At 44.2% G+C, this 72,089-nt stretch overlaps 2 protein-coding genes across 3 annotated transcripts in view; both read left to right on the forward strand.

Moving 5' to 3' along the window:
• The window catches only part of LOC100566138 (anoctamin-7), a 27,027-nt gene extending 26,351 nt beyond the window's left edge, over positions 1-676 (forward strand). For both annotated transcript variants that reach the window (XM_062965639.1, XM_062965640.1), the window contains exon 23: positions 206-676. In XM_062965639.1, coding sequence (XP_062821709.1) covers positions 206-237 — 32 coding nt within the window. In that variant the 3' untranslated portion in view covers positions 238-676. The remainder of the gene's footprint in view (positions 1-205) is intronic.
• Positions 677-19,441: 18,765 nt separating this feature from the next.
• On the forward strand, positions 19,442-58,901 carry epha2 (EPH receptor A2). The gene is made up of 17 exons (XM_062965658.1): positions 19,442-19,561; positions 30,964-31,031; positions 32,415-33,075; positions 38,261-38,416; positions 39,152-39,484; positions 40,638-40,762; positions 41,612-41,771; positions 41,865-41,967; positions 44,316-44,371; positions 44,530-44,655; positions 47,339-47,521; positions 47,641-47,702; positions 51,165-51,374; positions 53,777-53,926; positions 54,596-54,789; positions 54,908-55,063; positions 57,096-58,901. The coding sequence occupies exons 1-17, from the start codon at positions 19,498-19,500 to the stop codon at positions 57,199-57,201; spliced, it is 2,913 nt and encodes a 970-aa protein (XP_062821728.1). The 5' UTR covers positions 19,442-19,497; the 3' UTR covers positions 57,202-58,901.
• Positions 58,902-72,089: the final 13,188 nt, after the last annotated feature.

Consider the following 72,089-nt stretch of genomic DNA (forward strand, 5'->3'; position numbering starts at 1 on the left):
CATGTCTAACCTCTCCTACACCAAAGAGGTCCAGTCAAACTGGCAAATCAACATACACATAGAATACAAGTTAGCAAATATATACATTAACAACAAATAGTGAGAGGCTTGGGAGGTTGCGATTTCCAGCGCAAGGGTCCTGGGTATCTGCAGGGAGGGGTCGGGGTCTGCTCTTACCCATTTCTCTTTTTCTCTCCCGGTGCAGCAAGCAGCCTTTTATCCGGCAGCATGATCTAGAAGGAGTCCCGAAATCTCTCTCCCCTTTCCGAGGCCATGGGAAGGATCCAAAAGCAGAGACTGCTTCAATTGCGAACACAACGTGGATGTGCAAGCGGGGGCTCCTCCCTCACTTGTGTTGCTTCACCTCAATGTTTATTGTATTCATATCCCATTTATTTATTACATCCAAGCCCTATTTACCGTATATACTCGAGTATAAGCTGGGTTTTTCAGAACTGAAAAAGCCGCCCTCGGCTTATACTCGGGTGAGGGTCCTGGTTGGCTTATATTCGGGTTGTATATACGGTATTTATTCCTATTCATGCTCCACGTATATCATTGACTTGGTTTGTTTCATGGCTCCCACCTTCCCTGCATCTCGAATGGCGGCTCTTTTGCACAACGCTAATGCTGCTTCTGTGCTGTTGGTTAATAAAGACTGAACTGCGGCATCCGACGGCCTTCTGTTGTCTTGCCTTCTTTCTTTGACGGAGCAATGTTGTTTTGCTGTGAAAGAGACTGGGGAGTTGTGTTGTTAAAGTGTGAAGTATGGAGCCCTGCGCAGACGGGGAAGCCTTAGCATTGAACGGTTGTGTTGTTAAAGTGCAAAGTATGGAACCCTGCGCAGACGGGGAAGCCTTAGCATTGAACGGTTGTGTTGTTAAAGTGCAAAGTATGGAACCCTGCGCAGACGGGGAAGCCTTAGCATTGGACGGTTGTGTTGTTAAAGGGTGAAGTATGGAACCCTGCGCAGACGGGGAAGCCTTAGCATTGAACGGTTGTGTTGTTAAAGGGTGAAGTATGGAACCCTGCGCAGACGGGGAAGCCTTAGCATTGAACGGTTGTGTTGTTAAAGTGCAAAGTATGGAACCCTGCGCAGACGGGGAAGCTTTAGCATTGAATGGTTGTGTTGTTAAAGGGCGAAGTATGGAACCCTGCGCAGACGGGGAAGCCTGAGCATTGAACGTTTGTGTTGTTAAAGTGCAAAGTATGGAACCCTGCGCAGACGGGGAAGCCTTAGCATTGAATGGTTGTGTTGTTAAAGTGCAAAGTATGGAACCCTGCGCGGACGGGGAAGCTTTAGCATTGAACGTTTGTGTTGTTAAAGTGCAAAGTATGGAACCCTGCGCAGACGGGGAAGCCTTAGCATTGAATGGTTGTGTTGTGAAAGTTGTTTAGGTGGGAACATCTGACTTGCGCGACAAACAAATAGTCGGACGTCCTGTGAGAGCAACCACCACGTTTCACAAGCAAAAGTTTGACAGATTGATTCAGGACGATCGTCGTACCACTCAGAGAGAAATGAAATTCCAAGCATCACCGGCATTTCACAAGAACATGTGGGTCACATTATTGCTTTGCTTGGCTGTTGGAAGATCTGTGCACGATGACGCCGTGACGCCGGTTGCGGAAACCAAGTGTCGACTTTTTCCGTGACGGCTTCAGAAAACTTGGCAGAAATATATCCAATTGTCTGGTGATGATGTGGAAAAGTGAATAGTGGTAGTTAAAGAGCACATTCTAAGGATTATTTCTGAATTTGATTTATTAAAATATTCCCATCCATACCCTGCCTCTGCCTTCCCTGCAGCTTTGTCATGATCTCCGATCTTTACATCTCCGAACACAGAGCAAGCGCTGACAAAGAACGGATGCCAGCCATAAAACCTCAATTACCCTCTGGTATGTGAGAGCCCCTATATAAATGGGCTACAGAGAAGAATCTGGCATTCTGTACAATAAAAAACTGTTGGAATCTATCCAGCGTGTGTCTTGTTGCTGGTGGAAGACTGACCCACGGCACAACTGGAAGAAGAGAACCTAACAAGCTGCTTGGGAATCCCATTTCACCGAGGCAACCAAACCTTTACTGCCACCAGGGGGCAGCACTGACCCATCCCTGGAAGAGCCATTCTGGGCACATCAGTGGCTCCGTGTCCCTCAGGATTGAATCAGGGCAGTTAAAGTTGTGTCGAACCTCCTTAATTCAACAGCATACACTTGCACCCTAAAGCCCCTTCTACGCTGCCAGATAAAATCCAGATCACCTGCTTTGAATAATAATAATAATAATAATAATAATAATAATAATAATAATAATGGCAGAATATGTAAAGCAAAGTGAAGAACCTGCTTTGATTGAAGTCAAAAATCAGAAACTCCTCAAAGCACAGCAGACAAAAAACCAGTACAAGAAAGCCGCACTACAAACTAGAGCTGACAGCTGGCACAACAAAACATCGCATGGAAAGTTCTTGACAAAATTGAAGGAAAAGCTGAGAAGGAGAAGACCTGGCTCTGGCTCACGAATGGGACCCTGAAGAAGGAGACAGAAGGCCTGATCCTTGCAGCCCAGGAGCAAGACATCAGGACATAGGCAATTAATAATAATAATAATAATAATAATAATAATAATAATAATACATCACACAGTCCTAGACACTTGGGAAGTGTTCGACTTGTGATTTTGTGATACGAAATCCAGCATATCTATCTTGTTTGCTGTGTCATAATAATAATAATAATAATAATAATAATAATAATAATAATCCATCACACAGTCCTAGACACTCGGGAAGTGTTCGACTTGTGATTTTGTGATACGAAGTCCAGCATATCTATCTTGTTTGCTATGTCATACAATAAAATAATCTATCTACATCATACAGGGACCATTTCATCCTAGATGTTCTGTTTTTCCTCCAGAATGGACATCCCAGGGTTCCTTCATTTGCATGACCCCGCCCAGTGCCTCTCCCTTAACCCTTTCCTAACCTTCCTGTGGGCCGAGAGCAATGAAACTTGGCCAAGTTCTGAGTCTTTCTCTCCATCGGTGCCACGTTTCGCAACTGTCAACGCCTCACTTTTAGAAGTCAACAGGTTGCTTACACTTGAAGATTACCTAGGCCCTGGAGGCATGTGAATGTGGAAAGGGGGGTCTCACGCATGCAGGTAAGCCTGCAACAAAGGAAGGGGCTTGGGCGGAGGCCACCTGCCTCGGGATCCGTCCCGGAAGGAAGGCAGGCAGCTGCAGTAATCCCTCCTGATCCGTCTCCAAAGGCGGCAGCGGCTGGCACCTGCTCCGGCAGGAATTCCCCGGCTCTGTCTGCCGGCCGGTGGGCGGCCCACACCTGGCAAGGAGAGCCCTTTCATGTGCCCCCCTACTGTACCCACAACTGGATCTCTCTCTGCACATGCTCAGGGGCACCCTGGGCTGCGTGGAAGAGAGGGCCCTGTGCCGTTTTCCCAATGGACACAGGACACTGTCATGGAGACGATTGTGATGTTATGGTGATGATGATGCAACAAGCACCCGGTCGGCCAAAGCACGAAAAACGGAGAGGACGGATTTATCCCTTTCTCAAACCAAGGACGGGTCGGCGAAGCGATAGCCGCTTTGAGTCTGTTTCAGAGAGAAAAAGCAGAGTACAGTAGAGTCTCGCTCATCCAACATAAACGGGCCGGCAGAACGTTGGATAAGCGAATATGTTGGATAATGAGGGATCAAAGAGCCGGCCCTAAGGTAATTTTCAAGTGTAGGCGAACAGAATTTTCGCGCCCCCCCCCAAACCAATCACTGAAAAATAAGCAAAAATGTTGGATAATAAGGAGGGATTAAGGAGAAGCCTATTAAACATTGAATTAGGTTATGATTTTACAAATCAAGCACCAAAACATCATGTTTTACAAGAAATCGACAGAAAAAGCAGTCTCGACTGCGCCCCTGTATGTTTTGCTCCACGAGCGACCGCTCAGTTCACCTCATTGTTGGACTGGCGGCAACAGCTGGGTTCTGTCCTTCTTTCCTTCCTTCCTTCCTTCCTTCCTTCCTTCCTTCCTTCCTTCCTTCTTTCCTTCCTTCCTCTGCAAGCGTAGCCAAGGCCTCCCTTTGAGCTTCCTATTTGGGTTGCCAAGGCAAAAGGAAGTGCTGGCTCATCAGGTCCAGAGGACAACAATGAATGGATGGGTGGATGGATGGGTGGATGACCGAGCGCTGGGAAATGGCTCTCCATTGAGGCCGAAAACCCCTGTGGCTTTGAAGGCTTTGTCAGGGGGACAAAGACCAGGATGGACGCTGGACGGAGGGAGGCAGGAATGCGGGTTTTTCCGAGGCTGCCGAGAAAGGCCGGAGAGAGCAGGACAAAGGACGAAAGGCACTGCCATATAAAAGCCAGACTATCTCCTGTGAAATGGATCATATGGAAGACAGGACAATACTTACTTTTACTTACTTACTTAGGCGATCCCTCGTAGTTCAAGGATGATGGTCCTCCGTCTCTGTTGTCTTGGGATGGATCCATACATGGCTGAAGAGACCTCTTCTTGATCCCCAAGAACATCGGTTTCCAGAAGGCGGTCCCGGTCACTCCTTCCCCTTGGCACGTTTCTCCCTTAAGCCCTCCGTTCGTGCCTTTTCAAACTCCACAGCACTGCTGGTCACAGCTGACCTCCAATTAGAGCGCTCAAGGGCCAGGGCTTCCCAGTTCTCAGTGTCTATGCCACATTTTCTGAGTCCATCTTTAAATCTCTTTTCCTGCCCACCGACATTACGTTTCCCGTTCTTGAGTTCGGAGAAGAGCAACTGCTTTGGAGACGGTGATCTTTGGGCATCCAGACAACGTGGCCTTCAGTCCAGCGGAGCTGATGGCGTAGGAGCATGGCTTCCATGCTGGTGGTCTTTGCTTCCTCAAGCACGCTGGCATTTGTCCGCCTGTCTTCCCAAGAGATTGGCAGGATTTTCCTGAGGCAACGCTGATGGAAACGCTCCAGGAGTTGGGTGTGACGTCTATAGACAGTCCACGTTTCGCAAGCGTAGAGCAGGGTTGGGAGGGGAATGGCTTTGTAAACAAGCACCTTGGTCTCTCTATGGATGTCCCGGTCATCAAACACTTTCTGCTTCATACAGAAAAATGCTGCACTCGCAGAGCTCTCTGCTTCATTCGTAAGACTGCTGCACTCGCAGAGCTCTCTGCTTCATTCGTAAGACTGCTGCACTCGCAGAGCTCTCTGCTTCATTCGTAAGACTGCTGCACTCGCAGAGCTCAGGCGGTGTTGCATTTCAGTGTCAATGTTGACTTTTGTGGAGAGGTGGCTGCCAAGGTGGCGGAAATGGTCAACGTTTTCTAATGTGACACCATTAAGTTGTATTCCTGGCATTGCCTCATTTGCCTCAGAAATAATCAGACTTCAGAGAGTTGGCAGCCGTAAATGTCACTCAGGATTGTGTAGCAAGTAACAGTAACTTTACTTCAGTTTGAAAGATCAAACAGAGCAACGATATATACAGCAGTCTCTCTGAATTCCTACAGAGAACAGAGGGAAAAAACTGTCCTTTTAAACAGTCTTTAAATATGCCTCATTTGCCTCAGAATTTTTTTTCTGTGTCAGGAGCAACCTGAGTTGCTTCTGGAGTGAGAGAATAGGCCGTCTGCAAGGACATTGCCCAGGGGACATTGGCCGGATGTTTTGATGTTTTTACCATCCTTGTGGGAGGCTTCTCTCATGTCCCCGCATGGAGTTGGAGCTGATAGAGGGAGCTCATCCACACTCCCCGGGTGGGATTCGAACCTGGGAGCCTTCAGGTCAGCAACCCAACCTTCAAGTCACGAGGCTTTTATCCCCTAGGCCACCGGAGGCTCCGTCTCAGAATTAATCAGACTTCAGAGAGTTGGCAGCCGTCTCATTCTTGACTGTTTCCAGTCAGCACTCTCTTCACTCTCTCAGGTGAAGGTGGCAGTTAAAACTGTTTCTGTCAATCCGCGCTCTCCCCGGGTGGGATTCGAACCTGGCAGCCTTCAGGTCAGCAACCCAACCTTCAAGTCACGAGGCTTTTATCCCCTAGGCCACTGGAGGCTCCGCCTCAGAATTAATCAGACTTCAGAGAGTTGGCAGCCATCTCATTCTTGACTGTTTCCAGTCAGCACTCTCTTCACTCTCTCAGGTGAAAGTGGCAGTTAAAACTGTTTCTGTCAGCAAGTAGCCAATCAGAATTTTGGTTCCTGGCATGCTCAGCCAATCAGCTGCCGACACATTCCTTTCCAGTCAAGCCATGACATCAAATCCCCACACTCTGGACATGCTCAGGAGCACGCCTCGCAGGATGCAAGACCCGGGGAATTGCATTGTCTTGGGGGAGCCGTGGGTTCCGCTTCTGGAAGGAGAGCGAGGGCGGGAAGGAGAAGGCTCTAATTAGAGGAATTAGCGTTGGCGGGGCCTCCGGATCTTCCCCTCCTCCCTCCGGTTTGGTCTGGCTCAGGATGAGAGGCGGCTGGGCTTCTCTCCTCTGGGCTCTTTCCAGCTGGAAGGAAGGAAGATGCTCAGAGAAGGAAGCCCCAGGGAACAAGGCCCCGGGCCTTGCACTCTTCTATTCATATTTATTCCATTTTATTATTAATTCATCTATATATATATATATAAATGTAATGTGCGTAATTAGGACCGAGTTAACAACAAAACCACTGGGCCACATCACACCAAATATTTTATTATTTTCTTGTATAATTTTTAGTTATTTTTTTTGTTATTATGGTATTTTATTGTTTTTAAATTATTTAAATTATTTTTTAGTGTTTTTTATTACTTTTGATTGGGTTGCTAGGAGACCAAGTTGGAGGAGCTTAGCCTTCTAAGTGGCAGCAATTGGATAAAAACAATTATTCCTCTCCCTCTAATTAGGACTTTATTTTTCTTTTCTTTTTGTTGTATCAACGTAGAGGCATGGATGATGGGTTGTGTTGTCAAATTTCGAGGTTGGGAGGCCTGTAGTTTTGTTGTTTTGTAGGTCGCCGCGATGCCATCACTCTTTTATATATATACTAGCTGTGCCCGGCCACGCATTGCTATGGCAAAGTGGTGGTGGTATTGGTTAAAAGTTGTTGTGGAATTTTTGTTTGACGTTATTTGTATTTTTTAAATTAATTTTATTGTAACTTATATTTTTTATTTATTATATTTTATTATTTTGTTGTATTGTTTTTAGTTATTTTGTTATAGTATTTGATTGGATTAATTTTTTAGTGTTTTTATTATTTTTTATTGTATTATTTGTATTTATTTTATTTTTTATTCTTTTATTAACACTGGGCTGAGTGGGTTGCTAGGAGACCAAGTGGGCAGAGCTTAGCCTTCTAAGTGGCAGCAATTGGATAAAAGCAATTATTCCTCTCTCTCTCTAATTAGGACTTTATTTTTCTTTTCTTTTTGTTGTATCAACGTAGAGGCATGGATGATGGGCTGTGTTGTCAAATTTCGAGGTTGGGAGGCCTGTAGTTTTGTTGTTTTGTGGGTCGCCACGATGCCATCACTCTTTTATATATATATATATATATATATATATATATATATATATATATATATAAAACAATAATATACTACAATAATAATATAATATATAATATATATTATATATATGAATAATATAATAATAATATAATAGTAATAATATAATAGTATACTACAATAATAATATTTTATATATATATATATATATATATATATATAAAACAATAATATACTACAATAATATACTACAATAATAATATTATATATTATAATATATATTATATATATGAATAATATAATAATAATATAATAGTAATAATATAATAGTATACTACAATAATAATATAATATTATATATATATATATTACAATAATATACTACAATAATATATATATAAATATATATATATTCTATTATTATTGTAGTATATTATTATATTATTACTATTATATTATTATTCATGATTCATGACTACATTGAAACGAGAATAGAGAGAAATCAGCGTGGAAACTGCAAGAGGTCCCATAGATCGTTGTACATGGAAATAAGGGTAGTAAATAGTTTTTGATTTATTGAACACAGTTCTATATTACAATTATATATTTTTGTTATTTATACTATTATGGTTTTTTCTCTCAAAGTGACACACCACCCAAGTCATGCTCGGTTTTTTGGTGAATTTTGACACACCAAGCGCAAAAGCTTGCCCATCATTTTGCTAGAGTTTCCCATTGAATCTCATCATCGGGTCCCCAGAATAAAGCAACTACCTTCAAAGCCAGGACCCCACAAAGAAACAGGAAATCACACTTTCAAACCACTAGATTTTTTCCAACGTAGTTGCCTAGTGTTAACAAGGGAAACAGGAGCCCCAGCATCCCTTCAAAGGCCGCTTGATGTTGATTGAATCGGATGGCTTTATGGCCCAATTGGTTACAGAGTGTTGGCTTTAATGGATTTATGGCTCAATCTGGTTTGTCGGGGTGGCCTCGGAGTGGGAAGGAATGGGGCGGAAAATGGGATTGTTTTGTCAAAGGCTTTCATGGGTTGCTGTGAGTTTTTAGGGCTGTATTACCATGCTCCAGAAGCATTCCCTCCTGACATTTTGACCACATCTATGGCAGGCATCCTCAGAGGTCGTGAGTGTCCATAACATGTTCTTTATACTTCCTTCATGCAGATAAACAGCTTCGCTCTTACAGAGCCTCCTCTCAGACCGAACTTACCATGGCTGGAATAACTGGGCTGCTGTGAGTTTTCAGGGCTGTATTACCATGCTCCAGAAGCATTCCCTCCTGACATTTCGACCACATCTATGGCAGGCATCCTCAGAGGTCGTGAGTGTCCATAACACGTTCTTTATACTTCCTTCATGCAGATAAACAGCTTTGCTCTTACAGAGCCTCCTCTCAGACCGAACTTACCATGGCTGGAATAACTGGGCTGCTGTGAGTTTTCAGGGCTGTATTACCATGCTCCAGAAGCATTCCCTCCTGACATTTCGACCACATCTATGGCAGGCATCCTCAGAGGTCGTGAGTGTCCATAACATGTTCTTTATACTTCCTTCATGCACATAAACAGCTTTGCTCTTACAGAGCCTCCTCTCAGACCGAACTTACCATGGCTGGAATAACTGGGCTGCTGTGAGTTTTCAGGGCTGTGTTACCGTGTTCCAGAAGCATTCCCTCCTGACATTTCGACCACATCTATGGCAGGTATCCTCAGAGGTCGTGAGTGTCCATAACATGTTCTTTATGCTTCCTTCATGCACATAAACAGCTTCGCTCTTACAGAGCCTCCTCTCAGACCGAACTTACCATGGCCAGAATCATTGGACTGCTGTGAGTTTTCAGGGATGTATTACCGTGTTCCAGAAGCATTCCCTCCTGACATTTCGACCACATCTATGGCAGGCATCCTCAGAGGTCGTGAGTGTCCATAACATGTTCTTTATGCTTCCTTCATGCACATAAACAGCTTCGCTCTTACAGAGCCTCCTCTCAGACCGAACTTACCATGGCCGGAATAACTGGGCTGCTGTGAGTTTTCAGGGCTGTATTACCATGCTCCAGAAGCATTCCCTCCTGACATTTCGACCACATCTATGGCAGGCATCCTCAGAGGTCGTGAGTGTCCATAACACGTTCTTTATACTTCCTTCATGCAGATCAACAGCTTCGCTCTTACAGAGCCTCCTCTCAGACCGAACTTACCATGGCTGGAATAACTGGGCTGCTGTGAGTTTTCAGGGCTGTGTTACCGTGTTCCAGAAGCATTCCCTCCTGACATTTCGACCACATCTATGGCAGGTATCCTCAGAGGTCGTGAGTGTCCATAACATGTTCTTTATGCTTCCTTCATGCACATAAACAGCTTCGCTCTTACAGAGCCTCCTCTCAGACCGAACTTACCATGGCCAGAATCATTGGACTGCTGTGAGTTTTCAGGGATGTATTACCGTGTTCCAGAAGCATTCCCTCCTGACATTTCGACCACATCTATGGCAGGCATCCTCAGAGGTCGTGAGTGTCCATAACATGTTCTTTATGCTTCCTTCATGCACATAAACAGCTTCGCTCTTACAGAGCCTCCTCTCAGACCGAACTTACCATGGCCGGAATAACTGGGCTGCTGTGAGTTTTCAGGGCTGTATTACCATGCTCCAGAAGCATTCCCTCCTGACATTTTGACCACATCTATGGCAGGCATCCTCAGAGGTCGTGAGTGTCCATAACACGTTCTTTATGCTTCCTTCATGCAGATAAACAGCTTCGCTCTTACAGAGCCTCCTCTCAGACCGAACTTACACAGGAGCTTCATACATGCCTTGTAATTTCGTTGTTAATTGTTTATCATTTGCTGCCATTTGCTCACTCCTTTTTCTGTAATTTGGAGTGGTAGCATTCTAAATATAAAAATTTATCCTTGGAAGTATTTTCATTTTTATTAATGCAATTTTCCCGAACATGCAAAGTTCCTGGTGGCGAAGTGTGTTAAAGCGCTAGGCTGCTGAACTTGCAGACCGAAAGGTCCTAGGTTCAAATCCCGGGAGCGGAGTGAGCACCCGCTGTTAGCTCCAGCTCCTGCCAATCTAGCAGTTCAAAAACATGCCAATGTGAGTAGATCAATAGGTACCGCTCCGGTGGGAAGGTAACAGCGCTCCATGCAGTCATGACTTTGGAGGTGTCTACGGACAACGCCAGCTCTTTGGTTTAGAAATGGAGATGAGCACCAACCCCCAGAGTGTGAGTAGATCAATAGGCACTGCTCCGGTGGGAAAGTAACGGCGCTCCATGCAGTCATGACCTTGGAGGTGTCTATGGACAACGCCGGCTCTTTGGCTTAGAAATGGAGATGAGCACCAACCCCCAGAGTGTGAGTAGATCAATAGGTACTGCTCCGGCGGGAAGGTAACGGCACTCCATGCAGCCATGCCAGTGGCCACATGACCTTGGAGGTGTCTATGGACAACGCCGGCTCTTCAGCTTAGAAATGGAGATGAGCACCCACCCCCAGAGTGTGAGTAGATCAATAGGTACTGCTCCGGCGGGAAGATAACAGCGCTCTATGCAGTCATGCCAGTGGTCACATGACCTTGGAGGTGTCTACGGACAACGCCGGCTCTTCAGCTTAGAAATGGAGATGAGCACCAACCCCCAGAGTGTGAGTAGATCAATAGGTACTGCTCCGGCGAGAAGATAACAGCGCTCTATGCAGTCATGCCAGTGGTCACATGACCTTGGAGGTGTCTATGGACAACGCTGGCTCTTAGGCTTAGAAATGGAGATGAGCACCAACCCCCAGAGTGTGAGTAGATCAATAGGTACTGCTCCGGCGAGAAGATAACAGCGCTCCATGCAGCCATGCCAGTGGTCACATGACCTTGGAAGTGTCTACGGACAACGCCGGCTCTTTGGCTTAGAAATGGAGATGAGCACCAACCCCCAGAGTGTGAGTAGATCAATAGGTACTGCTCCGGCGAGAAGATAACAGCGCTCTATGCAGTCATGCCAGTGGTCACATGACCTTGGAGGTGTCTACGGACAACGCTGGCTCTTCGGCTTAGAAATGGAGATGAGCACCAACTCCCTGGACTTAATGTCAGGAGAAACCTTTACCTTTTACCTGTCACATACACATGTATAGATATTCACTTTTATTATGTGTATAGATAGATTATGGGTATAGATTGTAATGAAGCAGAGGCTAGATGGCCATCTGCCAGGAGGGTTTGGTGGTGCTTTTCTGCCTGGCAGAAAGAAGGGGGTTAGCGGCACTCAGGGGGTCCCTTCCAACTGTGTTGATTCTACGGAGCTCTTTCAAAGGAGGCTGGATGGGCATCTGTCGAGAGGGTTCTGAGGGTGTCTTCCCACCTAGAAGTGGGTTGGACTAGATGTCCTTTGGGGGTCCCTTTCGACTCGAGGATTTGGAGTTTGCTCTGGAGGTGATGAAACAAAGGCTGGATGGTCCTCTCTCAAGAAGGTTCCAGGGTGGCAGAAAGGAAGGAAGGAAGGAAGGAAGGGGTTGGGCTGGATGGCCTCTGGGGTTCCCGTCCTTGCCAAGCCCAGGAAAGGGTGAGCAAGGCCCCCAGGAATGCGCCTCCTCCTCCTCCTCCCGCTTCCTGGCCTGCAGGGCGCATTCCTGCGCATTCCTCAATGCCGCAGGCCTTGCAGCACAGACGTGTGCGGCAGAGATGTGCATGCACGTTGCATGACGTGTCCATCTGGCCAGGCCAGGAAGAGTCCCCAGGTCAGGGCTGGACAATGGACTCCGGTGGGACTCCATCAATCCATCAATGGGCAGTCCGTCTCTTTGCCCTGTTGTTGTTGTTGTTGTTGTTATTATTATTATTATTATTATTATTATTATTATTATTATTATTATTATGACACAGCAAACAAGACAGATATGCTGGATCTCGTATCACAAAACCACAATTCAAACACTTCCCAAGTGTCTAGGACTGTGTGATGTATATTATTATTATTATTATTATTATTATTATTATTATTATTTAATATGCTGGATTTCGTATCACAAAATCACAAGTCGAACTCTTCCCAAGTGTCTAGGACTGTGTGATGTATTTTCAGATGATGGGCGCAGATCCCAGCAGGGTGGCCTTTTGCAGTTGATAGATAGTGATTTTGTCAATGTCTATTGTTTCCAAATGCCGGCTGAGATCTTTTGGCACAGCACCCAGTGTGCCCATCACCACCGGGACCACCTGCACTGGTTTCTGCCAGAGCCTTTGCAGTTCAATCTTGATGTCCTGAGAGCGGCTGAGTTTTTCCTGTTGTTTTTCGTCAATGCGACTGTCACCTGGGATGGCGACATCCATGATCCAAACCTTTTTCTTCTCCACAACTGTGATGTCTGGTGTGTTGTGTTCCAGAACTTTGTCAGTCTGGATTCGGAAGTCCCACAGTATCTTTGCGTGCTCGTTTTCCAATACTTTTGCAGGTTTGTGATCCCACCAGTTCTTTGCTGCTGGGAGGTGGGACTTGAGGCATAAGTTCCAATGGATCATTTGGGCCACATAGTTGTGCCTCTGTTTGTAGTCTGTCTGTGCAATTTTCTTACAGCAGCTGAGGATATGATCCATGGTTTCGTCAGCTTCCTTGCAAAGTCTGCATTTTGGGTCATCAGCTGATTTTTCGATCTTGGCCTGAATGGCCTTTGTCCTGATGTCTTGCTCCTGGGCTGCAAGGATCAGGCCTTCTGTCTCCTTCTTCAGGGTCCCATTCGTGAGCCAGAGCCAGGTCTTCTATTATTATTATTATTATTATTATTATTATTATTATTATTATTAATTGCCTTTGTCCTGATGTCTTGCTCCTGGGCTGCAAGGATCAGGCCTTCTGTCTCCTTCTTCAGGGTCCCATTCGTGAGCCAGAGCCAGGTCTTCTATTATTATTATTATTATTATTATTATTATTATTATTATTAATTGCCTTTGTCCTGATGTCTTGCTCCTGGGCTGCAAGGATCAGGCCTTCTGTCTCCTTCTTCAGGGTCCCATTCGTGAGCCAGAGCCAGGTCTTCTATTATTATTATTATTATTATTATTATTATTATTATTATTATTATTATTAATTGCCTTTGTCCTGATGTCTTGCTCCTGGGCTGCAAGGATCAGGCCTTCTGTCTCCTTCTTCAGGGTCCCATTCGTGAGCCAGAGCCAGGTCTTCTATTATTATTATTATTATTATTATTATTATTATTATTATTATTATTATTAATTGCCTTTGTCCTGATGTCTTGCTCCTGGGCTGCAAGGATCAGGCCTTCTGTCTCCTTCTTCAGGGTCCCATTCGTGAGCCAGAGCCAGGTCTTCTCCTTATCAGCTTTTCCTTCAATTTTGTCAAGGAACTTTCCATGCAATGTCTTGTTGTGCCAGCTGTCAGCTCTAGTTTGTAGTGCAGTTTTCTTGTACTGATTCTTCCCAAATGTCTAGGACTGTGTGATGTATTATTATTATTATTATTATTATTATTATTATTATTATTATTATAGAATCCTAGAGTTGGAAAAGACCCCATCGTGGTCAAAGTAGGCCGGCCATCTGCATTCAGTCTAATTTGACCTGCAGCAGAGAGTTCCACCGATCGGAAGGAACCATGCTGGGACCAATCTGGCCATGTGTGTGTGTGTGTTCCAGCAATAGCTTAAGATATATCTTTTGCCTCTTCTCTATCCCCTTCTCACCTTTAACTATGTTTTGTTGTGCCAGCTGTCAGCTCTAGTTTGTAGTGCGGTTTTCTTGTACTGTTTTTTTGTCTGCTGTGCTTTGGGGAGTTTCTGATTTTTGACTTCAATCAAAGCAGGTTCTTCACTTTGCTTTACATACTCATCACTCTTTCATCTCAAAACACAAAATAAAGAGCAACACTCTGAAAACAAAGGAATTCCATCCAGGAAACAATCAAGGCCACCTAACACCTCCCAACAAAGGAATCCCCCCCTCTAAGACACGGAACCACCTAAAAAAAGCCACAGCAACACGTGGCCGGTCACCGCTAGTAATAACATAAAATGATATATATATATTGTAAATTATTTTTATAGTTGTGATTATTACCTCTTTGCAGAAGATGAAGCTTGCTTTCCTGGCATCGGGGCCTCCCTTCATCTCACTCATCAAAACAAATTGCTCTTCTTTACAAGCGGTCGGTTGCTTGCTTTTGTCTGGCCTTTTGGCTGGAGGGCCTCTCTGGGGCTTTATGGCCGCCTTGCATTCATCTATCTTTCCTTCCTTCCTTCCTTCCTTCCTTCCTTCCTTCCTTCCTTCCTTCCTTCCTTCCTTCCTTTCTTCCTTCCTTTTTATAAGGACCACCTCGAGCTTTCTTCTGATTTCCTTTATCATGATGACGGGTTCCATCGAGGCGTTTCCCGCTGTGAAGTAGCCAGGAGTTTTCAGACAAGCACAAGTTGTTCATTTTTTAAAAAATTATTTTTTATTAGCTGTAAATACAGTGAAAGCGAGGAAAACAAATATGTAAAGATAGTAAGAAAAAGTGGGGGGAAATGAGAGAGAGGGAAGAGAAAAAGAAAGTGAAGAATAAAAAATAAAAATAAATACAAAGGAAAAAATAAATATTTAAAAAAGGCAGGGGGAAAAGGAGGGTATGACTCCCCATTGTCCTCTTGAGGATTTTAGATTGCCGTTGTCAATTTTCTTGTCTGGTATTAACAGTCCTAATACAGTAGAGTCTCACTTATCCAACACTCGTTCTGGATTATCCAACGCATTTTTGTAGTCAATGTTTTCAATACATCGTGATATTTTGGTGCTAAAGTCGTAAATACAGTAATTACTACATAGCATTACTGCATATTGAACTACAGTAGAGTCTCACTTATCCAACGTTCTGGATTATCCAACGCATTTTTTGTAGCCAATGTTTTCAAAACATCGTGATATTTTGGTGCTAAATTCGTAAATACAATAATTACTACATAGCATTACTGTGTATTGAACTACAGTAGAGTCTCACTTATCCAACACTCGCTTATCCAACGTTCTGGATTATCCAACGCATTTTTGTAGTCAATGTTTTCAATACATCGTGATATTTTGGTGCTAAATTCGTAAATACAGTAATTGCTACTGCGTATTGAACTACTTTTTCTGTCAGATTTGTTGTATAACATGATGTTTTGGTGCTTAATTTGTAAAATCATCACCCAATTTGATGTTTTATAGGCTTTTCCTTAATGCCTCCTTATTATCCAACATATTCGCTTATCCAACGTTCTGCCGGCCCGTTGGATAAGGAACTTTCCATGTAATGTTTTGTTGTGCCAGCTGTCAGCTCTAGTTTGTAGTGCAGTTTTCTTGTACTGATTCTTTGTCTGTTGTGTTTTGAGGAGTTTCTGATTTTTTACTTCAATCAAAGCAGGTTCTTCACTTTGCTTGACATATTCTGCCAGGGCATGTTCTTCTTCTTTGACGGCTTGTTTTACTTGCAAGAGTCCTCTGCCCCCTGATCTTCTAGGCAGATATAGCCGGTCAACATCACTGCGAGGGTGCAATCAATGATGAATGGTCATGAGTTTTCTTGTTTTTCTGTCCAAATTGTCCAGTTCCGCTTGTGTCCAGTTTATAATGCCAGCAATATATCTGGCCCAAGTGTTTATGGGTTTATTATTATTATTATCATTTATTATTATTATTATTATTATTATTATTATTATTATTATTATTAAACAGAGTCTGTATGACCGTCTTTTGAAAAGGCTTGAATGATGTCTTCCTGTCTGGCAGAAGGAGCTTGGACTGGATGGTTCTTAGGAGTCTGAAATCCTTTGTTAGTCAATGTGTATACATTGTGACGAGGCCTCTAGTGCCCCTTCCTTTTCCGGCACATTCAAACAGGCAGAGAATACATGCTACTAGCATTGGGTCTCTTTTTTTTGGAGAGAATAAGCATAATAACAATAATAATAACGTCTTCACCGATTTGAGGGGGGAACGGGATGCCCGCGGAGCCTTTCCAGCCTGCGGTCGTCTGCTTCTTTCCTTTCCACATTTCTGTCATAATTTGGGCGGATTCTGTCTTTGTGGCTTGAAAGGGATCTCGGCGGGGAGGACATGTGTCTTCGATTATGGGCTTTCTCTTAGCGCTTCCACTTCACCTCCTAAAACGGCCCATAATAATTTACAACGCTGCAGGCTGAAGATTCAAAGCCACCAAAGGCATGTTGGGGAGGAAAAGGCCTTTCACGACGTTGCCCAACTTTAGTAAAAGCCGTGAGAAAGAAGAGTTCCTCGTTCCTTCCTCCCTTGGGCGAAATCCACCGAAGAAGAGCCGGTTTCTGCGTGAGGTCACCCAGGAGGAAGAGAAACGGGTGACTTTCCTTAAGAAAATAAGTGAATAATAGGAGATTAGTGATGTCACCCTCTGACAAAGAGACAGAGAGAGAAGGAGAAGTGGTTTCTGCAAATGGAAAGGAACACGGAGTCTCTTGGTTGAGAGACATTGCTTTGCCCTCAAATCTTGGCGGGCCACATTGAAGGGCTCCCCGGAATTAAAGGTCACTCATTTCACAAAGGTTAATTCAGAAATACTCCAAAGGCATCCTTTCCCCTTTGGAAAGAACTTTTCTCATTTTACATAACCTAACAGAATCTGAAGAGATCAAGAAAAGGTGGCGAGATTATAGAGAAGATCTGTATAGGAAAGAGGAGTGAGGTTGAATGGGCCTTAAGAAGCATTGCTAATAACAAGGCAGTAGGAGACGACGGGATCCCAGCTGAAGAGATCAAGAGAAGGTGGCGAGACTATACAGAAGATCTGTATAGGAAAGATAATAATATTGAGGATAGCTGGTAAGTGAATTAAAACCAGACATCCTGAGGAGTGAGGTTGAATGGGCCTTAAGAAGCTTTGCTAATAACAAGGCAGAAGGAGACGACAGGATCCTGGCTGAAGAGATCAAGAGAAGTTGATGAGACTATACAGAAGATCTGTATAGGAAAGATAATAATATCGAGGATAGCTGGTGAGTGAATTAAAACCAGACATCCTGAGGAGTGAGGTTGAATGGGTCTTAAGAAGCATTGCTAATAACAAGGCAGTAGGAGACGACGGGATCCCAGCTGAAGAGATCAAGAGAAGGTGGCGAGACTATACAGAAGATCTGTATAGGAAAGATAATAATATCGAGGATAGCTGGTGAGTGAATTAAAACCAGACATCCTGAGGAGTGAGGTTGAATGGGTCTTAAGAAGCATTGCTAATAGCAAGGCAGAAGGAGACGACGGGATCCCAGCTGAAGAGATCAAGAGAAGGTGGCGAGGCTATACAGAAGATATGTATAGGAAAGATAAAAATATCGAGGATAGCTGTTGAGTGAATTAAAACCAGACATCCTGAGGAGTGAGGTTGAATGGGTCTTAAGAAGCATTGCTAATAGCAAGGCAGAAGGAGACGACGGGATCCCAGCTGAAGAGATCAAGAGAAGGTGGTGAGATTATACAGAAGATTTGTATAGGAAAGATAATACAGTAGAGTCTCACTTATCCAACACTCGCTTATCCAACGTTCTGGATTATCCAAGCCATTTTTGTAGTCAATGTTTTCAATATATCATGATATTTTGGTGCTAAATTCATAAAAACAGTAATTACTACATAGCATTATTGTGCATTGAACTACTTTTTCTGTAAAATTTGTTGTAAAACATGATGTTTTGGTGCTTAATTTGTAAAATCATAACCTAATTTGATGATTAATAGGCTTTTCCTTAATCCCTCCTTATTATCCAAGATATTCGCTTATCCAAGTTTCTGCCGGCCCGTTTAGCTTGGAGAAGTGAGACTCTACAGTATATTATTATATTACTATTGCTGTTATATTATTATATTATTAATTATAACTATTGTTATATTATCATGGATTTTATTACAATATTATTGTTATGTTATATTGTTATTATTATATTCATTTTTATTATTGTTGTATTATTATTATTATTATTATTATTATTATTATTATTATTATTGTATGACACAGCAAACAAGATAGATATGCTGGATTTCGTGTCACAAAATCACAAGTCGAACACTTCCCAAGTGTGTAGGAATAATAATAATAATAATAATAATAATAATAATAATAATAATAATAATAATAATAGCTGGTCTGCCAGCTGCAAAAGGCCACCCTACTGGGATCTGCACGTATCATCCGAAAATGCATCACACAGTCCTAGACACTTGGGAAGAGTTCGATTTGTGATTCTGTGATATTAAATCCAGCATATCGATCTTGTTTGCTGTGTAATAATAATAATAATAATAATAATAATAATAATAATAATAATAATAATACATCACACAGTCCTAGACACTTGGGAAGTGTTCGACTTGTGGTTTTGTGATATGAAATCCAGCATATCTATCTTGTTTGCTGTGTCATAATAATAATGATAATAGTAATAATAATAATAATAATAATACATCACACAGTCCTAGACACTTGGGAAGAGTTCGATTTGTGATTCTTTGATATGAAATCCAGCATATCGATCTTGTTTGCTGTGTCATACAATAATAATAATAATAATAATAATAATAATAATAATAATAATAATAATAATAATACATCACACAGTCCTAGACACCTGGGAAGTGTTTGACTTGTGATTTTGTGATACGAAATCCAGCATATCTATCTTGTTTGCTGTGTCATAATAATAATAATAATAATAATAATAATAGCTATTATAGATACCACTCGGCCACACTCTGATTTCTGTCCCTCAAGTGTCCTTTCCTAGGAATTGGGCCTGTGATCAAAACACGGGAAAAGTTGATTCAAAGGGAGAAACTTTTGTGGAGAAGCTTCTTGAGAGTGGGCGGGGCCTCCCGGGGGGTGGGCGTGGCGGAGCTGACGTCACGGGGCGGCATGAATGAACTGGGCGAGAACTTTCCCACCGGGGCCCATTCAGCCTCCCGAGGGAGAGAGAGAGAGAGAGAGAGAGAAGCCATGGCCGGCCACCTCCTCCTCCTCCCGGTGCTGCTGCTGCTCCGAGGGGCCCAGGCCAGAGAAGGTGAGGAGCCCACCACCCTCCACCCCGGGGACCCCAACTTCGCCCAAGTTGGAAGGAGGAGCCTGGGGGGGTGGGCACCGTGGAGACAGGGACCCCCAGGGCAGGGAAGGAGGGCCCAAGGCTCACTCCCTCCCTCCTCCCCTTCCTCCCTTCTTTTCTTCTTCAGTTCCTTCCTTCCTTCTTTCCTACTTTCCTTTCTTTCTTTCTTTCTTTCTTTCTTTCTTTCTTTCTTTCTTTCTTTCTTTCTTTCTTTCTTTCTTTCCTTCCTTCCTTCCCCTTCTTCCTCTTATCTTCTGCCTTTCCATCCATCCATCCTTCCCTTTCCTTCCCATGCCTTTCCTTCCTTCCTCCCTTCTTCAGTTCCTTCCTTCCTTCTTTCTTTCCTTCCCTCCCTCCTTCTCTTCCTTCCTCTCTCTCTCTCTTCTTACCTTCCTTCCTTCCTCCCTTCTTCCCTTCCTTCCTCTCTCTCTCCCTTCTTCCCTCCCTTTTCTTCCTCCTTATCTTCCTTCCTTCTTTCCTCCCTCCCTCCCTTCTTCAGTTACTTCTTTCTTTCCTTCCTTCTTCCCTCCCTTCTTTCCTTCCTCCCTTCTTCAGTTCCTTCCTTCCTTCCTCCCTCTTCCCCTCCCTCCTCCCTCCTTCCCTTCTTCTCTTCTTTCCTTCCTCCCTTCTTCAGTTCCTTCTTTCTTTCTTTCCTTCCCTCCCTCCTTCCCTTCCTTCCTCTCTCTCTCCCTTCTTACCTTCCTTCCTTCCTTCCTCTCTCTCTCCCTCCTCCCTCCTTCCTTCCCTCCCTTCCCTTCCTTCTTCCTTATCTTCCTTCTTCCCTTTCTTCTTTCCTTCTTTCCTCCCTTCTTCAGTTCCGTCTTTCCTTCCTACTTTCTTCCCTTTCTTCCCTTCCTCCTTATCTTCCTTCTTCCCTCCCTCCCTCCCTCCCTTCTTCGGTTCCTTCTTCCTTTCCCTTTCTTCTTTCCTTCCTTCCTTCCTCCCTCCCTCCTTCCCTTCCTCCTTATCTTCCTTCTTTCCTCCCTTCTTCCTTTCCCTTTCTTCTTTCCTTCCTTCCTTCCTCCCTCCCTCCTTCCCTTCCTCCTTATCTTCCTTCTTTCCTCCCTTCTTCCTTTCCCTTTCTTCTTTCCTTCCTTCCTTCCTCCCTCCCTCCTTCCCTTCCTCCTTATCTTCCTTCTTTCCTCCCTTCTTCCTTTCCCTTTCTTCTTTCCTTCCTTCCTTCCTCCCTCCCTCCTTCCCTTCCTCCTTATCTTCCTTCTTTCCTCCCTTCTTCCTTTCCCTTTCTTCTTTCCTTCCTTCCTTCCTCCCTCCCTCCTTCCCTTCCTCCTTATCTTCCTTCTTTCCTCCCTTCTTCCTTTCCCTTTCTTCTTTCCTTCCTTCCTTCCTCCCTCCCTTCTTCCCTTCCTCCTTATCTTCCTTCCTTCCTTCTTTCCTCCCTTCTTTCCTCCCTCCCTCCCTTCTTCCAACCTTACCATTCTGTGGTTCTGCTCTTATGATGATGATGGTTATAAGGGATGGATGGCCATCTGTTGGGAGGGCTTGGATGGTGCCTTCCTTCCTTCCTTCCTTCCGTCCTGGCAGACTGCATGGGGTTCCCTTCCCACTCTAGCATTGTATGGCTCTGCTATAATAATAATAATAATGCTGCTGCTGCTGATGATGATATAAAATATTATACTATTACTACAATAATATTATTATAATACTTATTGTGCCATCGGAGGCGTTGCTGTGACTTTTCCAGACTGTCTGGCCATGTTCCAGAAGCATTCTCTCCTGACGTTTCACCCACATCTATGGCATTCCCCTGTCAGAGTGTTGCTCTTTATTTACTGTCCCAATTCTGGAGTTTTCTTTTTAAATACTGGGAGCCAATTTGTGTTTTTTGGTTTCCTCCTTTCTGTTGGCACGTATCAATCTGGGCCAGCTAACACCTCCCAACAAAGGACTCCCCCAGTCGGTAAGCAGCCAGACCTTGAAGCTGCAAGGCTATTCAGTGCTAATCAAGGTGGCCAATGGCAACATTCCAGACAAGACTTCTTTCTTTCTCCCACCCTGGACTAGCTCCCAACAGACCTCACGACCTCTGAGGATGCCTGCCATAGATGTGGGCGAAACGTCAGGAGAGAATGCTTCTGGAACATGGCCAGAAAGTCCGGAAAACATACATCGTTTCCGACATAAGCTGCTCCGAGTCCCTTTGGGGAGATGGAGGCGGGATACAAAAATAAAGTTATTATTATTATTATTATTATTATTATTATTATTATTATTATAACGCATTCTATGGTTCTGTTGTAATTATTATGAGGCAGGGGCTGGATGGCCACCTGTTGGGAGGGCTTGGATTGTGTCTTCCTTCCTTTCTGGCGAAAAAGGGGTTTGAGTGGATCACTCTAAGATTGTTTGGTTCTGCTATTATTATTATTATTATTATTATTATTATTGATGGATGGCCATCTGTCGGGAGGGCTTGGATTGTGTCTTCCTTCCTTTCTGGCAAAAAAGGGGTTTGAGTGGATGGCCCTTAGGTTTCCCTTCCAACTCTAGGATTGTTAGGTTATGCTATTATTATTATTATTATTATTATTGTTGTTGTTGTTGTTGTTATTATTATTATTACTATTATTGATGGATGGCCATCTGTCGGGAGGGCTTGGATTGTGTCTTCCTTCTTTTCTGGCAGAAAAAGGGGTTTGAGTAGATGGCCCTTAGGTTTCCCTTCCAACTCTAGGAATGTTTGGTTCTGCTATTATTATTATTATTATTGTTGTTGTTATTATTATTATTATTAATGGATGGCCGTCTGTCAGGAGGGCTTGGATTGTGTCTTCCTTTCTGGCAAAAAAGGGGTTTGAGTGGATGGCCCTTAGGTTTCCAACTCTAGGATTGTTTGGTTCTGCTATTATTATTGTTATTGTTATTATTATTATTATTATTATTATTACAGTTCCACATACACAAATTGAGTCCTCTTTTTATATATAATGACTAGCTGTGCCCGGCCACGTGTTGCTGTGGCAAAGTGGTGGTGGTTTTGGTTAAAAATTGTTGTGGAATTTTTAAATTGTATTTTTAAATTAATTTTATTGTAACGTATCTTTTTTATTTATTATATTTTATTATTTTTAGTTATTTTGTGTTATTATAGTATTGTATTGTATTGATTTTTTAAGTGTTTTTTCTTGTTTCTTTAATATGGATAGTAGACTGCAAAATTAAATTAATTTTATTGCAACGTATCTTTTTATTTATTGTATTTTATTATTTTTAGTTATTTTGTGTTGTTATAGTATTTTATTGTATTAATTTTTTTAGTGTTTTTTCTTGTTTCTTTATCATGGATAGTAGACTCCAAAACCACAACCGGTTTCAACTCAAAAGAGTTTTCATCAGGTGGATTGTAGTCCTTTTTTCCCCAGTTTTTTTTTTTGGAGTTTTTAAAATGTGGATCCTATAGGGAACATATATAGTGGCTACCAGTTATTTACAATACATATAGTTACATGATACACAACAAAGATAATGTAAAAAGTATGTGTATGTGAAACAATCAAAGAAGGGTCAGACTGGGTGGCCTTTGGAGGGCTCCTTCCCCCTTTGCCCTCTCTTTGGGGACTTCTGCGAATGAATGAGTGTCACTCGGGGAAGGGCAAGTGCCTGGCGCACCTTGGTTACACAATGGGAGGAGGGCAGGGCTGCCCCACTGAGTCAGCCCGCCTTCCCTCCCTCCCTCCCTTCCTTCCTTCCGGGACATTCCTCCTCACCTTTGGGCGCATATTTCCCAGGTGACGAAGGGGAGAGCTCTCCTTGGCAACCCAGGGGCCGGGCTCCCAGTCTTCCCAGTGGGACGGCGGGGCAAACTGGGAGCCTCCCTTGGGCAAGCCCAGGCCTGTCCTGCCAGGCGGGCCGCCCTCTCCTCCTTCTCCAGGGTTTCCGCTCTGGAATGTGCCCTCCTTGCCTCTACTAATAATAATAAAACCAGTACAAGAAAACCGCACTACCAACTAGAGCTGACAGCCGGCACAACAAAACATTGCATGGAAAGTTTCTTGACAAAATTGACAAAATTATTACCCTAACTCATGGCCATTCATCATTCACCGCACCCTTGCAGTGATGTTGACCAGCTGTATCTGCCTACAAGAAATCTTGTATCTTGTATCTGCCAGTACAAGAAAACCGCACTACCAACTAGAGCTGACAGCTGGCACAACAAAACATTGCATGGAAAGTTTCTTGACAAAATTGACAAAATTATTACCCTAACTCATGGCCATTCATCATTCACCGCACCCTTGCAGTGATGTTGACCAGCTGTATCTGCCTACAAGAAATCTTGTATCTTGTATCTGCCAGTACAAGAAAACCGCACTACCAACTAGAGCTGACAGCTGGCACAACAAAACATTGCATGGAAAGTTTCTTGACAAAATTGACAAAATTATTACCCTAACTCGTGGCCATTCATCATTCACCGCACCCTTGCAGTGATGTTGACCAGCTGTATCTGCCTACAAGAAATCTTGTATCTTGTATCTGCCAGTACAAGAAAACCGCACTACCAACTAGAGCTGACAGCTGGCACAACAAAACGTTGCATGGAAAGTTCCTTGACAAAATTGACAAAATTATTACCCTAACTCATGGCCATTCATCATTCACCGCACCCTTGCAGTGATGTTGACCAGCTGTATCTGCCTACAAGAAATCTTGTATCTTGTATCTGCCAGTACAAGAAAACCGCACTACCAACTAGAGCTGACAGCTGGCACAACAAAACGTTGCATGGAAAGTTCCTTGACAAAATTGACAAAATTATTACCCTAACTCATGGCCATTCATCATTCACCGCACCCTCGCAGTGATGTTGACCGGCTCTATCTGCCTAGAAGATCAGGGGGCAGAGGATTCTTACAAGTCAAACAAGCGGTCAAAGAAGAAGAACATGCCCTGGCAGAAGATGTAAAGCAAAGTGAAGAACCTGCTTTGACTGAAGTCAAAAATCAGAAACTCCTCAAAGCACAGCAGACAAAAAACCAGTACAAGAAAACCGCACTACAAACTAGAGCTGACAAAAGGCAGTACAAGAAAACCACACTACAAACTAGAGCTGACAGCTGGCACAACAAAACATTGCATGGAAAGTTCCTTGACAAAATTGAAGGAAAAGCTGATAAGTAGAAGACCTGGCTCTGGCTCACGAATGGGACCCTGAAGAAGGAGACAGAAGGCCTGATCCTTGCAGCCCAGGAGCAAGACATCAGGACAAATGCAATTCAGGCCAAGATCCAAAAATCAGTTGATGACCCAAAATGCAGGCTGTGCAAGGAAACTGACGAAACCATGGATCATATCCTCAACTGCTGTAAGAAAATTGCACAGACAGACTACAAACAGAGGCACAACTATGTGGCCCAAATGATTCATTGGAACTTATGCCTCAAGTCCCACCTCCCAGCAGCAAAGAACTGGTGGGATCACAAACCTGCAAAAGTATTGGAAAATGAGCACGCAAAGATACTGTGGGACTTCCGAATCCAGACTGACAAAGTTCTGGAACACAACACACCAGACATCACAGTTGTGGAAAAGAACAAGGTTTGGATCATTGATTGAGTTGTGAGGTCTGTTGGTGCCCATCCGCTGCCCCTTTCTGCGCACTCATCAGCTTTGCAAAGGCCTGGCCGCGTCCAAACTCAGCCTCAGACCAGGAATGTTAATGAAGAGGCCCGGACGGCCAACCAGCTCTCATTACTCCGCTGCCGCCGCTGCCACATGCAATCTGCCCAGTAAGCAGTTCCTCCCCTCGGGCTCTTTGTGGGCTTCCTTCCCCAGGAATGTGGCCCCCTCCCACTGGCCATGGACATAGTGGGTTGCTGTGAGTTTTCCGGGCTGTCTGGCCATGTTCCGGAAGCATTCCCTCCTGACGTTTCACCCACATCTATGGCAGGCATCCTCAGAGGTTGTGAGGTCTGTTAGAAACGAGGCAAGTGGGGCTTATATCCCTGTGGAATAATGTCCAGGGTCTGTTTGAGGCAACATTCAATGCCCATATACACATAGAACTGAGACAGAGACAGACACAGAGGCAATTTATTTATTTTTATTTATTTGCAGTATTTGTATCCCGCCCTTCTTTCTCACCCCGAAGGGGACTCAGGGCAGAATACATTATATACATATAGGGCAAACATTCAATGCCCATATACACATAGAACCGAGACAGAGACAGACACAGAGGCAATTTATTTATTTTTATTTATTTACTGTATTTATATTCTGCCCTTCTTTCTCACCCCGAAGGGGACTCAGGGCATAATACATTATATACATATAGGGCAAACATTCAATGCCCATATACACATAGAACCGAGACAGAGACAGACACAGAGGCAATTTATTTATTTTTATTTATTTACAGTATTTGTATTCTGCCCTTCTTTCTCACCCCGAAGGGGACTCAGGGCAGAATACATTATATACATATAGGGCAAACATTCAATGCCCATATACACATAGAACCGAGACAGAGACAGACACAGAGGCAATTTATTTATTTTTATTTATTTACTGTATTTATATTCTGCCCTTCTTTCTCACCCCGAAGGGGACTCAGGGCATAATACATTATATACATATAGGGCAAACATTCAATGCCCATATACACATAGAACCGAGACAGAGACAGACACAGAGGCAATTTATTTATTTTTATTTATTTACAGTATTTGTATTCTGCCCTTCTTTCTCACCCCGAAGGGGACTCAGGGCAGAATACATTATATACATATAGGGCAAACATTCAATGCCCATATACACATAGAACCGAGACAGAGACAGACACAGAGGCAATATATTTATTTTTATTTATTTACAGTATTTGTATTCTGCCCTTCTTTCTCACCCCGAAGGGGACTCAGGGCAGAATACATTATATACATATAGGGCAAACATTCAATGCCCATATACACATAGAACCGAGACAGAGACAGACACAGAGGCAATTTATTTATTTATATTTATTTACAGTATTTATATTCCGCCCTTCTTTCTCACCCCGAAGGGGACTCAGGGCGGATCACATTATATACATATAGAGCAAACATTCAATGCCCATATACACAGAACCGAGACAGAGACAGACACAGAGGCAATTTATTTATTTATATTTATTTACAGTATTTGTATTCTGCCCTTCTTTCTCACCCCGAAGGGGACTCAGGGCGGATTGCATTATATACATGTAGGGCAAACATTCAATGCCCATATACACATAGAACCAAGACAGAGACAGACGCAGAGGCAATTTAACCTTCTCCTGAGGGGATGTTCGATTCTGCTTCATCATCCACTCTGACGGCACTTCCTCATTCCAACGTCGTAAATTAGTTAAATTTGCCTCCCCACTTTATAAGTGGTACCTTATTTCCTACTTGATAGATGCAACTGTCTTTCGGGTTGCTAGGTCAGCAATGAGCAGGGGCTATTTTTTATTTTATTTTTTAATTGACGGGTGCTCACCCCGTCACAGGCTGGCCTCGAACTCATGACCTCATGGTCAGAGTGATTTATTGCAGCAGGCTGCTCACCAGCCTGCGCCACAGCCTTGAATGGCATTGTAATATTACTAATAATATTACAATGTAATGATATAGTACAATATAGTAATTTAATGCTAGTATTGTACTATGCTCATAATATAATGTATTGTATGTGAATGTAATTTGTAAGCCGCTCTGAGTCCCCTTTGGGGTGAGAAGGGCGGCATATAAATGTAGCAAATAAATAAATATTATTATATATCACCATAGTGTTAGGGGGTGTTAGCTGGCCATGACTGTTTCCTGTCTGGAATTCCTCTGTTTTCAGAATGTTGTTCTTTATTTACTGGCCTGATTCAAGAGTTTTTTTTAGTCTCCCCTCCCCACAGGCAGGAATCAGCCAGACTTTGAGGCTGTGAGGCCATTCAGTGCTAATCTACAGATATATAACAGATATAGTTTCCAACAAACCTTGCAATCTCTGAGGATGCCTGCCATAGATGTGGGCGAAACGTCAGGAGAGAATGCTTCTGGAACATATCCATACAGCCCGGAAAGCTCACAGCAACCCAGTGATTCCTTCTGTCTCTCCTCCCAAGCTTTCATGCTTCTCAACCGTCACCAAAATCGCAGGGTTTAAAATTAGCCCCGGAAGCCGGTGGGAAAGGAAACTTCTTCCAGATGCTTCTTGCAAATATCTTGAGCGGAGCCTCGGAGGACGGGCAGCTGTTTGGGATTTCTTTCTCAACGGCGCAGCATTAAGCATCACGTAAAAATAGCCCCCGATGGTCCGGCGCAGTCCTCCGGCCAAGGTCCAGTCCCCATCCTCCAGCCCATCCTCACACAATTATTATTTATTATTATTATTATTATTATTATTATTATTATTATTATTATTATTATTATTTACAGTATTTATATTGAAGTCAAAAATCAGAAACTCCTCAAAGCACAGCAGACAAAAAACCAGTACAAGAAAACCGCACTACAAACTAGAGCTGACAGCTGGCACAACAAAACATTGCATGGAAAGTTCCTTGACAAAATTGAAGGAAAAGCTGATAAGGAGAAGACCTGGCTCTGGCTCACGAATGGGACCCTGAAGAAGGAGACAGAAGGCCTGATCCTTGCAGCCCAGGAGCAAGACATCAGGACAAAGGCAATTAAGGCCAAGATCGAAAAATCAGCTGATGACCCAAAATGCAGACTGTGCAAGGAAACCGACGAAACCATGGATCATCTCCTCAGCTGCTGTAAGAAAATCGCACAGACAGACTACAAACAGAGGCACAACTACGTGGCCCAAATGATTCATTGGAACTTATGCCTCAAGTCCCACCTCCCAGCAGCAAAGAACCGGTGGGATCACAAACCTGCAAAAGTCTTGGAAAATGAGCACGCAAAGATACTGTGGGACTTCCGAATCCAGACTGACAAAGTTCTGGAACACAACACACCAGACATCACAGTTGTGGAAAAGAAAAAGGTTTGGATCATTGATGTTGCCATCGCAGGTGACAGTCGCATTGACGAAAAACAACAGGAAAAACTCAGCCGCTCTCAGGACCTCAAGATTGAACTGCAAAGACTCTGGCAGAAACCAGTGCAGGTGGTCCCGGTGGTGATGGGCACACTGCATGCCGTGCCATAAGATCTCAGCCGGCATTTGGAAACAATAGACATTGACAAAATCATGATCTGCCAACTGCAAAAGGCCACCCTGTGCGCATCATCTGAAAATACATCACACTCGGGAAGTGTTCGACTTGTGATTTTGTGATATGAAATCCAGCATGTCTATCTTGTTTGCTGTGTGATACTAATAATAATAATAATAATAATAATAATAATAATAATAATAATAATAATAATAGGGTTGGAAGAGACCCCTTGGGTCATCTAGTCCAACCTCCTTCTGCTTTTGTGCACCAAAACTGACTGTCAATATAGAAATCAAATAAAGCCCTGAATCAGAAGCAGAAGGCAGAAAAGCCCCATTCTTGCTGCAAAAACAAGACCAGGAACAGATTGTGGCACAGACCGTATTTTTTAAAAAAGAGATTAAAACTTTGAAGAATACTATACCAACTGTCAGGATAAAAAGCAATCTAAATATATAAACCTCCCTTGCTTAGTTTTCCAAGAGACCTCACAACCTCTGAGGGTGCCTGCCATAGATGTGGGCGAAACGTCGGGAGAGGGCCAGACTGCCTGGAAAACACACAACAACCCATTCCTGGTTTGGTGATTCCTGGGCCTGGCCTTGGCCGCTTCGTTGCCCGTTTCCCTTCCTTCCTTCCTTCTTTCCCTCCTCCCATTTCGGGCCAATCCTTGTTTCCAAACATCTTTATGTCCTCTGCTAGCCGGTTGCTCAGCGCCTTCTCCTACCCGACAGGAAAAACACTGCACAGGAAGCCCAAGAACAAACTTGGCTCCCAGATAAGAACCCGATAAGGGGACTTCCGACCTTGCCCTGCTATTTGCTGACAAAACACATCAGTCCCCTGTTGACTTATGGCCAACCCGTGAGTTTCATAGGCAGGGAAGACTCAGTTCCGTCCTCATACGGTCTGGTCTCCCAGTACTTACAGAGGTTGGCTCTGCTTAGTTTTTAAGATTGGATCAGATAATAATAATAATAATAATAATAATAATAATAATAATAATAATAATAATAATACAAGTAAAACAACTAGTCAAAGAAGAAGAACATGCCCTGGCAGAATATGTAAAGCAAAGTGAAGAACCTGCTTTGATTGAAGTCAAAAATCAGAAACTCCTCAAAGCACAGCAGACAAAAAACCAGTACAAGAAAACCGCACTACAAACTAGAGCTGACAGCTGGCACAACAAAACATTTAATAATAATAATAATAATAATAATAATAATAATAATAACAATAACAATAATAACAATAATGGCAGAATATGTAAAGCAAAGTGAAGAACCTGCTTTGATTGAAGTCAAAAATCAGAAACTCCTCAAAGCACAGCAGACAAAAAACCAGTACAAGAAAACCACACTACAAACTAGAGCTGACAGCTGGCACAACAAAACATTTAATAATAATAATAATAACAATAATGGCAGAATATGTAAAGCAAAGTGAAGAACCTGCTTTGATTGAAGTCAAAAATCAGAAACTCCTCAAAGCACAGCAGACAAAAAACCAGTACAAGAAAACCGCACTACAAACTAGAGCTGACAGCTGGCACAACAAAACATTGCATGGAAAGTTCCTTGACAAAATTGAAGGAAAAGCTGATAAGGAGAAAACCCATCGGTGTTGGGGTTCACAGTGCTGTCTGGATGTAAGTGAACTACAACTCCCCAAATCAAGGTGAATTTCCCCCAAAGACCTCCAGTATTTTTTTTGCTGGTCATGATTGCAGGTAAACTATACATCCCAGTCCCTACAACTCCTATAAATCATGGTGAATTCTTCTCAAACTTCTCCAGTATGTTCAGTTGCTGATCAATTCCTCTGTTTGCTGTGTGCCATAGAAAAGAATAGGAAAGGGTTATGGGAGAGGCACAGGGCAGGATCATATACATTTCAGACCAATTGAGAGAGTCAGAAACACTGGGATGTCTGTGGTGGAGGAAAAACAGAAAATCTGGGATGAAATTGTCTCCGAATGAAGGCCTTCAATTGGGTGGTGGGCAATGTGGCATTTGTGGATGACATGGGGCATGTTTACGGTGCTCACTATAACTGGGATGTCTGTGGTGGAGGACATACATGATACAAGGATTGACTTTTCCTTGCCTCTTTTCCACAGTGAGAGTTTCCTAGTTGGGATTGGGACCTTGTTGCACGTCACTAATGCCTCTTTTTCCCGTGCTTTTCCTCCTAGTTGTCCTGCTGGACTTTGCCAAGGCACAAGGGGACCTCGGCTGGCTCAACCATCCTTTCGGGAAAGGGGTAAGTCCGGCCACGGCCTTCTGCACCGAACCACGTCTTGCTCCCACCTATATGAGTATTTGACAATTGACAGGACTAAAAAAACACAGAGTTGCATGGAGGAATAGTGGTGGTGATGATGGAGATGAAAGTGGTGGTCATGGGTTATTAGAAATATATTATTATTATTATTATTATTATTATTATTATTATTATTATTATTATTATGAATGTGGTGGTCATGGGTTATTAGCAATATTATATTATTATTTTATTGTATTACACAGCAAACAAGATAGATATGCTAGGTAAGCTCTTCTCCTTATCAGCTTTTCCTTCAATTTTGTCATGCAATGTTTTGTTGTGCCAGCTCTAGTTTGTAGTGCGGTTTTCTTGTACTGATTCTTTGTCTACTGTGCTTTGGGGAGTTTCTGATTTTTGACTTCAGTCAAAGCAGGTTCTTCACTTTGCTTTACATATTCTGCCAGGGCATGTTCTTCTTCTTTGGCTGCTTGTTTTACTTGTAAACGTCCGCTGCCACCTGATCTTCTAGGCAGATATTATTATTATTATTATTATTATTATTATTATTATTATTATTATTATTATTATTATTATTACTATTATTATTATTATTATTATTATTTTATTGTATGACACAGCAAACAAGATAGATATGCTGGATTTTCGTATCACAAAATCACAAGTCGAACACTTCCCAAGTGTGTGTGTGATGTATTTTCGGATGATGTGTACAGATCCCAGTAGGGTGGCCTTTTGCAGCTGGCAGATCGTAATTTTGTCAATGTCAATTGTTTCCACATCGTTGTGCCTCTGTTTGTAGTCTGTCTGTGCAATTTTCTTACAGCAGCTGAGGATATGATCCATGGTTTTGTCGGTTTCTTTGCACAGTCTGCATTTTGGGTCATCAGCTGATTTTTCGATCTTGGCCTTAATTGCCTTTTTTCTGATGGCTTGCTCCTGGGCTGCAAGGGTCAGGCCTTCTGTCTCCTTCTTCAGGGTCCCATTCGTGAGCCAGAGCCAGGTCTTCTCTTTATCAGCTTTTCCTTCAATTTTGTCAAGGAACTTTCCATGCAATGTTTTGTTGTGCCAGCTGTCAGCTCTAGTTTGTAGTGCGGTTTTCTTGTACTGGTTTTATGTCTGCTGTGTTTTGAAGAGTTTCTGATTTTTGACAATAATATATTATATTAGTACATTATTATTATTTATTACATGTACATGACAACACAGCATGCATGCACATTAGGTCCAATTGCCTGGGCTTCGTCTCTGAATATCGGGTTCTTCCCACGAGACCTAGGATATTAGATGTATTATTATTATTATATATTATGTATTCTATATGATGATGGTAGTGATGATAATCCTGTGTTCCTCCGCCAGTGGGACCTCCTCCAGAACGTCATGAACGAGTCGCTCATCTACATGTACTCGGTCTGCAACGTCATGGAGGGCGACCAGGACAACTGGCTGCGGACCAACTGGATCTACCGCAGCGAGGCCGAGCGCATCTTCATCGAGCTCCAGTTCACGGTGCGGGACTGCAACAGCTTCCCCGGTGGGACGGGCACCTGCAAGGAGACCTTCAACCTCTTCTACGCCGAGTCGGACGTGGACTACGGCATCAACTTCCAGAAGCGCCAGTTCCGCAAGATCGCCACCATCGCCCCGGACGAGATCACCGTCCGCGAGGACTTCGACACCCGCAACGTCAAGATCAACGTGGAGCGGCGCTCGGTGGGGCCGCTCACCCGCAAGGGCTTCTACCTGGCCTTCCAGGACATCGGGGCCTGCGTGGCCCTCCTCTCCGTCCGCATCTACTACAAGAAGTGCCCCGAGACCATCCACAACATGGCCGCCTTCCCCGAGACCATCGCCGGGGCCGACTCGCAGTCCTTGGCCGAAGTGGCCGGCGCTTGCGTGCAGGACGCCGTGTCCGCCGGGGAACCGCTCCTGCACTGCAACTCCGACGGAGAGTGGAGGGTGCCGGTCGGTGAGTGCCTCTGCCGGGAGGGCTTCGAGAAGGACGGAGACAGCTGCAGAGGTAACCGGGCTCCGGCCGGCCTTGTTTCCCTTTTGTTCTGATGATCCGTGTGTTACAACTGCCCTTTTACACTCTTTCAATGCGGGAGTCTCTTCTGATACATGTCTAGCCTGCCTTTGCCTTAGAGCAGGTTTTCTCAACCGGGGAGTCAGGATCCCAGGAGGGGTCGTGAGGCAGTTTCAGAAAACACATATTTCTGATGGTCTTAGGAGCCCAAGTCCCTCCAGTATTTTCTATCGGTCATGAGGTTTCAGACCTCTACTGAGGTCTGAATATAAACATACATCCACCTCCCCTGAGGTGTAAAGCAGACTGAATACAAAATTGAGTTCTGAGTCTGAACATGCTCAGTACAATCAAACTGGGATATCAACATGCACATAGAAGACAGGTTAGCAAATATATACATTAACAAATAAATAGTGAAAGGCTTGGGAGGTTCCCATTTCACACGTGCTGCTCTTCCTTTCCTCGGAGGGTTTGATCCGGATGTCTTTGTGGGCCCTGAAGCCGGTATTCCGTGGCATGTCTACCCAGTGCATGAGGATGCACGGATCCCACACTACCTAGGCCCCAGGATGTGTTCTGGCGTGGGAGAGGCAAGGCACCAGACCGGTGCGGACCCTGCAATGAGAGATAAAGGCCTCGAAGAGGGGCTTTGTGTAGGAATGTGCCTGGCTTTGCAGAGAGAGATAAGGGCCCTTCAAGGCTGCCGAGCAAACACAGACCTCCGGAGGGAGCTTCCCTCTCCTCCTCCTTTTCTAACTATGGGGCTCTTCTCATGGTCACATCCATTTGGCAAATGTGAATCGCCATGAACATGTGGAGACCACCTTTTGAAAACCATGACCTTGTTAGACATTCAGAAATATTCTTGTAATGGCACACAGGTTGCTCGGCTGTTAGACTGAAGAAACATGTCTTTGGACTGCCAAGGACAAAGACACGCCACTACGAAAAATATATTTGGACAGCAGAGGATGGTTGTTTCTTTGATGTTGAGAGGGTATCATTCTTAGTCAATAGTCCATAGTCTTTAGGTATAGTTATACTCACTGAAGTCCATAAGTCATACTTCTGTACTGAAGTCCAAACAGCAACATGCATCCACCTCCACTGAGGTCTGATGCAAATATTCATCCACCTCCACTGAGGTGTAGAGCAGGCTGACTACAAAATGGAGTTCTGAGTCCGAACATGCTCAGTACTCCTGAACAAACTGCCAAATCAACACACACATAGAATTCAGGTTACCAAGGAGAAAAACATGCAAATACAAAAATATATTTGGCTGCTTTCCTCCTGAATTTGCCTGGAACAGTGCGGAGGAAAAAGCAGACTGGGAGATCCTGTTTGTGCCAGTGACCTGGACATGATACTCATTTGCCATCTACTTATGGGAAAATTATAATACAGTAGAGTCTCGGGTATCCGACATAAACACATACATGCATCCACCTCCACTGAGGTCTGAACACATACGTGCATCCACCTCCACTGAGGTCTGAACACATACATGCATCCACCTCTACTGAGGTCTGAACACATACGTGCATCCGCCTCTACTGAGGTCTGTACACATACGTGCGTCCGCCTCTACTGAGGTCTGTACACATACGTGCGTCCACCTCTACTGAGGTCTGTACACATACGTGTGTCCACCTCCACTGAGGTCTGAACACATACGTGCATCCACCCCCACTGAGGTCTGAACACATACGTGCATCTACCTCCACTGAAGTCTGAACACATACATGCATCCACCTTCATTGAGGTCTGAACACATACATGCATCCACCTCTACTAAGGTCTGAACACATACATACATGCGTCCGCCTCCACTGAGGTCTAAACACATACATGCGTCCACCTCCACTGAGGTCTGAACACATACATGCGTCCACCTCCACTGAGGTCTGAACACATACATGCTATTGTTATTATATTGTTGTGTTTGGGCATGGCCCCATGTAAGCCGCCCCGAGTCCCTTTAGGGAGATGGGGCGGGGTATAAGAATAAAGTTATTATTATTATTATTATTATTAGGTACCGCTATGGCGAGAAGCTATCTCTTCGGCATAGACATGGAGATGAGCACGAACCCCCAGAGTCGTACGCGACTCGACTTACTTTCATGGGGAAACGTTCCCCTTTACAGGGTTGTTGTATGTCTTTCGGGCTGTGTGGCCATGTTCCAGAAGTATTCTCTCCTGACGTTTCTCCCACATCTATGGCAGGCATCCTCAGAGGCGGGATCTTACAGAGACCAACCTCGGCAGTTTACTTAGGCAGAAGCTGGGGGAGGAGAAAGGAATGTGCCCTCTTGTGCAAAGATACCCTGACCTCCCATCCCTTTGGCCTCGGCGGGAAGGAAACAAAGGCCGTTTATCTCCAGGAATAAACACAGATATTCCAGGCTTCCTGTGCACGGCCAGCTCTGCTTTGTGCTCGCTTTCCTGCCTGCTTTGGCTTTTGTCCGCAGGGCTGCCTTGGAAACCCATGCTGCTTCTCCCAAACGAAGCCCATCCCAAGGTGCATTCCTCCGCCGGCATGGGAACGCAGCCAAAGATTGCTGTCGGCGGGTGCAACCCAGAAAGGGAACTCTCTCTATGATTCTCGATTCTGTGATTCTCGGAGTCAAGTCCACGTTGGGGGAGGAGGAAGCTGTTGTGGTCATCTCTGAGCGGTTAGACTCAATTTAACCCTCTCTGGGGGAGATTCCACCAAAATGTAGCAGAGTAGCAAAAGCAAAGCTTTCAAATGCAACAGTTACTTACACGGGGCGAGTAAGAGAAGCCTTTGTCTAGTTAGGATTGCAATAAAAGTTCAAAAAGTATTTCTTCAGGTAAAAAGAACTCCATTGTGGATAGAAAGGCTTGGGAGCTGTCTAGTCTACTCTAGACTGGTTTCTAAGGAAAAATAAGAATGGAAAAATAACAAACATCTAAATACAGTAGAGTCTCACTTATCCAAGCCTCGCTTATCCAAGCTTCTGGATTATCCAAGCCATTTTTGTAGTCAATGTTTTCAATATATCGTGATATTTTGGTGCTAAATTCGTAAATACAGTAATTACAACAACATGACTGCATATTGAACTACGTTTTCTGTCAAATTTGTTGTTTAACATGTTTTGGTGCTTAATTTGTAAAATCATAACCTAATTTGGTGTTTAATAGGCTTTTCCTTAATCCCTCCTTATTATCCAAGATATTCGCTTATCCAAGCTTCTGCCGGCCCGTTTAGCTTGGATAAGTGAGACTCTACTATAGTTACATCTTGCCAGGAGAGACAGCAAGATGCTGCTTGTTAGCTAGAAGAACAAAGGGAGAAGAGCGAACCAAAATGGTTCCGACCTCATGGTCCAGTTTATTGGGGCCATAAAACATTCTGACCAATGAGAAGTTAGTGTTCATAGAGATTCACATTTCTACTAACTTCAAAGTAAGGGATGTGATAGAGTGAAACACAGTAAAGCCTATCTAGACATGCTTTGGAAACAGGGAAAGGATTCCCTCAATCTAACTCTATCTAATTCCCTCAATCTAACTCTATCCAATTCCCTCAATCTAACTCTATCTATTCCCTCAATCTAACATTTAGACTTGAGTAGTCCAGGATGATTCCCAAAAGAAGCGACCACAGGGTGCATTATCCAGTCATGGCCCTTCCTTTGCGCATCCTCCAGAAGGAAGGTTATAGATATGTGATTGGACTGAGCATGTTCAGACTCAGGACTCCATTTTGTACTCAGTCTGCTTTATACCTCAGTGGAGGTGGATGCATGCTGCTCTTTGGACTTCAGTAGAGAAGTATGTCGTCAGTCTGTTTTACACCTCAGGAAGGAAGTGACGCGGCCCGTGGGAATGTGGGGAGCCAGCCTGGATCCTGTGGAAGGAGAGACTCATCCAGGGAACGGGCCTGAATGGCTGGCCGAAGGGCAGGAAGCGGCCTTCCGCTCCCGCCGCTCCCCCCGCTGCGCATATTTTCCCTAATGTGCAGACATTGAGAATTCAAGCTCATTTCCCCTCAGGATGAGCTTGTTTGACATTCCTTTTGTCCCGCTCGGTAGTAGCACATGCGCAAGTAAAGAAGGCCTCGCCCCCTGAAATATGTGCACGGTCCACCTGACAGCAAACAATGGAGTCCAGTGTATTGTCGAAGGCTTTCACGGCCGGAATCAGTGGGGTGTTGATTGTGTTCTTTCAGGGCTAAGTGGCCAGTGTGTTCTAGCAGCAATTTCTCCTGACGTTTCGCCTCCATCTGTGGCTAATGGCATCCTCAGAGGATGTGAAACTGATGGAAATGAGAACCTCCCAAGCCTTTCACTATTTATTTGTTTATATATATAAACAAATAACCTGTATTCTATGTGTATTTCAATTTGCCAGTTTGACTGCACCTCTTTGGTTATATATGTGATTGTACTGAGCATGTTCAGACTCAGGACTCCATTTTGCAGTCAGTCTGCTTTATACCTCAGTGGAGGTGGATGCATGTTGCTCTTTGGACTTCAGTAGAGAGGTATGTAGTCAGTCTGTTTTACACCTCAATGGAGGTGGATGCGTGGTTGCATCAGACCTCAGTGGAAGTGGATGTATGTTGCTCTTTGGACTTCAGTAGAGAGGTATGTAGTCAGTCTGCTTTACACCTCAGTGGAGGTGGATGCGTGGTTGCATCAGACCTCAGTGGAAGTGGATGTATGTTGCTCTTTGGACTTCAGTAGAGAGGTATGTAGTCAGTCTGCTTTACACCTCAGTGGAGGTGGATGCGTGGTTGCATCAGACCTCAGTGGAAGTGGATGTATGTTGCTCTTTGGACTTCAGTAGAGAGGTATGTAGTCAGTCTGCTTTACACCTCAGTGGAGGTGGATGCGTGGTTGCATCAGTGGAAGTGGATGTATGTTGCTTTTTGGACTTCAGTAGACAAGTCTTTAGTCAGTCTGTTTTACACCTCAGTGGAGGTGGATGCATATATATATATATATAATGGAATCACGGCAGCGGACAAAACAACTAAAATAAACACCCCACAACCTCGAAAATTGACAGCACAACCTCTGATCCACGCCTCTACGTTCATACAACAAAAAGAAAAGCTAGTGTATATATATAGATTAACAAATAAATAGTGAACGTTTTGGGAGGTTGCGATTTCCAAGAGTTTTGCTCCCCTCTTTTGCAGCCTGCTCCCCGGGGTTCTTCAAGGAGGAGGTCTCCAACAGCCCCTGCTCCAGGTGCCCCTCGCACACGCTGCCCTCGGCCGCCGGCTCCACCTCCTGCCCTTGTGAGGAAGGCTTCTTCCGGGCCGCGAGCGACCCCCTTTCCACGCCATGCACACGTGAGTAGCCCACCTGCAGAGCCGTGAGGCCAAGGGTGTCGGGTTCTCTTCTCCCAGTCGTGCTGTGGGTCAGTCTTCCACCAGAAAAAGCACCAAGACACATGTTGGTAGATTCTAACAGTTTTTATTGTACAGAATACCAGAACCTTCTCTTTGGCCCATTTATATAGGGGCTCTCACATACCAGAGGGTAATTGAGGTTTTATGGCTGGCATCTGTTCTTTGTCAGCCGACCGGAGATGTCAAAGATTGGAGATCATGACATCGGGCCAGGGAAGGAGAACTCCTTGGCTCTCCAACAAGGGAGCTCTCTGCCTTGGAGGCTGGGTGTCCATTGTTGGGCGGGCCTTGACTGTGTCTCCCTGCCTGGATGAAGAGGGTTGGACTGGATGGCTATTAGAGGTCTCTTCCAATTAAGAATCATGGAAAACTGGGAAGACGTGGCTCGTCTGGACACGGTGGGACCCAGAACCCACCACTCCGAGCCGGGATGGGTAAGGGATGATGGGAGTTGTGGTCTGAGGCGCACATTCTCTGTTGCAGCCTTAGTGTCCCATTCTCATTGCAAATCCCATCAGGGGATCCCATCAGGTCCCCTAACTTATCACCTTTGGTCCGTCTGTGTTTTATTTTGTAGTTCATGTCATCATTTTTTTTGATGCTTTGGACGAGCAAATAAAACATCTGTGTCCAGACCCTCTTGTGACGAGACTCCTTTGTCCTGTTGTCCCGCAGGCCCCCCGTCCGCCCCTCGTAGTGTCACGGCCCTCGGTCTGGGAGCCAAGGTGCAGCTCCGCTGGCTGCCTCCCCTCGACGCCGGCGGCCGCTCGGACCTCACCTACAGCGTCTCCTGCGAGCAGTGCTGGCCGGAGTCCGGAGAGTGCCGCCCCTGCGACCCCGGCCTCCGCTTCTCAGACCATCCGCACAGTTTTGCCGGCACCTCCTTGACCGTCAGCGATTTGGAGCCTCACGTCAACTACACCTTTACGGTGGAGGCCCAGAATGGAGTGTCCTCCTTCAGCACCCGGCGCAGCTACGGTGCCGCCAGCATCAGCGTCAACCAGACAGGTACGGATGGGCAACGCTCTCCACTTCAGGCCATGTTCAGGGATCCCTTTCCCTACTGGGAAATAAGCCCTAGCACAGGCATGGGCAAACCTTGGCCCTCCGGGTGGTTTGGACTTCAACTCCCCAATTCCTAACAGCCTACCAGCCATTAGGAATGTTGGAGTTTTGGATTGTGTAGTGTGAAATTTCACTTATAGTTTAAAGCAATGTGCAATGTAGTGCAGCATTCCAGTAGTGTAAGAGTTAAATGCATAGAGAGAGAGTTATTGCTAGAGTGTCACTGTGTCGTTTCTTTATTCGTAGTAGGACATTCATTACTGCTCTGGAATAATGAATGTCCTACTACGAATACAGAAATGACACAGTGCCACTCTAGCAATAACTCTCTCTCTATGCATTTAACTCTTACACTACTGCTTATTACTCATTACTGCTCTGGAGTAATGAATGTCCTACTACGAATACAGAAACGACACAGTGCCACTCTAGCAATAATTCTCTCTCTATGCATTTAACTCTTACACTACTGCTTATTACTCATTACTGCTCTGGAATAATGAATGTCCTACTACGAATACAGAAACGACACAGTGCCACTCTAGCAATAATTCTCTCTCTATGCATTTAACTCTTACACTACTGCTCATTACTCATTACTGCTCTGGAATATGGAGCCCCCGGTGGAGTAGTGAGTTAAAGGTCAGGTCTTATTTTCAGGGGATGTCTTATTTTTACATGAAGAAGAATTCACATTGAACAAAAAAATGAGCATTTATTATATACTGTACAGTAGTTGTCATCAGAAACCAGCATGACCAGGCAAAGTGTGAATCTTATCAGGAGTTTCCTGTTACTACCATTATTTCCATGTATATGGAACATACATTTATCAATCCTGCAAGCTCTAGTGTTCTGTTCGGCGAGCATGCTTCCAAACACAAACTTTGCTAGGTCTTACTTTCGGGGGAGGCCTTTATTTAGCAATTCAGCAAAACCTCTACTAGGTCTTATTTTCGGGGAAACAGGGTATAAGACCAAGTCTTATTTGAAGGGAAATACAGTATTTGGCAATGAGACCAAGCTTTGGAGTAGTGGTTTTGAATGTTGTGAGAGGTGCATGTCGGCCTGACTCTTTCTCCTCCCCGATGTCCAGAACCTCCCCGTGTGACCTCTGTGACCATGGACGGCCGCACAGCCACCAGTCTGACCTTGTCCTGGACGGTCCCTCCCCGGCAGCGGAGCCACGTCTGGAAGTACCAAGTCACTTACAAGAAGAAGGTACCTGTCTCTCTAGGGCACGGACAGAGGCGGTCCAAAAATGAGGCGAATTAAGCAGTCGCTTGGGGTGCAAACATACGGGGGCGCAGTTGAGACTGCTTTTTCTGTTGATTTCTTGTAAAACATGATGTTTTGGTGCTTAATTTGTAAAATCTCAATGTAATTTGATGTTTAATAGGCATTTCCTTAATCCCTCCTTATTATCCAACATTTTCGCTTAACCAACGCTTTTATTTTTCAGTGATTGATTTGGGGGGGGGGTGCCAAAATTCTGTTCGCCTACACTTGAAAATTACCTAGGGCCGGATCTGGGCACGGCATTGTTTTTACTCTCTGTATCATCACTCCAGAAGCCCACTCTCTCTTCCTTCGGGGTCTCGCGTGCATCAGGGGCTCAACCGACCCCTCGGCCGATGCTGGTCTTCCATAGGATGACGCTCTGTTTGTTAATGTGGGATTTGTGTATTGATGGTGTTTAAATGAAATTTGTGTCTTGTCTGTATGGCATACTGATTGCATCATCCAGAGTGTAACATAGTCTGGAAAGAGTTAATTGCTAAGAAGCTGTGATGTCCTTGATTTGTGGCTGGAACTAGGGAGTATCCAGACACAAGTGTGTGCATTACTGATTACATCAGTTCTGTTCTGAGTCGAGTGCTGTCTGCTGAGAGTCAGGTCCTGTGTGTTTGTCTGCAAGTCTGTTTGTCTTGATTAACTTGTATATAGTTTTACCAAAGTCTCTGGATGTCTCTTCGTTCTGCATTCCACTGACTCCATCCAACTACTGCTGCGCTGCAATTACTCTGACACTGTCGAGTCTCACAGTTTGTTTCCCTCCGTCTTTGGCAGAAGGACGAGCACAGCTACTCCGTGGTTCGCTGCGACGGGAACTCCGTGACCCTCCCAAAGCTGACCCCGAGGACCAAGTATGTGGTCAGCGTCCAGGCCTTGATCCAGGAGGGCCACGGGGCCCACAGCGTGGAGCACGAGTTCGAGACGCTCCCAGAACGTGAGTCATGCCGATGGGAGGCGAGTCCCATGGACACAAAGTTGGTGCTCGTTCGGGAGGTTGACCCTTGCCTTTTTCTCGCTTCTTCCGCAGGGTCCGATGGCGCCAACAGTGCCGCTGTCCTCGGGGGCTCCATCGCCGCCTGCCTCGCTATGGTCCTCTTCATCGCGGCCTTAGTCTTCTTCCTTCGCCGGAGGTGCGTTTCATGTTTAAGCTCCGTATGTTTTCCAATGGAAAGGTTTTAGTCTTGAAAGCCGAGAGAGGGTTGGCTTCTCCCGACGTCTCCCGAAGCGCCTTCTGCCACCCAGTCTAACAGGCTTTGCGGGTTTGTACACAATGCCAGGCCCTGCTTTCCAGAGGTTTTCCAGAGGCAAAAGCGGGATGTGGACACATTCCCCAAAGCGCCTTCCGTGCTACGTCTCTGGCCTTCTTTTGACCCAGCTTATTTCCCAAATGTACGGCCACTTGTTGGACGAGTGGGCTTATTAACAAAATACCCTCCCCATTAATGCACAGCAGAATAACTTATCAGCAGCAGTATGACCCAGCAGCAGTGGCCAAAAGTGATAAAGAGAAGAAAAACACACAGATGAATGTCATCTCTTCCTTAGGAGACTTTTCTTTGTAGCAAAACAATACGGTTGCACTATTTACAAAAACAAGGCTTCCATAACACAGATAAAACTCTTTATACTTCCTTCTTTGCTTCCACGCTGGGCTTCTTTCTCATGCGGATAAACAGCTTCGCTCTCACAGAGCCTTCTCACACACTGAAGTTACGCAGGAGCTTCACACAGTAGCTTCACACATGGCAGCCTTCACACTGGAGCTTGACACACAAGTCCTTTCAAGCTGGAGCTTTGTCACACCAAAGCTTTCCTCACAGCAGGCCTTCTCACACAGAGGCCTTTTCACAAAGAGCCTTCTCACACAGAGGCCTTTTCAAAAAGAGGGCCTTCTCAGACAGAGGCGTCTCTCACACTGAGGCCTACCTCAGGTGGTTTTTCTTTATAGAAAATAATATGGTTGCACTATTTACAAAAACAAGGCTTCCATAACACAAATAAAATTCTTTATCCTTCCTTCTTTGCTTCCACGCTGGGCTTCTTTCTCATGCAGATAAACAGCTTCGCTCTCACAGAGCCTTCTCTCACACCAAACTTACACAGGAGCTTCACACACAGCAGCCTTCACACTGGAGCTTCACACACGAGGCCTTTCAAGCTGGAGCTTTGTCACACCAAAGCTTTCCTCACAGCAGGACTTCTCACACAGAGGCCTTTTCCCAAAGAGAGCCTTCTCACGCAGAAGCGTCTCTCACTCTGAGGCATACTAACACAGAGGCCTACCTCAGGTGGCTTTTCTTTATAGAAAATAATATGGTTGCACTATTTACAAGAACAAGGTTTCCACAACACAAATAAAATTCTTTATACTTCCTTCTTTGCTTCCACGCTGGGCTTCTTTCTCATGCAGATAAACAGCTTCGCTCTCACAGAGCCTCCTCTCACACTGAACTTACGCAGGAGCTTCACACAGTAGCTTTACATACAGCAGCCTTCACACTGGAGCTTCACACAGGAGCTTTTACACACAGCAGCCTTCACACTGGAGCTTCACACAGGAGCTTTTATACACAGCAGCCTTCACACTGGAGCTTCTCACAGGAGCTTTTACACACAGCAGCCTTCACACTGGAGCTTCACACAGGAGCTTTTACACACAGCAGCCTTCACACTGGAGCTTCACACAGCAGCCTTCAAACTGGAGCTTCACACAGTAGCTTTTACACACAGCAGCCTTCACACTGGAGCTTCACACAGTAGCTTTTTACACACAGCAGCGTTCACACTGGAGCTTCACACAGTAGCTTTTACACACAGCAGCCTTCACACAGTAGCTTTTACACACAGCAGCGTTCACACTGGAGCTTCACACAGTAGCTTTTTACACACAGCAGCCTTCACACTGGAGCTTCACACAGTAGCTTTTACACACAGCAGCGTTCACACTGGAGCTTCACACAGTAGCTTTTACACACAGCAGCCTTCACACTGGAGCTTCACACAGTAGCTTTTTACACACAGCAGCGTTCACACTGGAGCTTCACACAGTAGCTTTTACACACAGCAGCCTTCACACTGGAGCTTCACACAGTAGCTTCACACACAAGGCCTTCAACCTTCTCTCTCCAAAGCTTCTCACAAGGAAGCCTTCTCACACTGAGTCCCACCCATACTGAGGCCTCTCTCACACTGAGGCCTACTAAGCTCCAGGCAAACCTGCTTATATTGAACTGCAGCTTTTGCTGCATCCTTGCATCCATTTAACCCTTTCAGTGCTTGACTCACATTATTGTAATTAAAAATACCTATTTTTAATATTTCTGACAGTTTTGAAGGGGTGTCAAGAGGATCATGAATCAGTAGAATGGATAGGCAGGTGCCTACAATGCATTGGGATCCAGCATAAATATGTAAGCTTTTGGCCATGGAGGTCTGAGGATTGTCATGACGGCTGACTGCACCGCTCCTTTTCCTTTAGGAGGAAGAACTTGAGGGCCCGGCAGACGCCCGAAGACGTTTACTTCTCCAAATCTGGTACGTCATAGCCGTCTGCAGATGGGCAACTTATCCCAGTAGCCCCAAAACCAAAATGTAATAAGCCTGTGGACTATGAAGCCTGAGAAAAGGAGCCTGCGGTTAGTTTGGCTCTGCAGTTTCTGTTTCCACTTCTGACGGTTTGCTTTCCTCCTCAGACCAGCTGAAGCCCCTGAAGACTTATGTGGACCCCCACACATACGAAGACCCCAACCAGGCGGTGCTGAAGTTCACCACCGAGATCCAGCCATCGTGCATTTCCCGGCAGAAGGTCATTGGGGCAGGTGAGAGAGGAAGCAGGGATGTCTCGCTTATATATTTGGGTCGGCTTATACTCGGGTATATAAGGTAGGTGCCACGGCTTATATTCGACTATATACAGTAGGTGCCTGGACTTATACTCGGGTAGGCTTATACTCGAGTATATATGGTAGGTGCCTGGGCTTATATTCGAGAATATACGGTAGGTGCCTGGGCTTATATTCGACTATATACAGTAGGTGCCTGGACTTATACTCGGGTAGGCTTATACTCGAGTATATATGGTAGGTGCCTGGGCTTATATTCGAGTATATACGGTAGGTGCCTGGGCTTATATTTGAGTATATACAGTAGGTGCCTGGACTTATACTTGGGTCGGCTTATACTCAAATATATATGGTAGGTGCCTGGGCTTATATTTGAGTATATACGGTAGGTGCCTGGGCTTATACTTGAGTATATACAGTAGGTGCCTGGGCTTATACTCAAGTATATACGGTAGGTGCCTGGGCTTATACTCGAGTATATACGGTAGGTGCCTGGGCTTATATTTGAGTATATACAGTAGGTGCCTGGACTTATACTTGGGTCGGCTTATACTCGAATATATATGGTAGGTGCCTAGGCTTATATTTGAGTATATACGGTAGGTGCCTGGGCTTATACTTGAGTATATACAGTAGGTGCCTGGGCTTATACTCAAGTATATACGGTAGGTGCCTGGGCTTATACTCAAGTATATATGGTAGATGCCTGGGCTTATATTTGGGCCGGCTTATACTCGAGTATATACAGTAGGTGCCTTGGCGTATATTTGGGTTGGTTTATACTCGAGTATATCTGGTAGGTGCCTAGGCTTATATTCAGGTTGGCTTATACTTGAGTATATATAGTAGGTGCCTTGGCTTGTATTCGGGTTGGTTTATACTCAAGTATATACGGTAGATGCCTTGACTTATATTTGAGTCGGCTTATACTCGAGTATATACAATAGGTGTCTGGGCTTATACTCGAGTATATACGGTAGGTGCCTCGGCTTATATTCAGGTTGGCTTATACTTGAGTATATACGGTAGGTGCCTTGGCTCATATTTGGGTTGGCTTATACTCGAGTATATACAATAGGTGCCTGGGCTTATACTCGAGTATATATGGTAGGTGCCTGGGCTTATATCCGGGTCGGCTTATACTCGAGTATATATAGTAGGTGCCTTGGCTTGTATTCGGGTTGGTTTATACTCAAGTATATACGGTCGGTGCCTTGGCTTATATTTGAGTCGGCTTATACTCGAGTATATACAATAGGTGCCTGGGCTTATACTCGAGTATATATGGTAGGTGCCTGGGCTTATATCCGGGTCGGCTTATACTCGAGTATATATGGTAGGTGCCTGGGCTTATATTTGGGTCGGCTTATACTCGAGTATATATAGTAGGTGCCTTGGCTTGTATTCGGGTTGGTTTATACTCAAGTATATACGGTCGGTGCCTTGGCTTATATTTGAGTCGGCTTATACTCGAGTATATACAATAGGTGCCTGGGCTTATACTCGAGTATATATGGTAGGTGCCTGGGCTTATATCCGGGTCGGCTTATACTCGAGTATATATGGTAGGTGCCTGGGCTTATACTCGAGTATGTCTGGTAGGTGCCTGGGCTTATACTCGAGTATATACGGTAGGTGTCTGGGTTTATATTTGGGTCGTCTTATACTCGAGTATATATGGTAGGTGCCTGGGCTTATATCTGGGTCGTCTTATACTCGAGTATATATGGTAGGTGCCTGGGCTTATATTTGGGTCGGCTTATACTCGAGTATATATGGTAGGTGCCTGGGCTTATATCCGGGTCGTCTTATACTCGAGTATATATGGTAGGTGCCTGGGCTTATATCTGAGTCATCTTATACTCGGGTATATATGGTAGGTGCCTGGGCTTATATCTGGGTCGTCTTATACTCGAGTATATATGGTAGGTGCCTGGGCTTATATCTGGGTCGTCTTATACTCGAGTATATATGGTAGGTGCCTGGGCTTATATCTGGGTCGTCTTATACTCGAGTATATATGGTAGGTGCCTGGGCTTATATCTGGGTCGTCTTATACTCGAGTATATATGGTAGGTGCCTGGGCTTATATCTGGGTCATCTTATACTCGGGTATATATGGTAGGTGCCTGGGCTTATATTTGGGTCGGCTTATACTCGAGTATATATGGTAGGTGCCTGGGCTTATATCTGGGTCGTCTTATACTCTGGTATATATGGTAGGTGCCTGGGCTTATATCCGGGTCGGCTTATACTCGAGTATATATGGTAGGTGCCTGGGCTTATACTCGAGTATGTCTGGTAGGTGCCTGGGCTTATACTTGAGTATATCTGGTAGGTGCCTGGGCTTATACTTGAGTATATATGGTAGGTGCCTGGGCTTATATCTGGGTCGTCTTATACTCGAGTATATATGGTAGGTGCCTGGGCTTATATCTGGGTCGTCTTATACTCGGGTATATATGGTAGGTGCCTGGGCTTATATTTGGGTCGGCTTATACTCGAGTATATATGGTAGGTGCCTGGGCTTATACTCGAGTATATCTGGTAGGTGCCTGGGCTTATACTTGAGTATATCTGGTAGGTGCCTGGGCTTATATTTGGGTCGGCTTATACTCGAGTATACTAATGCGACGGCCTCCCGCTCTCCTTCGCGCAGGGGAGTTTGGCGAAGTCTACAAGGGGACGCTGAGGAGCAGCACGAAGGAGATCCCGGTGGCCATCAAGACGCTCAAGTCGGGCTCCACCGAGAAGCAGCGCATTGACTTCCTGAGCGAGGCCAGCATCATGGGCCAGTTCTGCCACCACAACATCATCCGCTTGGAGGGGGTCGTCTCCAAATGTGAGAGCCCATGGTCTGCTGGGATTGGGGATTTGGTTCTCGCCCTCCTTCTTCTTCGGGTGTCTCAAGGGATGAAACGACGGCTGGGTTTGATGGACCTTTCTCGCTCCTTTTCCCAGATAAGCCGTTCCTGATCATCACCGAATACATGGAGAACGGGGCCTTGGATAAATTCCTACAGGTACGGAGGCTACTTCTTTATGGCGTACGCAATAATAATAATAATAATAATAATAATAATAATAATAATAATAATAATAATAATAAAACTTTATTTATACCCCACCATCATCTCCCCGTGGGGACTCGGGGTGGCTTACATGGGGCAGAGGCCCAAACAACATAGAACAAAACATAGGCAACATAATACAAATTACACTATCTATATATATAAAAGGGTAATGGTATCACGGCACCGGACAAAACAACTTAACTAAATGCCCCACAACCTCGAAAATTGACAGCACAACCTCTCATCCACGCCTCTATGTTCATACAACAAAAAGAAAAGAAAAATTAAGTCCTAGCCACAGCAACACATGGCCGGGCACAGCTAGTAAAAAGATAAAACAGTAATACAATATATCAATTAAAACAAAAATACAGGATAAAAATGCATTTAAAACACATAAATGTATTGGAAATCACTGCACCCAATCTCTGGACATATATCCCTTTGGAAATAAATGACAGTCATAACCTTATTGAAAAGGAAAAATGATGTCACATCCGTTTGGCAAATGTGAATCTTCATGAACATGTGGAGTGATCATCCTTGGAAAACCACTAGTCAAGAAAAGCATGACCTTGTTAGAAGGCAGCCCTTTGAACATATTTTTTCAGTTGTTTTTTTGAGTTTTTAAAATGTGGATCAGAAAGATCTAAGATTTAAACACGCATACTCTGCAAACAGTTTGATTCCAATGCGAGTTTGATTCCAGATACTCGCATTGGAATCAAACTGTTTGCAGAGTATGCGTGTTTAAAACTTAGATCCTTCTGAAAAAAAGAGACTACAATCCACCTGATGAAGACTCTTTTGAGTTGAAACCGGTTGTGGTTTTGGAGTCTACTATCCATAATAAAGAAACAAGAACAATCATCTATACAGTAGAGTCTCACTTATCCAACATAAAGGGGCCGGCAGAATGTTGGATAAGCGAATATGTGGGATAATAAGGAGGCATTAAGGAGAAGCCTGTTAAACATCAAATTAGGCTATGATTTTACAAATTAAGCACCAAAACATCATGCTATACAACAAATTTGACAGAAAAAGTAGTTCAATAGGCAGTAATGCTATGTAGTAATTACTGTATTTACGAATTTAGCACCAAAATATCATGATGTATTGAAAACATTGACTACAAAAATGTGTTGGATAATCCAGAACGTTGGATAAGCGAGTGTTGGATAAGTGAGACTCTACTGTATATATAAAAGAGTGATGGAATCACGGCACCAGACAAAACAACAAAACTACAGGCCCCCCAACCTCCCTGTAATTAGGGCTTAATTTTTCTTTTCTTTTTGTTGTATGAACGTAGAGGCATGGATGACGGGTTGTGCTGCCAAGTTTAGTGTTTCTGGGATGTGTAGTTTTGTTGTTTTGTCCTAGGCCGAAATTTCATTACCCTTTTATATATATAGATGAGAAGATGAGTAAATTCATCCTTCAAGAGAAAAATATTGTTTCTACTGTGAATGTAACAGTCCTTTGATTGTTTAGCAACGCCTTTTGTATCTGTTTTCATATTGATGTATTGAACTATATTTAGGTTTAATTATTTCTGTATTACTGTAATAGTGGATACTTGTCTTTGTAAATCAAGCATACCCTCATGAAGCCGGACGCTGGAAAATGTTTAATTGCCTCTGTATCTGTCTATATACGAGGGCTATCCACAAAGTAGGTTACGTTTTGGATTTTAAAAAGGACAAAGTATAGGAGAAATAATTTACCATATCCAGCTGAAAGACACATCCCAATACTACAATCTCACGTAATCCCCATTGAAATCTAGGCACGTATCATATAGATAAATGAGTTTGAAAAGTACTGCTCCAGTAAATTCCCCGCTTGTGTCCTCAGCTCTTCCCCCGTCTCCCTTCCTGCAGCGTCGCCAAAACGCCCCCATTGTTGGAAACGGAGGAGAGAGGCGGCAAATTTAATGGAAAACTCAATACAAATGACCTACTCTATATACAATTGAAAATAAACCAGTTCAGTAAACAATATGTCTGGCAAATTAGTTATACTGTTTAAATTCACAGTGATAACAAACAACATCAAATGGATTGTCCAGTATACATTGAAATGCAGTCGGCGTTGTGTATTCTAATGCCGAGAAGAATAAGTCCGCCACAACCGGTTTCGGCCCCGCATCAGGCCTTCCTCTTGTGGTCTGAAAATAGTTACGTACACTAACATAAGTAAGAAAATATATCCATAGAACATCATCCATTGCCAAATACTAACATGGTTCCAAACTTAACACTTGTTCTCTTTAGAGATACATGTCATTTACACTGTGAAATATATATATCAAAGAAACCAATAGTTACATACATAAAATATAAGTACCTACCTATCCATTGAACATCAACTATAAAAAAAACATTGCAAAAGACTTACAAAGTTCCAAATTTAACACTTGTTCTCCTTAGAGAATCTAGGTCAAAGGAACAAGGAGTGGCTGTAAGCATTAAAGAGTTACATACATCCAAAAAATTGTATTTTTCTAAAACAGTATATACTCACGGGATACTCTGCTATGTGTTGAGTTCTAATTGCGAGTATGAAAAGCATCAAGGGGTTGCCTCAATTTAAAGGGGAAGATGTTAAAGAAACAGAGAGCAAATTTAACGGGACAGACCTTTTCAAACTCATCTATATATATAAAAGAGTGATGGCATCACGGCGACCCACAAAACAACAAAACTACAGGGCCCCCAACCTCGAAATTTGACCACACAACCCATCATCCACGCCTCTAGGTTGATACAACAAAAAGAAAAGAAAAGTCCTAATTAGAGGGAGGGTAATAATTGTTTTTATCCAATTGCTGCCAGTTAGAAGGCTAAGCTCCGCCCACTTGGTCTCCTAGCAACCTACTCAGCTCACCCAGCTTCTCAATAATAATAATAATAATAATAATAATAATAATAATAATAATAATAATAATAATAATAATAATAATACAATCCTAAGGTTAGCAGATACCCCTAAGGGTCATCCAGTTCAACTTCCTTCTACCATGCAGGATGACACAATCCAAGCACTCCTGACAGATGGCCATCCAGCCTCAACAAGTTCTCACCAACACCACCAGACAACACCACAGCAACGCGTGGCTGGGCACAGCTAGTTTATCTATATGAGACGTGCCTAGATTTCAGTGGGGATTACGTGAGATTGTACTATTGGGATGTGTCTTTCCGCTGCATATAGTAAATGATTTCTCCTATACTTTGTCCTTTTTAAAAATCCAAAACGTAACCTACTTTGCGGATAGCCCTCGTATGTTGCATGTCCAATGGCATTAGATGCTTGCCATGTCTATGTGCATTGTGATCTGCCTTGAGAAAGAAGGGCGGGATATAAATACTGTAAATAATAAATGAATAAACCTTCCTCTTGCAGGAGAAGGACGGGCAGTTCTGCGTCATCCAGCTGGTGGGTATGCTCAGGGGCATCGCCTCAGGGATGCGCTACCTGGCCAGCATGAACTACGTCCACCGTGACCTGGCCGCACGCAACATCTTGGTCGACAGCCAGCTGGTCTGCAAGGTCTCCGACTTCGGCCTCTCGCGGGTCCTGGAGGACGACCCCGACGCCACTTACACCACCAGCGTGAGTCTCGGAAGCCTTGCTCCCCTCGTACACTGCCGTTGTGTCCCTGCACCACCTAAAAATGTGCAAGGACGGAGCCAAACGAGCCATCCATTTTCTCAGGCAGGGACGTTGCCAAGCAGCGGAGCCTAGAAGCCATGGCTTGCAATATCTCTCTATATAAAAGAGTGATGGAATCCTGGCGACCGGCAAAACAACAAAACTAAACACCGCACAACCTCGAAAATTGACAACACAACCCATCATCCATGCCTCTAGGTTGATACAACAAAAAGAAAAGAAAAATAAAGTCCTAATTAGAGGGAGAGGAATAATTGTTTTTATCCAATTGCTGCCAGTTAGAAGGCTAAGCTCCACCCACTTGGTCTCCTAGCAACCCACTTGCCCAGGGGACAGGCAGAGTTAGGCCTCACTTAGGCCTCTTCCACACTGCCTATAAAATACAGATTCTGATTTTAATTGGATTATATGGCAGTGTAGACTCAAGGCCCTTCCACACAGCTATATTACCCATATAATCTTATATTATCTGCTTTAACTGGATTATCTGGACTCCACACCTTTACCCTTGACCTTAACTACCACCAATTCCTCAATACTTTATTTCCCATACCACCAGACTTCGCCACAGCAACGCGTAGCCAGGCACAGCTAGTCTATATATATAAAAGGGTAATGACATTTCGGCCTAGGACAAAACAACAAAACTACACAACCCAGAAACACTAAACTTGGCAGCACAACCCTTCATCCGTGCCTCTACGTTCATACAACAAAAAGAAAAGAGAAATAAAGTCCTAATTAGAGGGAGAGGAATAATTGTTTTTATCCAATTGCTGCCAGTTAGAAGGCTAAGCTCCACCCACTTGGTCTCCTAGCAACCCACTCAGCCCAGGGGATAGGCAGAGTTAGGCCTCACTTAGGCCTCTTCCACACTGCCTATAAAATAAAGATTATCTGATTTGAACTGGATTATATGGCAGTGCAGACTCAAGGCCCTTCCACACAGCTCTATAACCCATTTATAATCTTTTATTATCTGCTTTGCACTGGATTATCTTGACTCCACACTGCCATATGATCCACTTCAGTGTGCATTTTATACAGCTGTGTAGAAGGGGCCTCATATAATCCAGTTCTAAGCAGATAATATAAGATACTTTATTTCCCATACCACCATACTTCGCCACAGCAACGCGTGGCCGGGCACAGCTAGTATGATATATTCCTCTCCTCCCTTATCAGTGTGTTTTCTTTTCCAAAGCCTCCCTGGCTCTTAACCAAGGGATTGTTTTGAAAAGGGAAAGAAGCCCTTGCAAGTCAGGAAGAAGAATATATTCATCTTATAAAAGCATTTCCCCCTGAAATATTTGTTAATCTCTGCGACAGATATACAGTAGAGTCTCACTTATCCAACACTCGCTTATCCAATGTTCTGGATTATCCAACACATTTTTGTGGAGTAATTGGCAACTGCCCTAGCAGCTGTGAGAGGACTCAGGGCTATAAAGCAGAAGCAGGTGCAGCCAGCTCTTGCTGGTAATAAACCGACTCTTTGCTCCCCTTGTGCCTGCTTCGAGTCTGCATCTGGGAAACTGCTCCTAAGGATTTATTGCTGTTTCTTTGTCTGAAGTAAGACTGCTACTTGATTTGGGAATTTATCAGAGACTTAAGAACTGTGTTGCCCTAAGACTTCCTTGCTTTCTTTTGCATTATATTATTTATTATTTATTTATTTACATTATTTATATTCCGCCCTTCTTCCCCGAAGGGGACTCAGGGCAGATTACAATGAACACATATATGGCAAACATTCAATGCCAACAGACAAACAACATATATAGACAGACACAGAGGCATTTAACTTTTTTTTTTCTCCAGCTTCATGATTCCGGCCACAGGGGGAGCTGTTGCTTCACTGTCCACTAGTGGCTGTACTTCCTCATTCCATTCCTCGTGTTTTGCTGGCAGTTTTATGATGTTGTAAATTAGTTAAATTAGCCTCCTGCATAAAGCGTACCTAAATATCCCTAATTGACAGATGCAACTATCTTTCGGGGCTGCATAGGTCAACAGCAAGCCGGGGCTATTTTTTTTTTAAAATGGTCGGAGGCTTAACCCAACCCGGGCTTCGAACTCATGACCTCTCGGTCAGTAGTGATTTATTGCAGCTGGTTACTAGCCAGCTGCGCCACAGCCCGGGTCTGCGAGGCACTGCGTGTGCTGTTCTTTATGTTTTGATGGAGTAAAGCAATTTTCATGTACTTACTCTGGCGTGGACTGGTCCATGAGGTCACGAAGAGTCAGAAACAACTATGCGACTGAGAGAGAGACCACATTATTTTAAGGTTGTTCTTGAAAGGCAAAACAGGACAGCTTCTGATGTTTGGGTTCACTTGCAGGGCGGGAAGATCCCCATCCGGTGGACGGCGCCCGAGGCCATCTCCCACCGCAAGTTCACCTCGGCCAGCGACGTCTGGAGCTACGGCATCGTGATGTGGGAGGTGATGTCCTACGGCGAGCGGCCCTACTGGGAGCTCTCCAACTCTGAGGTAAGGCCCCAACTGCCCCATATTGCCTGGTCAGAGCCGGCCCTAGGTAATTTTCAAGTGTAAGCAAACAAGCTTCCGACAAGCTTTCGATGGGTGAAAAACTCGGGGCTTTTCGATGGGTGAAAACTCGAGGCTATGCCTGTTGGGAGTAGCAGTATGCAAGCCTAATAAATAAATAAATAAATAAATAAAACCGTATTTTCCCCCTCCCCCCACTGAACTGGGATGGCCTTCCCTGTCTGGGCCAGCTACACATCCCCCCGCATCCCGGTCCAGCGCCAAGGCCTGGCCGTCGTTGCTTGGCTCAGGGAAGGGGAGGGGGCGGAGCCACCTGAATGATGGACAGCCAGTCATTCAGGAAGCTCCTCCCCCAGCCCTTCCTTTCCAGGTTGAGGCTGAGTGCTGAACTGGGATGCAGCGAGGCGCCCTTGCAACCTACCCTGGGCGGTCCAGACCCGGTGCCTCAATGACATCCTTGCCAGATTTTGCACCACCCGCGGTTGCTTACCCGGCTTATAGCTTCCGCCGCCCCTGACCAAGGTGATGCTGATGGGATGTTGTGTAGTTATCGGGCGGTATGGCCGTGTTCTAGCAGCATTTTCTCCCAATGTTTTGCCGCTTGTCCTTGGCTCCGTGGCTCCGTCTCTGAGCACCTTTGTTCCCGAGCAGGTGATGAAGGCCATCAACGAGGGCTACCGCCTCCCGGCCCCGCTGGACTGCCCCTCCGCCGTCTACCAGCTGATGATGCGGTGCTGGCAGCAGGAGAGGAGCCACCGGCCCAGGTTCAACGATATCGTCAGCATCTTGGACAAACTCATCCGCGCCCCCGAGTCGCTCAAGACCTTGGCAGAGTTCGACCCCCGGTAAGCGCTGGCTCCGTTCTATGGGCAGAACCCCACCTCCCCTCTACCGTATCCCAGGAGTAGGTTTCCGTGGAGTCCTCGCAAGCCTAAGGAGCTGGGTCCCTTTTTGTCTCCGAAGGGTCTCCATCCGCCTCCCCAGCACCAGCGGCTCAGAGGGCATCCCGTTCCGAACGGTGGGCGAGTGGCTGGAGTCCATCAAAATGCACCAGTACACAGAGCACTTCCTCTCCACGGGGTATAACTCCATCGAGAAGGTGGTGCAGATGACCAACGAGTGAGTCTGGCCTCCGAGACCCCTACCCTGGGCTCTCCTCCTCCAATATGGCACCTGAATGGGTTTCCTAGTTCTCTTTCCCAGTATCTTTTCTTCCTCCTTCCTATTAACTGTTCTCTAGTATAGTTGTACATGCTTCTATTTATTTATTTACAGCTTTTATATTCCGTCCCGCTCACCCTGAAGGGGACTCTTATCACGACTAAGGCTCTTTCAGGCAGGGGGGGGAATCTTTTTATCCCACCCGCTGCCCCAAATTTGTAAAGATCTTATAACGACTGCCACCAATTTGTAAAGGACTATGAACAACTAACACCAATTTGGAAAGATGCAACCGCCAAAGACATTTTTTTCTTTCTTCTTCTTCACTTTAAAGGGTACCGTAACTTGGTTTAGAATATATGCGACAGAGGCTTAAATGTTGGAAGAACTATAACAAGTTTATTCAGGCACAGAGCTTAGTGGTTACAATGGTGTTTCTCACTTAGAGGTATTCTTATTAACAGTTACAATACTAGAATGAGATGAATCAACTCTCTAAAGTATCACTTCTTCCTCTGCCACTTTTAAACCGTTACTTCAATGGATCTCTGTGAGTCCAGCTGGGATTGGTTCCCAAAGTCTGAAACTTGGACTATCCAATGACTTCAAACCACAGTCACCCCTGTGATATACTATCACAGATTCTGTGTTCCTTACCAGGACACAGACTACATTAAATAAGTCAGCAAACTTATTTAAAACTGTCTCAAAATGAACAATTGAGTCTCCTTGATCCCATCAACCTGGAATCAATCTTCCCTGTGCCTCATCAGAGCACAGACTGACTGACTTTTTTAAACTCTGCACTTCTTCAACTAAACGGCAGTTGGCTCCGCCTACTTCTCCATGGCAACCAGCCTCTGAGTGCTGAGATGTAATAACTAATACTTACCCTTTTAAAACATAAACACACAAACATAACATCATTAAACCAAAATTCATACTTCATTACAATGGTTTTCTGGAGGCTTCTGGAACATGGTTTTCTGGAGGCTCCTGGAACATGGTTTTCTGGAGACTTCTGGGACATGGTTTTCTGGAGACTTCTGGGACATGGTTTTCTGGAGACTTCTGGGACATGGTTTTCTGGAGACTTCTGGGACATGGTTTTCTAGAGGCTTCTTGGACATGGTTTTCTGGAGGCTTCTGGGACATGGTTTTCTGGAGGCTTCTGGGACATGGTTTTCTAGAGGCTTCTGGGACATGGATTTCTAGAGGCTTCTGGGACATGGTTTTCCCAGTTGTGCTGTGGGTCAGTCTTCCACCATAAAAACACCAAGACACACGCTGGTAGATTCCAACAGGTTTTATTGTACAGAATACCAGAACCTTCTCTTTGGCCCATTTATATAGGGGCTCTCACATACCATACATACATATATAGAAACCGTTATCTTGGACATTGAATATATTTTTACTACAATTGACATTGGCCCAAGATTCTACGCAACTCCAGGAATAATATGGACTTGGTTGTCTCTTTATTTACTTCTGATATAGTATACTTTGTGAGAGTATGACATGGATATTGTATCTTTGTTTCTGAAATTCTGAAAACAATTTTGTTTTATGCAATATAGTTTGAAGAGAATTACTTTAATATAGAGTTGTAGAAACCTCAATTGTATTACATTTCTTGGGATTGTTACAAGAGTGTATATACACATACATTATTGTTCTGTATTATTATTGATAGTTGTGCATTATCAGCTGGCATCTGTTCTTTGTCAGCCGACCGGAGATGTCAAAGATTGGAGATCATGACACGATCTCATGAGGATTTGTTGCAGCTGGCTGCTAACCATCTGCACCACAGGCCAGCCCGCTTCCACCCCAAGGCCATATATGGGGGTCCTGCCAGGCAAATCTGTCCCTCTTGTTGTTCCCCTTATTAGGACTTACAATTAAGTGACTTTTATGGGGCTGAGAAAACTGCACGCTTGACATCCACATCACTGTGACCTGACCAAGTTTTTCTCCTTGTTCCCAGCGACATCAAGAGCATCGGGGTGCGCCTCCCAGGGCACCAGAAGCGCATTGCCTACAGCTTGCTGGGGCTGAAGGAGCAGGCCGGCGCCATCGGCATCCCGCTCTGAAGCGGACGCATCGAGCAACGTATTTCCTGGGACATACTTGAACAGTGGGACCAAGAAACCTCCCCCCACTCCAGCCACGGAGTCAGCACAGCTCCACATTCACGCGTCCTTGCGCATCACCCTGGTGCCAAAACTGCCGACATGACATGCTTCATCCCACCAGCATTGCCGTCCGAGGTTGCGCCTGCTATTCAGTCCACCATTTCACTCGGCTCCACTTAAAGGCGACCAAAGCAACATCGGGCTGTTCGTTTCACTTTTCTCTTGCCTTATTTCTATGCTCAGAAACCTGGAAAAAAATGTTACAACGCTCTTTTTGTTATGGGCGTGTGCCTTTGCTCTCTAATGGAGAAGTTACTGTGAGAGTGTCAGGTTCTCTTCTCCCAGTTGTGCTGTGGGCCAGTCTCCCACCAGAAAAAGCCCCAAGACACACACTGGTAGATTCCAACAGGTTTTATTGTACAGAATACCAGAACCTTCTCTTTGGCCCATTTATATAGGGGCTCTCACATACCAGAGGGTAATTGAGGTTTTATGGATTGTAAGGTTCTCTTCTCTCAGTTGTGCTGTGGGTCAGTCTTCCACCAGAAAAAGCCCCAAGACACACGCTGGTAGATTCCAACAGGTTTTATTGTACAGAATACCAGAACCTTCTCTTTGACCCATTTATATAGGGGCTCTCACATACCAGAGGGTAATTGAGGTTTTATGGATTGTAAGGTTCTCTTCTTCCAGTTGTGCTGTGGGTCAGTCTCCCACCAGAAAAAGCCCCAAGACACACGCTAGTAGATTCCAACAGGTTTTATTGTACAGAATACCAGAACCTTCTCTGTGGCCCATTTATATAGGGGCTCTCACATACCAGAGGGTAATTGAGGTTTTATGGATTGTAAGGTTCTCTTCTTCCAGTTGTGCTGTGGGTCAGTCTTCCACCAGAAAAAGCCCCAAGACACACGCTGGTAGATTCCAACAGGTTTTATTGTACAGAATACGAGAACTTTCTCTTTGGCCTATTTATATAGGGGCTCTCACATACACGAGGGTAATTGAGGTTTTATGGCTGGCCCATCCAAGACACACGCTGGTAGATTCCAACAGGTTTTATTGTACCGAATACCAGAACTTTCTCTTTGGCCCATTTATATGGTAATGGCACACAGGTTACTCAGCTGTTAGACTGAAGAACCGTGCCTTTGAACTTAATATATCTGACACTCACAACCTCTGAGGATGCCTGCCATAGATGCGGGCGAAATGTCAGGAGAGAATGCTTCTAGAACATGGCCATACGTCGCGGAAAACTCACAGCCTTCAACAACACATCACAGTTTTCCGTTTGTAGTTTTTTCGTTCAGGAACCGAAGGCATTTCCATGTTGCCGCCTTGCACGGACACTCCTCGGATGTTTTTGAGTTTCAGCTTTGAAGTGGTTTTGTCAAGGACGACCAAAACGGACTCTGTACGGAGTCACCTTCCCTGTTATTTATTCCTTGTTATCCGACTGCCGCGGTGCCTTCTTGACAATGGTTCTGCTTTCACGTTATCACCTTCCTTTTTGTTGTGGTTGTTGTTTTTTAATTTATTTTTTATATATTTATTGATTGTTGCTGGTAAGGATAATCATTCACAATTTAAATAAGTTTACTTCTGTGCGTGTATGATATTCTCTAGCTTTAATAAAATGTTTTTATTCTTTACTAGCTTGGGTATCCAGCGTTGCCCGGGTTATTTGAAAAAAGTCATATTTTTTAATTGTACCAAATGCATAAGGTTGTGGGTGAATTACAACTCACATCATGCCAAGCCAACAGACAAACAACAGACAGTATAGACAGACACAGAAGCATTTTTAACATTTTTCCAGCTTCACGATTCCGGCCACAGGGGGAACTGTTGCTTTACCGTCCACTAGTGGCTGCACTTCCTCATTCCTTTCCTCGTGTTTTGCTGGCAGTTTTTTATGATGTTGTAAATTAGTTAAATTAGCCTCCCGCATAAAGCGTACCTAAATTTCCCTAATTGACAGAAGCAACTGTCTTTCGGGGCTGCATAGGTCAACAGCAAGCCGGGCTATTTAATGGTCGGGGGCTTAACCTGACCCGGGCTTCGAACTCATGACCTCTCGGTCAGTAGTGATTTATTGCAGCTGGTTACTAGCCAGCTGCGCCACAGCCCGGCCCTCTTCTTCTTCTGAATGCGCACAGATTGCGTTATCATCGGCATATTGGAGTTCTATAACAGATGTTGTTGCGACCTTGGTTTTGGCTTTCAGTCTGCCATTTGTTTGGTAGATGGTTTCCACTTCGGTATCATAGTGATGAAGATGGAAAATAAGGTTGGGGCCAGAACACATCATCCCTGTTTGACTCCTGATTCCACCTTAAATGGGTCACTTTGGGAGCCACTGCTGTCCAAGACTGTTGCCATCATGTCATCAAGGAGGATGTTCACAATCTGTGCTGTCAATCACAAGCTGTGTTTCTCTCGTTCCCCCATTTAACCCAGATCCTTTTCCCGGACACTGTGAATATTCCCAGGAGAAATTCCCATGACACCACCGGAATGATCTAAGAATAGATTCGACCGCAAATAAACATGGCTTTGTTTATGTTTATCTATGTCCATGACACAATGTCGGAATATCAGTGGTCTAATTCCACTCCTGGATTTCCAAAGTGAAACATATACTGCAGTCCTTCCCAATAAATGCCCCAATTCCTGCAATTCAGTCCCAGATCTGAACTGTCAAGACATGCTCAGACGAACCCGCTCCCGCCGAAGCCAAAGCAAACATTTGGGTTGAAAGGTACAAGGGTGCAGGGGCTAAAAATATAATGATGATAACGATAACAAGCACGCGTCACAAGGCTGGCTCCGTTTTGCTTGATCGCTGCCGGGATAAGCAGATGAGTTTGCAAAACGGCCAAGCAGCCCCAAGACAAGGCAGCCGCCATCACTTCCCTGGGTGAATGTGGGAATTATGGCTTGTCCCGACTCACAAAGAGCTCATTTCTAATGTCGAAGGTTTTCATGGAGCCCCGGTGGCGAAGTGTGTTAAAGCGCTGAGCTGCTGAACTTGCAGACCGAAAAGTCCCAGGTTCAAATCCCGGGAGCGGAGTGAGCGCCCGCTGTTAGCCCCAGCTTCTCCAACCTAGCAGTTCGAAAACATGCAAATGTGAGTAGATCAATAGGTACCGCTCCAGCACTCCATGCAGTCATGCCAGTGGCCACATGACCTTGGAGGTGTCTACGGACAACGCCGGCTCTTCGGCTTAGAAATGGAGATGAGCCCCAACCCCCAGAGTCGGACACGACTGGACTTAACATCAGGGAAAACCTTTGCCATTGTGTTCAGATGTGTTGGGAATGAACGAGCCCATTAAGCTCTAATCACCCTCTTTATGAGGTAAATTCCCATTAAAATAGCAGAGTAAAAATTGCAGTGGTGAGACTTACGCGCAGTGTGAGTTTTTGGAAGGCAAAGGAACGCAAAATTAGCTTCAAAGTTTAAAAGTATTTATTGAGGTAAAAAGAAATCCATTGATGGATAGAAAAGGTTTGGAGCTAACTAGCTAATCTATTAAAATAACAAAGCTATAGATAGCTACATCTTGACTAATAAGAGGACAGAGGTGCGTCCTCTCTGGAACAAAGCAGGAAGATGGAATGACGACCAAGCCTCATGGGTCACTTCTTCTCTAGGGCCATAAACATTCCAAAGGACCAAATTGGGGAAGTTACGTCAAAGCCCTAGGAGAGATCACATTTCTAGAAACATCAAAGGGTGGGCTGACCTAAATAGGACGGGAAGCAGGAAACAATGGTGAATTCCCTCAGTCTAACTCTATCAACTATCTTACTACATTTAGACTTGAGTAGACCAGGGTGATTCCCAACAAGATGGAACCCCGGTGGCAAAGTGTGTTGAAGCGCTGAGCTGCTGAACTTGCAGATCGAAAGGTCCCAGGTTCAAATCCCAGGAACAGAATTAGCACCCGCTGTTAGCTCCAGCTCCTGCCAACCTAGCAGTTCGAAAACATGCCAATGTGAGTAGATCAATAGGTACCGCTCCAGCAGGAAGGTAAGGGCGCTCCATGCAGTCCTGCCAGTGGCCACATGACCTTGGAGGTGTCTACGGACAACGCTGGCTCTTTGGCTTAGAAATGGAGATGAGCACCATCCCCCAGAGTCGGACATGACTGGACTTAACGTCAGGGGAAACTTTTACCTTTATAGATCAGATGTAGTTCTCCATGTGTTGAGTACACAGGGTATCATTCTTAGCCAATAGTCCATAGTCTTTAGGTATTATACTCACTGAAGTCCACAAGTCATACTTCTGTACTGAAGTCCAAACAGCAACATGCATCCACCTCCACTGAGGTCCGATGCAAATATTCATCCACCTCCACTGAGGTGTAGAGCAGGCTGACTACAAAATGGAGTTCTGAGTCTGAACATGCTTAGTACTCCTGAACAAACTGCCAAATCAACACACACACCTTTACCTTTACCTTATGCGGCGGTGTATGTGGCAGCTTTTTGATTGGCTGCCACTTCCACAGGCCACTATGACCCCGCGAATGACGGACATTACTTTTCATTCAACCCTCGTATCATATCCACTGCATGTTACACTGCCGTGTTATATATGCCAATAAAAGCTGATTGGATTGTGTTGTGATATTTGGCCCTAATGATCCAGATGGCCAGACCGGGGACAAGGCAGCTGCTTGGTCTCTTGATTTCTGCCTGGATTTCTTCCCGCAAAGGCCGGTGGAAGCCGGACCACATGCTGTGGCAGAGCCCCCCCCTCCCCCCCCATCCCTGTGCTTTTTCTCAGGCTCCGCTCGGAAGGGTCACTGCTCCTCAAGCCGCCCGTTTTGTGCCAAGTGACCCTAACCCTAACCCTTTCCCACAACAAGAAGGAAACAAAGCCCCCCTGGGACCCCTGCGGCGCCCCCAGCCCCCTCCTCAGAAAGACCCACAACAAAGGACTGGAAGCTGACAAACTGCATCAGGCATGTTATGTAGTGAGTCGGTCAAGATGCTCGGGTTGCCTCCCATGTCCCTTCCCAAATGCTCATTCACCATACATTCAAACTATTCTGTAGGAGGCTCTGTGAGAGCGAAGCTGTTTATCCGCACCAGGAAAGAAGCGTGTAGAAAAAAACTAAAGACAGAAAACTGTGATTATATATATATATATATATATATATATATATATATATATATATATAATGGAATCACGGCACCGGACAAAACAACTAAACTAAATGCCCCACAACCTCAAAAATTGACAGCACAACCTCTCATCCATGCCTCTACGTTCATACAATAAAAAGAAAAGAAAAATTAAGTCCTAGCCACAGCAACGCGTGGCCGGGCACAGCTAGTATATATCTATATATATAAAAGGGTAATGGAATCACGGCACCGGACAAAACCACTAAACTAAACACCCCACAACCTCGAAAATTGACAGCACAACCTCTCATCCACGCCTCTACGTTCATACAACAAAAAGAAAAGAAAAATAAAGTCCTAGCCACAGCAACACGTGGCCGGGCACAGCTAGTATATATCTATATATATAAAAGGGTAATGGAATCACGGCACCGGACAAAACCACTAAACTAAACACCCCACAACCTCGAAAATTGACAGCACAACCTCTCATCCACGCCTCTACGTTCATACAACAAAAAGAAAAGAAAAATAAAGTCCTAGCCACAGCAACACATGGCCAGGCATAGCTATCTATATATATAAAAGGGTAATGGAATCACGGCACCGGACAAAACAACTAAACTAAATGCCCCACAACCTCAAAAATTGACAGCACAACCTCTCATCCACGCCTCTACGTTCATACAACAAAAAGAAAAGAAAAATAAAGTCCTAGCCACAGCAACGCGTGGCTGGGCACAGCTAGTACAGCTGTGCCCGGCCACGCGTTGCTGTGGCGAAGTCTGGTGTTATGGGAAATAAAGTATTGAGGAATTGGTGGCAATTAAGGTAAAGGGTCCCCTGGGCTGAGTGGGTTGCTAGGAGACCAAGTGAGCGGAGCTTAGCCTTCTAACTGGCAGCAATTGGATAAAAACAATTCTTCCTCTCCCTCTAATTAGGACTTTATTTTTCTTTTCTTTTTGTTGTATCAACCTAGAGGCATGGATGAGGGGTTGTGATGTCAATTTTCGAGGTTGTGGGGTGTTTACTTTTGTTGTTTTGTCCGTTGCTGTGATGCCATCACTCTTTTATATATATATATATATATATATATATATATATATATATATATATATATTTTTTTGCTGGAGTCACACTTTTGAAATGTTCCCGTTCCAACTTAATCACAAATTCAGCTTAAGAACAAGCCTTGGGGACACGCCTCACCACCACGTCAATCTCACAAAGGCAGAGCAGACTTCTCAAGTATTTCTTTCCAAATGCTTTTGCTCTGAGCAATAGGTGAACTATGAAGGCGATGTGGCGGAGGAGAGTTCAACCCGATCTCGGCAAGTGGCGGCATGCGCCAAGGCTGCATTTTTGTCTCCACGTCCTTCTCTGAACAACTGCACCGCAAGGTGTGACACCTTTTGTTCCCTAAACTCCCAAACGCAGGTGGACGGAAGACCACATCCACCTTCGCAAACCTCTACACAGGCATCAGGGACCTCGAACTTCCCATTTGTTTGGGAAACATCATGTAATTTTGCCCTTAAAGCATTTCTTTCAGACCTTGCACTCTTATATTAAGTTCATTCTGAATGTCAACAGTTTCTCATTAAACGGAAGAAAATATAAGACCACGGGCACTTTGCTTACCGCCCCGTCTCTTTCTTACATTTCATCAAAAGTCCATTTATTCTTCCAAACCTGCTGACATCACCTCCACTTCTGTTATAGTACGAGGGTTGAATGAAAAGGAATGCCTCCACCTTCGTTCCTTGGGTTTGGATGGGAATATTTTAATAAATCAAATGCAGAAATAATCCTTAGAATGTGCTCTTTAATTACCACTATTTATTTTTCCACATCATCACCAGACCATTGGATACATTTCTGCCAACGATGAACACATTTTCTGAAGCCGTCACGGAAGAAGTCGACACTCGGTTTCCGCAACCAGCGTCTCACAGTTCTCTGAAAAGTAATGCCTCCACCTTCGTTACTTGGGTTGGTTGGGAATATTTTAATAAATCAAATGCAGAAATAATCCTTAGAATGTATCTTTAACTACCACGATTCACTTTTCCACATAATCACAATTGGATACATTTCTGCCAACGATGAACAAGTTTTCTGAAGCCGTCACAGAAAAAGTCGACACTCGGTTTCCGCAACCAGCGTCTCACAGTTCTCTGAAAAGTAATGCTTCCACCTTCGTTACTTGGGTTTGGATGGGAATATTTTAATAAATCAAACGCAGAAATAATCCTTAGAATGTGCTCTTTAACGACCACTATTCACTTTTCCACATAATCACCAGACAATTGGATATATTTCTGCCAACAATGAACACGTTTTCTGAAGCCGTCACAGAAGAAGTCGACACTCTGTTCCCGCAACCGGCGTCTCACGGTTCTCTCAACGTCTTCATCAGAAGCGTAATGATGTCCTTGCAGATCTTCTTGCATGATCGGGAACAGATGGAAGTCAGACGGTGCTAAATCTGGACTGTGTGGAGGATGCCGGACGGTAGTGAGATCCAGTCTCTGACGCTTTCATTTCAGACACCAGTATCCTGGGTTCCCATCGTGCACAGATTTTCCGATAGCCAAGCAAGGGCATAATGCGACCCACACGTTCTTGTGAAATGTCGATTATGCTTGACATTTCTCTCTGAGTGATTCGACGATCGCCCTAAATCAATCTGTCTGTGCGCCAGATGTGGTCCAGTTGTGTCAATGTCTGGCTGCAGTGCTCTCTGGATAAGAGTGAACTACAGCTCCCAGATTTCAAGGGCAATCACCCCCAAATCTCACCTGTATTCACAGATGGTCATGTTGGTTCCATGTGCCAAGTTTGGTCCATATCCATCGTTGGCTGAGTTCAGTGCTTTCTGGCTTCAGCTCCCAAGATCAAGGTCAATTCCCACAACCCCCTGCAGTGTGTTCAGTTAGTCATGTGGCTTCTCTGTGCCAAGTTTGGTCCAAGTCCATTGTCGGTAGGGGCAATTTTTCTCTGGAGGGAGGTGAACTATAACTCCCTTTCCCCGAAATTTCTCCAGTATTGTTTTTGGTTGGTCATGTGGGTTCTGTGTGCCAAATAAGGTCCAGGTGCATTGTCAGTGGGGGTCACAGTGCTCTGACTTGATGCAGGGTGAACTACAACTTCCATCATGTGGAGGCTGGATGGCCATCTGTCGGGGGTGCTTTGAATGCAATTTCCAGCTTCCAGCTCTACTATTCTATGATTCTATGAGTCAGTCCCCCAAACTCCTCCAGTATGTTTAGTTGCAGCTCTGTTCGTATGTAGACAGTTGAAAAGACTATAAAAGGGTTAAGGGAGAGGCAGTGGGCGGGGTCATGCAAATTTCACACCAATGGAGAGAAAGGAACCCTGGGAAGTGTCTTTGGTGGAGGAGAAACAGAAAATGGTCCCCAAAGGATAGCCTTCCCTTGGGTGATGGGCAGGATGGTGTTTGTGGAGGACATCAGAGGACTCTTGGGCATGTTCGTGGCACTCGCTATAACCTGCAATGTCAGTGGATGGAGGGCCTTGGGTGGCTTCTTCTTAGGGGTAGTATAGCTGGTTGTGGAAGTGGGACTCTGGTTGTGTGAGCAGACACCCCTGCCACATACACACATACAGATTTTCACTTTTATTATGTGCATAGATATGAAATGGCAGACAAAGGTTTGAGGTAATGAGACAAAGAGAGTTCCGGTTGCTGTAGAAAAAGGCGTTTATTCTCAGTGGCCAGAGCGAATAAGCATAGGAAGGACCCTCTCCTGTAATCAGGAAAGCGAAGGTACAGAACAAAGAAACACAGGTCCTTATATACCCTTTTTGCCTCCATCTACCTACGTCATATAGGCATTAGTGTCAATAAAGTCTTACTATGCACTTTACTAAAAGCTACTTTTGCCTTTTCCTAAAATATAGGCTACTTTAAAGACCTCTGACCCTCCATTAAGCCTTATCTAAGGAATTCCTATCTAGGCTTTCAGGGATCCCATTAATTGAATGCGATTTCCTGCTTCTGAATGCGATTTCCTGCTTCTTAGCGGGGGGTTGGACTAGATGGCCCATGAGGTCTCTTCCAACTCTACTATTCTATGATTCTATGATTCTATGAGGAATTCTCCCTTATCTTAGCTTTTCAGGGAGTCATTAGCACCAGGTCTTTTCTTGACATCCCAAAAGCCTTAATTTGTTTTTGTCCATTAGCATGGAGCTTTATCTATTCTTGTTGACACTTGACATATGTCTCTGGCACTTAGGGTGAACTTTAGTCTCTGCTATGGGTAGACGGTTATTTCCTAGGCAGAGTGTATTTTGAGCTATATGCACACATTCTGCTTGTGATTACATATTTCCTATTCCCATTTCTAATATGATTACATTCAATATATAGTTTCCAATACAAGTATTAAATTTTGCCAATACACCTTCATCAGATAGATAGATATACAGCAGAGTTCTGCTGGTAAAGGCCCGGGACTTTATGGAAACGCAGAGCGCGGGCGAAACTCTTCCCTTTGGTAAAGGTCCAGGATTTTGGGGAAACGCGGAGCTCCGAGTTCCCCTAAGCTGGCCTCCCTATTATCCGACAGATCCAGTTATCCAACACTCAACCCGCCCGTTTAAGTTGGATAAGCAGAACTCTACTGTACTAGCTTGGGTATCAATGCCCGGTGATTTGAGAAAGGCATTGTTTGTTTTTGGATGTTAGGTAATATGACTTTGGTCATATGCTGTGCTATTTCTTAGAAAAAACTCCGTCTTTGCTTTTGTTTTTTTATGAATGCTCCCATAAGTAAATGCATAGTACCTGGACAACAAGGGATCGCCTAAGTAAGCAAGTATAAGCTTGTTTTGAAGCCGTATGCGGTTAAAATCCACCTTTTACACACTGATAGTGAACACAACAGGGTGATAAATGCCTTTTATTAGGGAGTAACTAACTAATCTGCCGTAATTGTTCTCGAGGGTGTCTCTGCTGAATGATCCCAGACACAGTGTTGAACCGCAGCACCTTTGTTTCTGACATCATCTTTCAATTTGCCAATTATTACCCTTACTGAGCTTATAAAATGTTTTGTAACATGCCAGCATAAACGTTTAATGGGCCGGTGTCTTTATCCCACACCCATATCATATATTTTTATTATTATTATTATATATGAGGGTTGAATGAAAAGTAATGCCTCCACCTTCGTGGCAGTCCTGGTCTGCGTCAAGAACTGGCTTGTTCAGGAGACTCTCATCAACAGTTAGTTCTATTTGGCAAGAAGCCTTAGCCTTGAACGGTTGTGTTGTTAAAGTGCGAAGTATGGAACCCTGCACAGACGGGGAAGCCTTAGCATTGAACGGTTGTGTTGTTAAAGTGTGAAGTATGGAACCCTGCGCAGACGGGGAAGCCTTAGCATTGAACGGTTGTGTTGTTAAAGAGCGAAGTATGGAACCCTGCGCAGACGGGGAAGCCTTAGCATTGAACGGTTGTGTTGTTAAAGTGCGAAGTATGGAACCCTGCGCAGACGGGGAAGCCTTAGCATTGAACGGTTGTGTTGTTAAAGTGCGAAGTATGGAACCCTGCGCAGACGGGGAAGCCTTAGCATTGAACGGTTGTGTTGTTAAAGTGCGAAGTATGGAGTTCAATACGCAGTAATACTATGTAGTAATTACTGTATTTATGAATTTAGCACCAAAATATCACGATGTATTGAAAACATTGACTACAAACATGCGTTGGATAATCCAGAACGTTGGATAAGCGAGTGTTGGATAAGTGAGACTCTACTGTAATATAATATATTGTATGTACATATAACTTGTAAGCCACCCTGAGAAGGGCGGGATATCAATGTCACTAATCTATATATATAAAAGGGTAATGGAATCACGGCACCGGACAAAACAACTAAACTAAACACCCCACAACCTCGAAAATTGACAGCACAACCTCTCATCCATGCCTCTACGTTCATACAGCAAAAAGAAAAGAAAAATAAAATCCTAATTAGAGGGAGAGGAATAATTGTTTTTAGCCAGTTGCTGCCAGTTAGAAGGCTAAGCTCCGCCCACTTGGTCTCCTAGCAACCCACTCAGCCCAGGGGACAGAGTTAGGCCTCACTTAGGTCTTTTCCACACTGCCTATAAAATACAGATTATCTGATTTGAACTGGATTATATGGCAGTGTAGATTCAAGGCCATTCCACTCAGCTATATAACCCAGAATGCCAAGGCAGATAATCCACAGTATCTGCTTTGAACTGGATTATTTTGAGTCCACACTGCCATATAATCCAGTTCAGTGTGGATTTTATACAGTTGTGTAGAAGGGGCCATATATAATCCAGTTCTAAGCAAATAATACAAAAATATAAATACAATACAGTAGAGTCTCACTTATCCAACATAAACGGGCCGGCAGAATGTTGGATAAGCGAATATGTTGGATTATAAGGAGGCATTAAGGAAAAGGCTATTAAACATCAAATTAGGTTATGATTTTAGAAATGAAGCACCAAAACATCATGTTAGACAACAAATTTGGCAGAAAATGTAGTTCAATATACAGTAATGCTATGCAGTAATTACTGTACTTGTGAATTTAGCACCAAAATATCATGATATATTGAAAACATTGACTACAAAAATGCGTTGGATAATCCAGAACGTTGGATAAGCGAGTGTTGGATAAGTGAGACTCTACTGTATATAAAAATTACAGTGGTATAATAATACAGAACAATATAATCTCTAGAATCAGGGCAGTAAATAAAGAACCACACTCTGAAAACAGGGGAATTCCAGACAGGAAACAATCAGGGCCAGCTAACACTTCCCAACAAAGGAGTCCCCAGGGAGGAAACAACCAGGCTTTGAAGCTGCAAGGCCATTCAATGCTAATCAAGGTGACTAATTACAACATTCATACTTGCTTCCACAAATAAAAACCCACTTAGGACTATGCCACAGCAACGCGTGGCCGGGCACCGCTAGTCTTATCTATATAAAAGGGTAATGGAATCACGGCACCGGACAAAACAACTAAACTAAACGCCCCACAACCTCAAAAATTGACAGCACAACCTGTCATCCACGCCTCTACGTTCATACAACAAAAAGAAAAGAAAAATTAAGTCCTAGCCACAGCAACGCGTGGCTGGGCATAGCTATCTATATATATAAAAGGGTAATGGAATCATGGCGCTGGACAAAACAACTAAACTAAATGCCCCACAACCTCGAAAATTGACAGCACAACCTCTCATCCATGCCTCTACGTTCATACAACAAAAAGAAAAGAAAAATAAAGTCTTAGCCACAGCAACGGGTGGCCAGGCATAGCTATCTATATATATAAAAGGGTAATGGAATCACGGCGCTGGACAAAACAACTAAACGCCCCATAACCTCGAAAATTGACAGCACAACCTCTCATCCTTGCCTCTACATTCATACAACAAAAAGAAAAGAAAAATAAAGTCCTAGCCACAGCAATGCGTGTAAATAAATAAATAAATAATAAAGGTGGCTTGAAAAAAAAAACCAGGTTTTCAGATCCTTTCGGAATGAAGTTAATGTGGGAAAGAGATCCTAAAAAGGGGTCCCAGTCCCCAACAGCGACTGGGACGGAATGTTTTCAACTAAACCTCAAAATGATCTGAAGCCCTAGATTTGCCTTTCCCGGCTTCCAGAGGCTTGGAACATGCTGATCCTGACTTTGGTGACCAATCCAATTTCGAGCGAATGACCACAGTCGCAAGGATTAGGAGGCTTTCTGGAGCAGAAAGCCGTCCAACCAAACACACCAGGAATGCTAAGCAGGGTATTTCTGAGACATCCCAGCCATGAATTATGTCCTGCTCTGCCCATACCGCTGTCTCCGTCGGGATTGACGTCCCGTGGATTCCAGGATGAGCAACCCTATAATAAACGAAGCTCGTGGTGTGCTAAATCCAAATCATTCCTGTGCTCAACGCCAAACCGAGGTCTCTGTTACCGATATGTCTAGAATACCCTTGTCTTCATGGATCTTGATGAATTTTCCAGGATGGAATGACGAGGAGTGCATCATGATGCAGGACAGCCTCGTTGCGTGTCTAGGGATGAAATTACAGGGCTCGTCCAAGTCATGCATTGCACATTATGTAAATGAAAGAGAGGAGGAGGGCAGGTGAGTCTGTAAAGTTGCTTGCGCTGTGCTTTCCAAGCTAATATATACCCACAAGTACTAGTAAATGGTCAACAAACAGGTATAAAATACAAGGGTTGAATGAAAAGTAATGCCTCCGCCTTCGTTCCTTGGGTTTGCATGGGAATATTTTAATAAATCAAACACAGAAATAATCTTCTTGAACGACCACTATTCATTTTCCCACATCATCACCAGACCATTGGATACATTTCGGCCAACGATGAACTAGTTTTCTGAAGCCGTCACGGAAGAAGTCGACACTCGGTTTCCGCAACCGGCGTCTCACAGTTCTCTGAAAAGTAAGGCCTCCACCTTCGTTCCTTGGGTTTGGATGGGAGTATTTTAATAAATCAAACACAGAAATAATCTTCTTGAACGACCACTATTCACTTTCCCACATCATCACCAGACAATTGGATATATTTTGGCCAACAATGAACAAGTTTTCTGAAGCCGTCACAGAAGAAGTCGACACTCGGTTTCTGCAACCGGCGTCTCACAGTTCTCTGAAAAGTAAGGCCTCCACCTTCGTTCCTTGGGTTTGGATGGGAATATTTTAATAAATCAAACACAGAAATAATCTTCTTGAACGATCACTATTCATTTTCCCACATCATCACCAGACAATTGGATATATTTTGGCCAACGATGAACAAGTTTTCTGAAGCCGTCACAGAAGAAGTCGACACTCGGTTTCCGCGAGCGGCGTCTCACAGTTCTCTGAAAAGGAATGCCTCCACCTTCGTTCCTTGGGTTTGGATGGGAGTATTTTAATAAATCAAACGCAGAAATAATCCTCAGAATGTGCTCTTTAACTACTACTATTCACTTTTCCGCATCATCACCAGACAATTGGAGACATTTCTGCCCACGATGAACCAGTTTTCTGAAGCTGTCACGGAAGAATTCGACACTCGGTTTCCGCGACCGGCGTCTCACAGTTCTCTCGACACATTACTTTTCAACTGTCAATGCAATAGTTTGATTGTGATTTATAACCATTTATCTGACACTTATATTCATTTGTTGTACATAATACAGTAGAGTCTCACTTATCCAACACTCGCTTATCCAGTTCTGGATTATCCAACGCATTTTTGTAGTCAATGTTTTCAATACATCGTGATATTTTGGTGCTAAATTCGTAAATACAGTAATTACTATATACTGCATATTGAACTACTTTTTCTGCCAAATTTGTTGTAAAACATGATGTTTTGGTGCTTAATTTGTAAAATCATAACCTAATTTGATGTTTAATAGGCTTTTCCTAATCCCTCTTTATTATCCAACATATTCGCTTATCCAACGTTCTGCCGGCCCGTTTATGTTGGATAAGTGAGACTCTACTGTTACATTTATTATTTTACTCTATTTATTATTATTAATACATTTGTTATTTCACTCTGATATTATTATTGCTATTACATGTATTATTTCACTCTGTTATTAAATTTATTATTTTACTGTAATTATTATTATTATTTTTATTACATCTATTAATTTTGCTCTATT

Source organism: Anolis carolinensis, unplaced genomic scaffold (genome assembly GCF_035594765.1).
Source record: "Anolis carolinensis isolate JA03-04 unplaced genomic scaffold, rAnoCar3.1.pri scaffold_15, whole genome shotgun sequence".
Lineage (NCBI taxonomy): Eukaryota > Metazoa > Chordata > Lepidosauria > Squamata > Dactyloidae > Anolis > Anolis carolinensis.

What these genes read in the sequence shown, in the direction of transcription:
- epha2 (XM_062965658.1), top strand. Translation starts at nt 19,498, where the DNA reads ATGGCCGGCCACCTCCTCCTCCTCCCGGTGCTGCTGCTGCTCCGAGGG. An exon ending in TTGGCAGAGTTCGACCCCCG is followed by an intron (nt 54,790 to 54,907) that starts GTAAGCGCTGGC and finishes TTGTCTCCGAAG; the next exon opens with GGTCTCCATCCGCCTCCCCA. An exon ending in GTGGTGCAGATGACCAACGA is followed by an intron (nt 55,064 to 57,095) that starts GTGAGTCTGGCC and finishes CCTTGTTCCCAG; the next exon opens with CGACATCAAGAGCATCGGGG.